Here is a 72,089-nt window from a genome sequence, read left to right on the forward strand (position 1 = left end):
CAGTAAACTCAAGTTTACTCCTCTAAATTGATGTTCAAGGTGTTGCAAGGCCAATTCCATAATTCTACAAGTCGTATCTAAGCCTTATTGGTGTTTTGGAAGGGTTTAAGGGCTTAAAAACCCCCTTTATATGTGTTTACGGCCCAAGCATGCTCCAGGGCCATAAACACATGAACAAGGCTTTAAATTATGGTTTAGGGCATTGTAAGTCCATTCGATTAAGTCATCTGGCCATATCTAAGGTCTAATTGTGGTTTGGAAGGGTTTTGTTGCTCAAAAACCCCATTTAAATGAGTTTACAGCCTAGGACAGTTCTAGGGCCGTAAACTCATGATAATGGTCCTAATCCATGGTTTAAAGTCGAATTTGAAGGCTAGAGGGGTTGTATAACAAGTTAGGGAAGATACCTTGGTGATTAGAAGCCTTAAATTTTAGGTTTTGGACCCTTAAACTTGGTTGAGGAGAGAGGTTAGAGAGCGAGAGTAGAGAGATGAAGCAAAAGCTTCAAATGAAATCTTGAACACGTTTATATAGGTCCCAAAACTTGGACACGGAGGAATTCTACCCGACACCGGCATTTAACGGGGCTTTTGGTCGCACCCGACCAAGATGTTGTAACCCGATATGGCTGATTCTATAAATGTTCCGATTACTAATATGGGGTGTTAGAATGAGTTCTAAATGCACTAGGACACCCATTAAGTCATTTTAGATAATTACAGTTTAATGAATTAATCAAATGGCTAAATCGGAAACGAATTTGAAAACGACGACTGGTTGATAGAAATGGATTACGAAAAGGGTTATATGCAATGATACGAAATTTCAGGTTGTTACATTATCCCCCCGTTAGAGGGAATTTTGTCCCGAAATTCAAAATTAAGATACAAGTCAAGATGCAAATCATGGATTGGAATGAGATACGGATGGATTTGTTACTTCGAGTTTTCATGCTCCCTGTTGGAATCGGGTCTCCGCTTGACGTTCCAGCGAACCCACACTATCGGGACGCGTCTTAGATTCGTTGGGTAGATACTTCTTAAAGACTAAGACGTGAAGTACCAGAGGAATGTTACTAAGTTCTGAGGGTAGCCGAAGTTTGAAGGTTATGGAATCGATCCTATGAGGATCGCAAAGGGTCTAATGTATCACGAGGGAAGTAGTTCGCACTCCTCAAAGCATATCATGCTTTTTCTAGGATAATGCCTTCAACAGGACACACGCTCCAATAGGAAAGCACATCTTCATGGAGCCGAGTAGCTAAGGGTCTAATGGTTCTAGAAGAAATTTATGGGTAGGTCTGCGATAATAGTCGATGGGACCCAAGAATCGACAGGTTTCTATGGGTATTTTCCGGTGCCGACTAATTCCCTATCACCTTAGTTATTGGAAAGGTTCATCGGTATGACTGCTTTTCTTAGCTACATAATCAGGGAAAATGGTTTGACCGAAGGGCACCACTACGAACTCGTGGTGATCATATCAGGTCCTGGTTGCTGTATTGGACACATCATCCTCCCAAAGGTTCGGCTACTAGGTAGTTCCAGGAATTAGGTCGATACTAGACTTGACTAGACGTTCGAAAGGAATTCTCAAGAATTTTCGGGAAAGGCATCAGGGAGAGAGTTGCAGACTTCCCGTTTCCCGAATATCACACGGACGAGGAATGCATGGGAAATTTTCTAAGCTTTGTTGCACGAAGATGCGAAGGTTGGATTTAGGTTTGATGCCGAAAATCATGATAGTCGGGTCAGAGGAAAGATTCGGACGAACGACCCTTTCGAAGACAAGAATAACACCATGAATGAGATTCAGTCACTACATGTCAATGATCGCATCAAAGCTTTTCACGAAAAGTTTACCATTAGATCAAATGGAAAGGAATAATCATCCGAATTGAGGATACGATCTAAGGGTACGACGTTAACGTTCTCTTTCTCACTGGTTGGTCATCTCTATGGTATACGTTTCGATTACTAACGAAGGATTTAGTTTAGAAAGATATTTGAATGAATGGTTAGCAAATTCTTTTAGCATTAGAATCGAAAAGGATCACGGGCACAAGATTCATCGAGGAGAAGTATACCTGTGGCAATGGTGGGGTCGGCGGCTGTCCTTTCTTGTCCCATAGTTAGGACTCTCCCGGTGTTGCCAGATGTTACTGCCTTAGGACAGTTTCGTTTATAATGCCCGACCTCTCCACATCTGTATCAAGTTTGACCGATACCAGCTCCGGAAGCTTGACTAGTTGATTGAGTTGGGGTTCTGCAGTTTCGTGCGAGGTGACCTTCCTGGCCACAACTCTTACAAAACTTTGCACGACAAGGACCAAGGATACGATGATGGTAACTACATCGGTCACACCACGGGAGAATACCGGCATATCCGGTGACAGGTGCTTGGGTTGAGGAACCTACAACAGATACAACAACAGGGTTGTGGCAGCATGGACTGCCACCATCTGCTGTTTCTTCGAGGGTTCCGGGGAAGACTGACTCTTCTTCTTCTTTTTCCAAAACTTTATTTTCTCTCCACTCTTTTCTGATGGCTTGCTTCCTCTTGGTCATCATTGTGATCGATCAGGGTTTGCGCTAGACATTTGGCGCTGTCATAGGTATCCATCCTCGTAGCTAAAACATTCCATTTTGTTGGCTGGGTTAATCCCCAGATGAACCTTTCTATCTTTTTGCTCTCCGGGGTAACCATCTCCGGACAAAGAAGTGCCAATTCGTCAAACCTTGAAGTGTAAGCGGCGATATCGGAACCTTTCATGTTCAGGTTCCTGAGTTCATGCTCTAGCTTCTGAATGTCACTCCAAGGGCAATACTCCGCGCGCAGTAGTTCCTTCATCACTTCCCATCCCATAGCATTGGCTACAGGTAGAGTCAGGGATTTGACTCAGCCATTCCACCAAGTCAGAGCTTTATCGGTGAGCGTGCAGGCGTCGAACTTCACCTTGTCGGATTCTGAACAGGCACAGATCTCGAAGATAGATTCGTTTTTCTCTAACCACCGGGTTAGAGCAATGACACCCCCTGTGCCATCGAAGAACGTTGGTTTTGCATTCATAAAGTCTTTATAGAAACACTCCTTCCGTTGTCCCTGATTACCTTCCGGGTTTTGCGTTTGGGTACCACCCCCTGAACCACTGGGGTTTAAGTGAGACAGGGTGACTGAGACTATGGTAGTAATGGCTGCCTGAAGTGTTTCGAGATCGATTTGAAGAGGAGTTGGTGGTGGCGGAGGGTTGTTGGTCTTTGAGCTAGGTCTTTTCCTAGGAGGCACCTTGATCTAAAATAACCAGGAAAGAGAGGATCATAAGTCCTCTGAATTGAATCAAGAGATACGGAACAGGGAATATCTCATTAAGACAGATATTCTATTAAGCGATACAACAGGAAGGAGTTATCAAAGCAGAGAATTTATCGCTAAAGGAATGATCATGGAACAACGCTTAAATGAGGACTTCTACAATGGATCGGCTAGAGAAATATTCCCATAGTATTTCATGATTCGCTGCAATAACGATTCGTTGTTAGAGATATTGGGTAAGTTTTAGGTATGATGCATACCACAGTCACTCCCAAGAACATGTTGGCCGTGTCTCGAATGAATATAGTTGGCCAGGCTATATTGATCCTAGACACGACTACATAACTGCCCAGGTTTAACCGTAGCATACAACACCCATTTACTTATATTTTGTTCTACTTCTAGTTACAGATTTCGACGGTTCGGTACACTTGTATACTTTAGAAAATACTTATATTTGTAGAGTATACTTTTAGTTCAGAGCACTTAGGCCCCTTAATGTTTATAGTCTTATACCATGTAAGCTTTGGTATACTAGTTCACTATAAACAAGGGCTCTAATACCAATCTGTCACACCCCGAAAACCAAAGGCGGAAACATTTCCGGGGTTGATTCCACGTTAAGTATCAAATCCAATGCACATAGTAAAACAGTAAACACAAAACATTACATTACATAATATTGTTTACATCTGTTTGAAAGAAGAATTATACAAGTGTTATACACATATATCATATGAACAAAGGAAAAGACGAGACTTTGGAACGCTCCGTCTTCAACAAAAGGTGGTGGTGTACCTGTCTAACACTGACCTAAGAATACAAGCAGTTTGAAAATCAACATAAAGCAGGTGAGTTCATAAGCGGTTTAGTTTTGAAAAGAACGAGTTTCCTTTGCTTTCTGAAAAAAGTTGTTATTCAAGAAAATCCAAATTTTGTTATGAAAACAGTTTAGTTATCTTTTTTAACCATTTCGAAAACAATTTGTTATGTCATTATAGGAAAATCCCATATTTTCCTAATAATATAGTTATTCGTTTGTTACTTTATTCGTTTATGAGTTGTTATGCTATCCCAGAAAAATCCCATATTTTCCTATGTGTTGAGTTATCTATTCGTTTCTAATCTTGTTACTAGTTGTTATGTTACTTCTGGAAAATCCGATATTTTCCTATGTGTTGAAGTTGGTTCTTAGATTTGATTTCGAAGTACTAATAATCACCATACTTGCAGTATTAGTTAAGTATTCTAAACTCTTAGTTATCCTACATTCGAATGTCTATCATCTACTAACTTAGTTGTATTTTCGAATATTTGGAGTCACACAGAAGCATACATTACAGTATTTTCGAAGTTCTGGTGATTTCCAAAAGAGTACATTCGATGTATTTTCGAATCCCTCTCGACATTCTGAGGCGGATGTATTCGAAACTCAGTAGAGGTCCAGAGGCGTACTTTCGTATTAAATTCGAAACTCTAGTGATACTAAAGGGTGACACTAAATGCATATTCGAAGTCTTGGTGTCATCCAAAGGCGTTACTTCGCATTCGTATTCCTATTTCTATTTGTATTCGTATTCGTATTCGTATTCATATTCGTACTAATCTTAGTTTATGTTAAACATGATTTCTTTTGCAAAAATGTAATATAATTCAAAACACTTTTTAAAGAAATCTCACTTTAGTCTGACAGTATACCCTGCAATTCGAATCATTAGTGTCACACCCCCAAACCAGAATGGCGGAAACATTCAGGGGTGGATGACTTCACGTAGTATCACAACAATTGAATATTGTAAAGAAAGTAACACAACCATCATATATATAATGAAAACGTATATTGTAGCATTATACATGTTATGAAAAGAATATTACAATATGATGATAAATGTTCAATAATAAAAACATCCTTAGTGTTCCTTCTCCGAATGCTGTTAGTTACCTGTATTACTGATTCCCTGAGAAATACAAGTGGTTTTGAAAAAGTGTCAACAATTAAGTTGGTGAGTTCATGAATTGTTTTGCATTGAAAAGTGTGTCCTTTTTGGTAGTAAATCGATGAACGAAGGTTTTCAGAAAATTCCAATATTTTCTATAAATGGTTTGAATAGTTTTCAGAATTAGTATGTTCCATACTAGAATAATAATGATAACTTTGTGCCAAAATGATGTAGAAAGACTGAATGCATAATGATTCTCGTAAATCAAAGTTGTTTTTATACTTTTATGTGAGTTTTATAACCATACTATTGACACTGATGGCCTGTAACAACATTCTTCAGGTGATGTAGTGTTATGACATTTGTCACCCCTGACTTGCCGGTCTAACTATAGCTAATAGTTTAGGTGCGGGGTTGTCAATCCCGTATAGATCTATACACAAGTATCATGCTCTCCCTCCAAGAGATTATGGTATATAATACAGGACTTAAAATGCATACTCGAACGTACGTGAAGTTTGAATGTCTCACATTACTTGGTATAAACAGATTTACGGTAATAAAGACTTTACTTCTTTTGAAAGTATTTCGTTTGCCAAGATGTATATGTATAATGTACGAATAACTTGATAACTATATTCATTATAGTTTCTCAAAAAGTACGTTTCCATTTTGTAAGAACAACTTAGTGTTATAGTAGCCCTTAAAACATAAAGATATTTGTATCAAAGCTCTTTAAGAAAGGTATTATAACTATGCTTATAAAACGATACCTTGATTTGTAATGTACTTGTTTCCCCCCCCCCCTAAAACGTGAAAAGAATTGAAAAGTAGGGGTATGAACTCACTCGTTAAGTTTGAAGAGAGAGGCTAGGGTTGAGCAGAACTTCGACCGCGGATGGTTGTGTCGTCGGGCTCTTCGGGGATCTTTGCAGCGTAAATCTTTCGTCGGGGCTCGAGTGCAGAAACCGAAGTGAGGGAATGGTCTCTGGAGCTTAGTGATATGGGAGAATGACTGAGGAATTGTGAATGGTGTGCAAAAACTCGAAGCTTATGCCATCTATTAATAGTGCTGGAAGAGTGAGTACGCGGGGCGTAATTTTGGAGTACACGGGGCGTACTCACGTACGCAACGCGTACCTCATTACGCTGGGCATAAGAATGCGTCATGGCTTACTACTCCTGGCTAGCTAAGCATAGCTTGGGTGGGCCGATGGGACTCGACTCTGGGTCTAGTACGCGGGGCATACTCCCAGAGTACGCGGGGCGTAATCCGGCCTGTCCTCTTCTAAATTCCGTAACTTTCGCGTACGAGCTCTGTTTTTCGTGTTCTTTATATCCACGCGTAGGTGAGATTATGCTCTACAACATTCATTTAGACTCCGTCGGCTAGTTTTGAATATATTTTTAATGATATAATTTTAAATGGCCGGGCCTCCTAAAGTCCATTAAAAATTCATAGTTTCTTCATTCGACGTCGGTTTTCGTTTGTCTTTTTATCAATTTGCTCCTATTGTGGAGATCTTCAACTCTCATTTAGGTTGCGTTAGCTAATTAACGCTCGATCTTCAACTCGGGTTTTTAGCCCTCTACTACTGTTACGAAACTTTGAAAATTCGTAACTTCTTCATACGAGGTCCAATTTGGGCGATCTTTTTATGCACACTCACCTTTCAACGAGATCTACGACTTTTGTTTAGATACTTAAGGCTAAAATGTATTTTATTGAGATTTTACTTTTTATGTCAAATAATGTTTTAACGTCGTGTCGTAAATATACGAGTGGTTATACTTTCTTCAATATAACCCGGTTTTGAGCGTTTTTTATGTTTTTGGAAACCTTGGCATGATATCTAATATTTGAGGCATCCCAACTCAGATACTTGAACACTTTATTTTTCGAGGTTAATTTTGTTGTATTTGGCTTTCGAGTGTTACAATGCTTTTGGAAAATATAGGGTTGTCACATCATCCCCCTGTTAAGGGAATTTCGTCCCGAAATTTAATCTAAGATAGAGTTTACAGTTTTAGGAAAAAGATGTGGGTACTTTTGTTTCATCTGATCCTCGCGTTCCCAAGTATATTCAGGTCCTTGCTTGGCGTTCCAGTGGACCTTTACAATGGGTATGCGGCGTTGTTTAGTCCTTTTGATTTCCCGATCCATGATCTCTACTGGTTCCTCCACAAATTGGAGGTTTTCATTTATTGCAATTTCGTCTAGAGGGATGACAAGGGTCTCGTCGGATAAGCACTTCTTTAGATTCGATACGAGAAAGGTAGGGTGTACGTTGTGGAGCTCTTGAGGTAGTCTAAGTTTGTAAGCCACTGGACCGATCCTGGCAAGGATCTCGAATGGTCCAATGCATCTAGGGTTCAGTTTCCCACGTTTTCCGAAGCGTATTAATCCTTTCCAAGGTGATACCTTTAGTAGGACACGGTCTCCAACCTGGAATTCCAAGGGTTTTCGTCTCTTATCTGCGTAACTCTTTTGTCTATCCCTTGATGCTTTTAGACGTTCTCGGATTTGAACAATCTTCTCCGTAGTCTCCCTTATGATTTCTGGCCCAGTGAGCGTGTTGTCAGTTGCTTGCCCTTTTGCTAGTTGTGTGTCCCCCACTTCGGCCCAGCACAAAGGTGACTGCATTTGCGGCCATAGAGGGCTTCGAACGGGGCAGCTTTGATACTGGTGTGGTAGCTATTGTTGTACGAGAACTCGACCAAGGGTAGATGTGTGTCCCATGCTTTGCCAAAATCGATTACGTAAGCTCTCAGCATGTCTTCTAGGGTTTGTATGGTTCTCTCGCTCTGGCCATTGGTTTGTGAGTGATAAGCGGTACTCATGTCTAGTCTTTTCCCCAAAGCTTTTTGTAGCGACTGCCAGAACCTTGAGGTGAATCTAATATCTCAGTCCGAGATAATGGATACGGGCACACCATGCAGTCGTACAATTTCTCTGAGATATGTCCTTGTTAACTTTTCCAATTTATCTGTCTCTTTGATCGGTAGGAAATGCGCTGATTTAGTTAACCTGTCGACAATTACCCAAAAGGTGTCCAGTCCGCTTGTTGTTTTGGGTAACTTGGTTATGAAATCCATAGTTATCCGCTCCCACTTCTATTCGGGTATTTCTGGTTGTTGTAATAAACCCGAAGGCTTCTGGTATTCCACCTTGACTTTGGCACATGTCAGGCATTTACTCACGTAGGTAGCAATATCGGCTTTCATGTTCGGCCACCAGTATAACTTCTTGAGGTCGAGATACATCTTGTCAGAGCCGGGATGTAAGGAGTATCGTGTTTTATGGGCTTCATCCATGACGATTTCTCTGAACCCACCAAACTTCGGTGTCCATATTCGATTCATGAAATAACGAACTCCGTCGCTCTTGGTTTCAAGGTTCTTATCCATTCCTCTTAGGGCTTCTCCTGTCACATTTTCGGATTTCAAGGCTTCTATTTGGGCTTCCTTGATTTGCATGGACAGGCGTGAATGGATCGTCATAGTTAGGGACTTCACCCGGCGGCCTGAGTATTCCTTCCGACTGAGTGCATCAGCCACTACATTAGCCTTTTCGGGGTGATATCGAATTTCGCATTCGTAATCACTGAGTAGTTCTACCCATCGTCTCTGTCTCATGTTGAGTTCCTTCTGGTTGAGGATATGTTGGAGGCTTTTATGATCGGTGAAGATTGTACATTTTGTGCCGTAGAGGTAGTGTCTCCATATCTTCAGAGCGAAGACAACTGCCCCTAGTTCAAGATCGTGCGTTGTGTAGTTCACTTCGTGCGTCTTTAGTTGCCTTGAGGCGTAGGCGATGACCTTCCCTCTTTGCATTAAGACACACCCAAGTCCTTCGTTTGATGCATCACAATAGACCACGAAGTCCTCCGTTCCCTCTGGTAGGGTTAGGATGGGCGCACTACATAAGGCTCGCTTTAGTTCCTGAAATGCGCTATCTTGTTTTTCTCCCCAATCGAAGGTCACATTTTTCTGGGTTATGGTGGTAAGTGGCTTGGCAATCTTTGAAAAGTTCGGTATGAAACTTCGGTAATACCCGGCGAGTCCCAAAAACTGTTGGATTTTTGTAGGGGTCCTTGGAGTAGTCCAATTATCTATTGCCTTTATCTTGGAAGGGTCCACATGTATTCCTTCTTTGCTTACAACATGTCCTAGGAAATCCACTTCCCGAATCCAAAATTCGCACTTGGAAAATTTTGCGTAAAGTTTCTCTGCCCTTAATGTTTCCAGTACTTGGCGGAGATGTTGACTGTGTTCTTCCTGGCTTCTTGAATAGATGAGTATATCATATATGAACACGATCACGAATTTATCCAGCAAGGGACGACATACCCGGTTCATCAAGTCCATGAACACTGCTGGAGCATTCGTCAATCCGAAGGGCATTACCACAAATTCATAGTGACCATAACGTGTTCGGAAAATCGTTTTGGGGATGTCTCCTTCCAGTACTCGCAGTTGGTGATAACCAGATCCTAGATCGATCTTTGAGAAGTAGCTTGCTCCTTGTAGTTGGTCGAATAGATCATCTATGCGCGGTAAGGGATATCGGTTCTTGATCGTCATTTTGTTCAGCTCCCGATAATCGATGCACATGAGAAAAGACCCGTCCTTCTTTTTCACGAATAGGACTGGTGCTCCCCATGGTGAGAAGCTTGGTCTGATGAATCCCTTGCTCAACAGCTCGTTCAATTGACTGGACAGTTCCTGCATCTCGGCTGGAGCAAAACGGTAAGGTGACTTTGCTACTGGGGTAGCTCCGGGGATCAAGTCGATTCTGAATTCGACTTGACGTTCCGGTGGGATTCCTAGAAGATATTCTGGGAAGATGTCTGGAAAATTGCAGACTTCCGGAATGTCTTTAATGTTTTTCGATTCTCGTTTCTTGTCTACTACATGGGCTAGAAAGGCATGATATTGCTTACGAAGATATTTTTGTGCTTTAATACAGGAAATGATTTGTAAATTTGAACTAGGTTTGTCGCCATAAATGACAAGAGTTTCGCCGTTTGGCAAATTTAGGCGAACGACCCTTTCGTGACAAAGTATATCGGCATAGTGAAGGCTCAACCAGTCCATACCGATGATTACATCGAAACTTCTTATGGAAATGGGCATAAGATCGACTCGAAACAAGTGTTCGTTTAAGTTTAGTGTGCATCCTACGTACAAGTCACGTGTGTTTTCTATTTTACCGTTTGCCATTTCTACAGTGAATATTTTATTGAGTGGTTGAGGTTTTCGATTAAGTAGGTGTTTGAATTTATGACTCACAAAACTTCTCTCCGCTCCGCAGTCAAAAAGTATGCATGCATAAGTGTTGTCGAGTACAAACGTACCCATAACCACCGTGGGGTCTGTTATTGCTTCATTCTGTCCTATTGCCAACACTCTCCCCACACCGCCAGCATTCCGTTCCTTGGGACAATTCCTCCTGAAGTGTCCAGTCTGTCCGCACCCATAACATGTCTGGCTTACTCCAGTACCAGAAACTTGAGTTATTGGTCGTGCTGGTGCTTTACAGAATTGGGCTATGTGCCCTTTCCTGTCACAGTTCTTGCAGTGCATCTCGCGGCAAATACCGTGGTGATGGTAGTTGCACTTGCTGCACTTGGGTAAATTCCCAACATCTTTTTTTGTTGGCGCAGAGGTAGCAGGGTTTGCAGCGGCGGTAGTAGCGGGATGGACCGCCACCATTTGTTTCTTTGAAGGTTCTTGCGAAGTTTGCCCCTTCCTCTTGTTCCAAAATTTCTTCTTGTTGTTGTTGTTGGCATTGATCTCGTTGTTGTTGTTCCCTTTGGTTGGTTCATCCATGATAGCCGTGACTCCTTGACAGACACCATGATCAACGAGAGATTGCGCCAGCTCTTTGGCGCTGTCGAAGGTCATGGGTTTTGAAGCTAACACACTTCCTCGAAGTTGGGGTGATAGTCCCCAGATGTACCTCTCGACCCTTTGGCTTTCCAGGGTCAGTATTCCTGGGCAAAGTGTTATCAAATCACTGAACCTGTTGGTGTAACCTGCTATGTCCGAGCCTACCATCGAAAGGCTCCACAGTTCCTATTCAAGCTTCTGAATCTCGCCTCTTGGGCAGTACTCCCGAAGGAGCATTCGCTTCAAGTTTTCCCAACCCATGGAGTTCTCCACCACTAGGGTTAGTGTCTTGACGTGGCCGTTCCACCATGTCAGGGTGCGTTCAGAGAATGTACAAGCAGCAAACTTCACTTTGCTTTCTTCAGGGCATCCGCAAATTTCGAATACAACTTCTGTTTTCTCTATACATTGAGATAGAGCCAATACTCCCCCAGTTCCGTGAAAGGAAATAGGTTTTCTGTTTGTGAAGTCCTTGTAAGTGTATACTCCTGAACGGCCTTGACCTTGGCCATTTGTAAAGCTGTTTGTTCCTCCTCCCGATCCATTGTTGCTCATTTGAGCCATTGCTGCGGTTACAGCAGCGGTTACAGCAGTCTGGAACACAACGGCGTCCATAATTGGAGGAGGTGGTGGAGGTGGTGTTGAAGTTCAGTTTCTGCGTGTTGATCTACGAGGAGGCATGTTCTGGTAGAGAAAAATAAGAATGAATACTATCAGTTTCTAATGCTTGGACAATAGTGTGTTAGTTGTATTTTGTAACTTGTTTTGACTTTAGTTTATGGTTTCAGGGTAAGCATAGAAATTTAAACTCATAAGTTTCCGAGAGGTAAAATAAAGAAGTACTTCATATTAATATATATATTGGTCACACCCGTGGTGTGTTACATATCTTGCTTGGGAAAATTTGACCTACCTAGAGGTCTCCGATTACGGTTACAAAAGGAAATAAACGAAAAGAAAAACTTTTATCCGAAATCCTATTTTATAACAAAATTGTTGGGGCTTGAACAAGCTCTACTTGCGGCGTTTGGAGCTGGATTCAGTATCCAACCGTTTGACTCCCATCAGTCGCCTCTCGAGATTTGCTTGTTGTTCCTTCATCTCTCTTATTTCAGCTAAAGCTGTTACCATTTGGTTCTGAAGTGTCCCCGTGTAGATTTGGGTATTCTCATGTAGTCTTTCCAAACAGCGGATGTTAGCGGCGTTACCTTGGGTAGCAGCATTGATCTCGCGAACTCTGGCTGCTTGTTGGTCCGCCTGGTAGTTCTGGTTAGCTATAGCGTTCACGACGACAGGAAGTGCTCGATCAGCTGAGCCTCCCCCACTGACGTTGTAAAAATCCCGACACATGCCGAATGGAGGGCGTACACCTTGCTGACGGCTCCAGTAGTAGAGTTGGCTTCCCCACAGAGGAATGGGTCCCGGTTGATATGGTTTGATTTCAGCAGGATGAGGGATGGGAGGGTCGATTACTTCTGGTTTGGAGTCTAGAAACTTCCACGATCTCCTCGTCGACTTCGAATTCTTCTCCGACTTCGATTTCGAATTCTTCTTCGACTCCCTCCTCGAACTCTTCTTCGACCTCTTCTTCGATTTCCTCTGGGTCTTCCTCCGGGTCTTCATCTATCCAACCGTCGTTGCCTTGGTTTGGGTAGTAGGGATCTCCTGGTAAATGGAATCCGGCCATTTGTCTGTACTAGGATAGAGGTATGAGCATTTTATAAGAAAGGAAATTTCTATTTAATGACTTCCTATGCCTATCTATATTTTTACGAAGTGCAATTATTTTATTGTTCAATTATTTTTAACAATACACTTATAGTATTTCAATTTAGCGAATTCGAAAATAATTTATATTTGGTAAGTTTTTGGCTTGTTGTCCACTACGACCATTCCTCGACGTACGTTGGTCAAACCTAGGATAAATATAGTTGATCAGGCTATATTTATTCTCGACCTGATTACATACCTCGAGGCTTAATCGTAGCGTCGTAACTTGCCTTAATACTTTTTAGTAAAACTTGTTACGGTACGATATTAATGCATGCTTGTAAAGATGTATATCTTTAAAAGAAAGTATTTTGTTCATGTAAATGTTTCGTCAGAGGGTTTTTGGTCCCCTTTGCATTTATAGTTAGTATATTGTATGTGGTTCGATATACTTAGTTCACTATAAACAATGCTCTGATACCAATCTGTCACACCCCCAAACCAGAATGGCGGAAACATTCGGGGGTGTATGACTTCACGTAGTATCACAACAATTGAATATTGTAAAGAAAGTAACACAACCATCATATATATAATGAAAATGTATATTGTTGCGTTATACATGTTATCAAAAGAATATTACAATATGATGATAAATGTTCAATAACAAAAACATCCTTAGTGTTCCTTCTCCAAAAGCTGGCAGTTACCTGTATTACTGATTCCCTGAGAAATACAAGTGGTTTTGAAAAAGTGTCAACAATTAAGTTGGTGAGATCATGAATTGTTTTGCATTGAAAAGTCTGTCCTTTTTGGTAGTAAATCGATGAACGAATTTTTTCAGAAAATCCAATATTTTCTATAAATGGTTTGAATAGTTTTCTGAATTAGTATCTTCCATACTAGAATAATAATGATAACTTTGTGCCAAAATGATGTAGAAAGACTAAATGCATAATGATTCTCGTAAATCAAACTTGTTTTTTGTTGGGCTGAAGTTCTGTTTTATGTTGCGTCTTTTGGGCTCGTTAGATTAGCCTTTTTATTCTCCGGTTTGGGCCTGTCCAACCGAGAGTCTTTTATGTATTGTATATAAGTTAACGCTTGCATGCATATTAGGTCAAGATTCTAGAGATTATCGAAATAGCGATTTATCAAGAGAACAATATTTTCCAGTAATCATTCTTGTAATCTTCCAATCCTTTACAGTTGATGTTCTTAATCGAGCTCTTCTAAGGATTTTATTTAATCATTCGACTCGTTTGATTCAAGCTGTTTGTTCTTATTATTGCGTTCTGCCTTATTATTAATATAGTGTTCTTGCTGTTTCATATTGATATACTTGTTCAAGATCTAATCGATCTTCATAGATTAAAAGTTGTTTTTTAATCCTATCAATTGGTATCAGAGCAGGAGGCTGTGTAATCGATACACATCTTTTCTGTGAAAAAGATTTCCATTAGGGTTTTCCGCAATCATCGATATTTATTGAGCCGTCATCTTAGTTGACGTATCTTAGTATTTATTGTTTTGCCCTAATCTGCTTTATTACAAGTCTGATCTTTGAACAGGTTATTACGATCATAATGGACGCAACGCAATCAAACCCTATTAATATTTCCAACAGCATTGGTTCGACGACAAAAATTCCAATCTTATACACCCATGACTATGAAGTGTGGGCACATCATTTTGAAGATTACGTGATTGGATCGGAGGACAATGGTTTTCTCATATGGGAAGCCATTATCAATGGACCGTTTTCTCATTCCGCGACATCCAGAGTTATTAAGACGCAAAAAGAATACAACGATCTGCTTAAGGACGTGACGAATATTGCGCAAGATGAGAAAGACAAATTCCAGTGCAATATTAAGGCACTAAGGTTGATCAGATTCGCCTTCAGTCCGACACTTTCAGACTGGTCAGCTCATGCACTACGGCGAAGGAAGTGTGGGATAGACTTCGCGAACTGTACTCCACAGACGAAGATCTTGAACATTCTATTCAAACCTTGCTTCTATCTGAGTTTGGAGAATTCAGGCAAGGGGCTGAAGAAACTGTGACCCAGACGTTTGATCGCTTCAATCATCTTCTCAGCAAGATGATCAAACACGACATTGAAAGGAAGCTCATCGAACAAAAGGTTACTTTCTTGAACGGACTGCGATCTGAATGGAGAGCAGTTGTTTCCACCGTCAAAGCACATGAACAATTTAAATCATACTCTTTGGCAAAACTGGTGGGTATTCTAATGTCCCAAGAGAAGATTGTGGTTCAAGAGAAAAATGTTGTCTCTAGTCTTGGTTCGTTGGCCCTCCTATCTAAAAGTAAAGCTGTGATGGAGGATGAAGAGCTCAATTTAGAAGAATATGACCTCTCAACTGAGGATTATGCCATGATGGTATCCAATCCTAAGAGGTTCATAAAGAAGAGATTTCCCAACAACAAAAACCGAAACTGGCAGGGGAGTTACAGCTCTGAAAAGGCGAACAATGAACCGAAGGCTGAGGAGTCCAAGAAGGAACCGAAGGCAGATGGCGATTCTGGAGTAAGCTGTTTTTACTGTGGTGGCAAGAACCACTATGCTAAGGACTGTTTTCTTAAAAAGATGGCTGAAAAGGATGACGGAAAGGATGAGGAAGCTGTGCTGCAGAAGAGATTGGATGAGTTGAGAAAGAAAAAGTCTACCGCTAACCCTTCTATTAATGCTCTTATTGTGCAGGGTTCGGTTAACGACGATGAGTTCGGTAGCACCGAAGTTTGGTCTACTGACTCAGAAGACGAAGAAGTGAGGAAGCCTACTCATGGAAAGGTTTATATGGCTAAGGAGGAGAGCAGTGGTGGAAAATGCTTCATGGTGTCAAGCGCATCTCAGATGAGGGGATACAATACCGATGGAGGAAGCAATGGACTGAAGGTGCAGGAAGATATGTGCTTCACGGCCAAACCACTCAGCCAACAGTTCAATGAGCTTGATGAACTGATAAAGAAGGTACAATCTGTTTTCATTTCATCTAAAGTACCATCATCCTCATATGAGAAAGAACTAAAAAACGTTAACACAAGAATTTCTCATTTAGATAGTAGCTTAACTCAAACTCGAGTCACCAATTCTAACCTGACTGATCAATTAAGCAGGGTGGCGTCGAAGAGTGAGGAGCGGCGTATGTGGATTGAGTTAAAAGAGTCGGAATTAATTAAAGTCAAAGACGAAAACATTTATTTGCAGAGAGACAATTTGAAATTGTTAAAACAACGAAATGTTTTTTGTTTAATAGCTAAACGTTTATATTCCAATATTACTCAGCTTCACTTAGACTGTGAGATAGGCAAGAAGATCCACCGCATGATTTTACCATTCCTAGAATTCAAGGAGGATGAAATTGATGCCGAAGCTTACAATTGTGAAAGTGTGATTTCGTCTGATGATGTCAACCCAACTTATCAGATTGGACTGGACAAAATTGAGTCCTTCATTAAATCCAAAGACCATAAGGACATGCTCAAAAATCTTTTGGACGAAAATGACAGACTTAAACTGAGAACCGAAACCATACAAAAGTTTGACTCTCTAAACGCCAAAGTAAGCTCAGAAAATAAAATCGATGTTGAAAATGCATCTGAGCTTAACGAGGACGAAAACATGAGTGAAATTTCTGTAGAGGATACGGTTGACTGCTCAGAATTTGTTAAAAGCGAAACTAAAAACCACAAAAATCTTATTTCTGAAAATTCAGTAGAATTCGCTAGATTGTCCCAACAAAAGTCCCCGAAATTAGTAGAAAAGGCTGTTGTGTATCAAAAGGTCAGGACCACTCCGAATCAGGTATACAAAGTGACTGGAGTAACCGAACATCAAACAGCTGATCTCACGGCTATTGTTAACGAAGACAATGCTGATGGCTGTGATGAGTTCTTCTGGGAAGCTCCCATTGACAATGGAATGAAACCGTCGGACTATCTGAAAGAACCTCTTGGATGAAGAAAGGGAGATACATACCTGAACCCTTGAACAAGCCTGATAATTTTAGTGAACCAAGCACAAGTGGTACAAAAGATACTCCTCAAGAGGTTGATCGTTCAGCGAAAGAAGACATTCCTTCAACGCCAACAGCTCGAAGTGAAACTTCATCAGATACTCCTTCCACTTTCTCAGGGCAAACTGAATCTTCTTCAAACATTCCCTCTGCACCCTCAGCTCAAAGAAAAACTCATAAAGTTCAAAAGGAACCAGCAATGGTGACATCAAAAGCGAAAGCGAACGTTCATCATCAACCTAAACAGATGAGGGATAAAAAGATAGAAAGGAACCTAAGATACAGGAAAAACCTTTCTGAAAGGAAACAATTCTGGCACTCCCAGAATGCATACTATTCACACAAAGACAAGAATCTGAAGTATGAAAACTATCCCGTAAGAAAGCCTGATAATTTCAACAACCGAAAGTCAAGGTTCGGTTCGCAAGAAGATACCAACCGAAAGTCAAGGTTCGGTTCGCATGAAAATATCAACCGAGAGCAAAGGTTCGGTTCTGAAAAGGATTTCAACCGAAACCAAAGGTTCGGTTCCAAGAACAACTCCAACCGAACTCAGAGATTCGGCTCTGAAGTCAGACGAGAACAAGACTCAAAGGTTAAACCCACCAACGATCAAAAGCAAAAGGGTCACCTAGAGTCATCAGCAAGGAAGTCCTCCCCATCCAAATTCTCTCGTTCTAACTCTTCTCGTCATTCTACTTCTACTCATTCATCTCCATCTTGCTCTAAAGCTAATCCCACTCTTCCTCAAAAACCTCATTCATCAGCTGAACAGAAGGGAAAGCGAAAGGTCGATGAATCCAAGCCTGAGCCCACAGGAAACCAACCTAATCTTAACAAAATAAAAGTATTCACCATTAAAAAGAAAGATGAAACAACTTTAATTAAAAGAACATATCTTGTTGACATCTCTCTAACTATTCCTGTTCCCATGAAAACCTCACATGGACCCAAGAAACTTTGGGTTCCTAAATCTGCTTAATTTTTGCAGGTTATAAGTGACGAGCAGTTTGACGAAGAATGGTACATCGACAGTGGCTGCTCGCGTCACATGACAGGGAGGAAAGAGGAACTCAGGGAATACAGATCTCTTGCAAATGGTGGCAACGTTAAGTTTGGAAATAACTCTTTCGGCACCATAAAGGGATATGGGATGATAACGAATGGTGATTTTACCATTAGGAAGGTGGCCTATGTAGAAGGACTTCAACACAACCTCATCAGTGTATCTCAGCTTGTTGGAGGTACAGGTCTCAAAGTTTCATTCGATGATGAAGGTTCTGAAATCATAGAGAAAAAGACAAAGAAAGTGATTCTGAAGTCAGAGCGAAAGGGTGAAATGTTTCCGCTGAACATGAAACCCATCAAAGGAAACCCAGCAATATGTCTGCTATCAAAAGCTCAATCCGACGAAAGCTGGTTGTGGCACAGAAGACTCTCTCATCTCAATTTCAAAGATATTAACCGACTTGTCACTGGAGGTCATGTTAGGGGTCTTCCATTGCTCAAGTTTGACAAAGAGCATTTATGTGCTGCATGTGAAATGGGAAAGCAGAGTCGTCAAAGTCACCCATCCATAATTAACACAAAAGTTGTTGAACCACTCGAATTGCTCCATATCGATTTGTGTGGTCCTTCATCTATTGAAAGCATCGGTGGTAGCAAGTACATTCTTGTTGTCGTTGATGACTTCTCTAGATTTACATGGGTGTTCATTCTAAAGCTCAAATCTGAAGCGACTCAAAAGCTAAAAGTGTTTATCAAGCAAATTGAAGTCCAGCTCAAGAAGGTCGTTCGCAACATCAGGAGCGACAATGGTCTCGAATTCAAGAACAGGGAGTTTGAAGCGTTTCTTGCAGAAAAGGGAATTAGCCATAATTTCTCAGCTCCCTATACACCACAGCAGAATGGAATAGTCGAAAGACGAAACCGATCTCTGTGTGAAGCTGCCCGAACTATGTTAAGTTTCGCTTCCATACCTCTTTATTTTTGGGCTGACGCTATTTCTGCTGCTTGTTATACACAAAACAGGTCCTATCTCAACAAGCGATTCACGCTCACACCATATGAGATATTAAACAACAGGAAGCCCAATGTGAAATTTTTCCACGTTTTTGGCTCAAGGTGTTTCATCTTTAACTCTAAAGAACACCGCAACAAGTTAGATGTCAAAGCTGACGAGGGAATCTTTCTGGGTTACTCACTCACTTCAAAGGCGTACAGGGTCCTAAACAAACGATCAAGAAGGATTGAAGAGACATACTATGTGACCTTTGACGATAACTATGTCAAGAAGCTACAGGCCATAGATGACACTGCCAGTGAAATCTTTCCTCAAACTGGCCAAGTCACTGTCTCAATCGCCAATCTGTACGAAAATTTTCTGGAACTATTTGACGAACCTGAAAAAGCTTCTCTCTCCGAAGTAGGTGCAGCCGACAACAAAATAGATCATCTGAAGCAGATTGTCGAAGATGCTGCAAGAAGAATGCATGAAGAAGAATCGCCTACTAATGAATCTCCAACCAACAATGCTTCAGTCGAGGGGGAGCCAAGTTCTCATGTCGAGGGGGAGCCTAGCTCACAAGTCCAGGGGGAGCCAAGCTCTACTACTTCAACCGAAGGTCCTTCATCAACCGAAGGTAACTCTCCAACCGAAGATGCACCTCCAAACGAAGGTGCTTCAATGCCTGATAATCCAGCACCACAAGAAACCCCTGAACCTCATGTTTGTCAAGACTCATCAATTGAGGGGGAGCATGATGATATGACGCTTGATTTTGATAGCCAATCCGAGCCCGAAGAGATGATCAACGCTGAACTAGATCCATCCTTTGATCCGAATTACCCTCCTCTTACAAAATGGACCAGAGATCATCCTATCTCTCAAGTAGTTGGTGATGTATCTGAAAAGGTTCTGACCCGATCTCAACTGAAGGCAAAACATACATCCTTATTCTCAAAAGTTGAGTTTTGTATGTTTAACTCATTTGTATCAAAAGTTGAACCGAAGACAGTGAACACTGCCCTTGATCACTCTGATTGGGTTCAAGCAATGCAAGACGAACTAAACGAGTTTGAGAGGAACAAAGTCTGGCGCCTCATTCCAACTCCTCCGGATGCTTCAGTTGTTGGACTCAAATGGGTTTTTAGAAACAAAATGGACAAGGAAGGTAATGTCATAAGGAACAAGGCTCGTCTGGTTGTCAAAGGATACTGTCAGGAGGAAGGGATAGATTACGAAGAGACGTTCGCTCCAGTAGCTAGGCTAGAATCGGTTAGAATATTTCTGGCCTATGTTGCTCACAAAAACTTTGAGGTCTTCCAAATGGACGTCAAGTGCGCATTTCTCAATGGAGAACTTGAAGAAACGGTGTATGTGGAGCAACCTCCTGGGTTCGTGAATGAAAAGTATCCAAATCATTGCTACATTCTGGATAAAGTTGTGTACGGCCTCAAACAAGCTCCGAGGGCCTGGTATGAAACGCTTACAAAATTTTTAAAGATGTCCAAATTCAAACAAGGTTCGGTTGACCCAACCTTCTTTCGCAAAAAGGAAGGTAACCACCTTATGATAGTTCAAATTTATGTCGATGACATCATCTTTGGCTCTACGAATCCCAGCTTAACAGCTGAATTCAGAAAGTTGATGGAGACTAAGTTTGAAATGAGCTCAATGGGTCCTATTAATTTTTTCCTTGGTTTAAATATAAGACAGGGACCCGAAGGCATCTTTATCAATCAGGAAGCTTACACAAAGACTCTCTTAGCAAAGTTCGGCATGATGGGAGACTAAAAAGTCAAAGTCCCTATGGCATTCGGCACCAAACTTACCCCTTCACTGGATAAACCGGCTGTCGACATCACGCTCTATCGTCAAATGATTGGCTCACTGATGTATCTAACTGCTAGCAGGCCTGATATCATGTTCTCTGTATGTTATTGTGCTCGATTTCAGGCTAACCCACGCGAACCTCACATGCTGGCAGTGAAGAACATCCTACGCTATCTTAAGCGAACCGCCTCCTTAGGTCTATGGTATCCATCTAACTCTGGCTTCTTCGTTCAAGCCTATTCTGATGCTGACCTTGGAGGATGTGGACTCGACCGCAAAAGCACAACTGGTGGCTGTCAATTTCTTGATGGGAAGTTGGTCAGCTGGCAATCCAAGAAACAAACATGTGTGTCGCTGTCTACTGCTGAAGCGGAATACATTGCCGCTGCATCCTGCACATCACAAGTGATTTGGATCCAGAGTCAACTTCGAGACTATGGACTCAATATGAAGAAGATCCCTCTATATTGTGACTCTGAAAGTGCAATTAGGATCTGTCATAACCCGGTGCAACACTCTAAAACCAAACACATAGCACTGAGGTATCACTTCATCAAAGATCACGTGGAAGATGGAAATGTCGAAGTTCACTTCGTAAGAACCACTGATCAACTGGCTGACGTCTTCACCAAAGCTCTTCCAGAAGCATCATTCAATAAAATTTTGCAAGGGCTAGGTATGATGGAATCAGAGTCAGTACCTCACACTACCTCTCGATCTCAAACGTAAGAAGCGAATCCAACCGAACGTTCGGGTTCGGTTCAACCATTTCACTCGCTCATTTCTTCAAAGGTAGTTTCTCCATATTGTATATTTCTAGTGCAAAATTTGTTTTTCTTTATGTAAAAAGTTTTTTTTTTGCATATCTAAACCCCTTGGTTTCTTAAAATTTTTTCCAAAACCGAAACCTCCAGAAGGTTCGGGTTCGGTTTTCCAAAATTTTAGTGAACCGAAACCAACCGAAGGTTCGGGTTCAGTTTTTCAAAATTTTCCTGAACCGAAACCAACCGAACGCTCGGGTTCGGTTTTTCAACTTTTTCCAACCGAAACCAACCGAACGTTCGGGTTCGGTTTTTCAATTTTTTTTCTTCTCTATTCCAAAGTTTTTTTTAATTCAATTTCAAAAACTCCAAAAATATTTTAATTTTTTGTTTTGTGTGCTCATTCGTTTATAGGGATATATTTGATAACTTACTTAAGTGTCCCTAGAAGCATGCTGCTGTATGTGTCCCAAGCCTCATAAGATTTTGAATAATAGCCTTCATGACCTGGTATACACAAACCTTGTCTTCCCAATAAGGCTAACTCATTTATTCTAATCATGAGCTACCTCACTCTTTTCTCACATGAGTTTAGAGTCTCCTGCTTGGTCCTTATGTCCGCAGCAGAGGTACTATGTCTTCTTTCACCATCCCCATTATACTTCTCCATAACATTCGTATCCTCACTGTAACCCTTGAGACTCTCAGCAACTACCACTGAGGTTTATGGTTACACAACATCTGTGTTTATGATCTTCGCTTCGTGCCACTACGAGCTGAGTGAAACCCAAAATTCAACACCAACGAATTGACGGTGACCAATTAACTTGATCAAGTTTTCACCAATGAATTAACGAATGTACCTTCATGAAATCTCATTTTTTTTCCTCTTTGCGTGGTTCCAATGAAATTGCTACACACCATGACATTCCTTCCCAAGGGATCCAGTTTTAAATTTTTATCTGAGATTTCATATTAATCCAAGCCACTACAAAATTAACTCAAACCTACTTGTTCAACAGACTACACTGGTCTCACAAGTACTTTGTTCACGTTCGTTCTTATATCAGGAATTGAATTGTTGAATCAAAGCGAAACCACCTTTAATTTGCCTTATTTAAAGAAGCCTTTCAACATTTATTGATAAATGTTTGATCGAAATTCAACGGGATTCCACACTAACACTTTGAGGTCTCTCTTGACCTTGAAGGAAGAGATTCGTGCCCGGGATCATCAGTTTCGTGTCATAATTGACATCACAGATCATTCCAAAAAGAGTTGCTTTATTTCTTAATCTTTTACACTCTTTGCACGAAAATCCTAGATTTTCAAAAATTCCGTTACTAATTATTTTACAGGCTGGATAATCAATGGATGGTTAATACTGAAGATGTGGTTGCCAATAATCCACGTGGGCATTTTATTCAAAAGGTGGCGTTTAAAAGAAAAGGGATAAGTTCAAAAGGTTGCTGACGCGGCGGGAGTTCAAAGGATAGATATTCAAACGACGGTAAAAAGGAGGGCGCGTGAATTTGAAGAAGCCACGCTTTTTCTGACACTTATTGGACGCGTGTGCAGTATTGAAGCGTCATCCATCTGGCATTAATGGCGCGTGTGGAAATGGAAACGGTTTCTCTCTCTGAACCGGCGCATATTGGGCGGCGTGATCCTAGGAATCTGACACTCTCTCTTCTACGTGATCATCGCACGTCCCAACTGTCACCAATCAGTCACTCAAAAACCCTTCCGTATTTCAATAAGAGATTTGAAACAATCTCTCTCTCTCCTGTAACCTACTATAAAAAGCCATCCACACCACCTTTTACCTCTTTACTGCCCCCATAATTCCCAAAGCAAAATTACTCCCAAAACTCTCTCCAGGTCATCTTCTTTTCCACACCTGCAACAATGGCTGAATCTTCATCCGTTCATGCTACTTCTCAGATTCTTCCCATCAGACCTCAACAATGTCTTGTCATTGATCTGAACCCACTAGCCTATGATCCCTACATGTCGCCGGTTATCGAATGCCTCAAGTTCTCCCAGCTTGCTCCGGCATTGTCCAGAATTGAAACGGTGCCAATGGTGGCTCTATCTCAGGTCTATGCGACGGCCTACTACGACAAGGGCGTCGACCGGATATTTTTCGAAGTGGCGGAACACAAGACGTCGATTTCTCGTCCCCGCTTCTGCACCATGCTTGGGTTTGCTGCAGACCCATCGCGTATTAACCCGGAGACGATTCCGGTTGGTATGTTATACAGCATGTTCTACAACATGGGCTACACGGAAGTTCTAACCTCCGTCGCAAGGTTCAAGAAGTCATGCCTACCGCCTCTGTGGAATGGGTTATTTACAGTTCTCTTCAAGGGACTGTCTGAGAGGAGCTCAGGATCGGACGGGGCCAGTCGTCTCTTCCTGTCAATCTTGTATGGGGTGTACAACGGGATCAACCTCGATTATGGGTCTGTCCTTTGGCAACAACTGATTCAGAGCCTTTCTTCCACTTCTCGACACTCTGAAGTGTCGCAGGCCTGGTTCTGGATCTTGATAACAAGATGGGCTATGGACAGGTTTGAGGTCCCAACTGCTGACGGTGAACCGATGTCTTCTGTTGGTACGTTCCATACCAAGAAGATCATCGTATCCGATGCATCGAAATTCTCCTTCATTGGCTCTATCCCGGAGTCGATGTATGGAAGTGTGCCATCAGACAGCAGTATGATCAAGGCGATCAAGGAGTTAGGGCCATCTGGTCCGAGGGAACTGACACCGGACATGCTGCGATCAATTCATGATGCCGACAAACCGGTGGCCAGGGGTAAGAAGGCAGACAAGGGGAAGAAACCATCCAAAGCCCCAAAACCTACTCCCAAGAAATGCAAACAACCAAAGGCTGCTTCCTCCCCACAACCGAAAAGGAGGAAGACCCAACCGAAACGAAAGCTCGTTCTTCCCTCAACCTCCAGTGAATCCGAAGGTGGGAGTTCGGACTCTGAGGAATCACAAGGAGACGAATCTCCACAAAGAGGCAACACACCCCCTCGGTCCCCAACCCCGGAGATGGAACTTCACCAATCCCCAGTTCCTTCCCCTCCACCCACAATTCCTATTTCCATTCCCACCATAAACCCTACTATACCACCAACCTCATTCCCTATACCACCACCCATATTCACCACATCAACCGAAACACCTCCTGTTACCGAAACCCCACCTGTAACCGAACCTCCACAAACCGAAACCCATACACAACCACCACCCGAAACTAACCCACCACCCACTCAACCTGAACCAACCAAACCCATAACACCCCCAACTTCACCACCACCTCAATCTCCAGAAGACGCCTCCGATGGCGATGATCAATATCTTGGTGGTAACCACCTGAACTTTGATTCGGTCTACTATAGTCCATTTCAAGTTCAAAGTGATGAGGAGGATGATGCTCCTGTGACAAAGAAGCATCTCCGCGAGCTGAACAAGAAGGTTGATCAACTTCTCGCCTCCTCTTCCAATCAGCAGTCATCCTTATCTGAAGCTGCCCTTCAGAGGATAGTTGATGCCTTCTCTAGGGCTCAACATGACTCAGTGGCCTCAGCTACTGCTGCGATAGACGCCTCCACCCGAGCTTGTGAGGCAGCGACCGAAAAAGTCGATAAACTATTCCATGACGCTACAATCCTGCTGCAGTCTATGCAGCAAAGCGCCGAAGCCACCAAAACAACTCTGGAACCAGTTGTTAATCAATTGGCCCAGTTTGTAAAGACGGAGTTATCCTCGTTCGCTACCCTCAGACAAAACCTTAGCGACGACAACTCGGTACTCCGTGCCTCCATCGATGCCCGCTTGGCAAAGCTACAAGAGGATCTTGCGGCTGAAAATTCACTGATGGACGTCCTGGCGAGTAAGACTACTGCCCTCAAGGTCAAGAGCACCCAACTTTCCAACTCCGAACAACAATTGGAGGCTCTTCGATCCGAAAGGGAAGTCATCAAGACGTGTGTTTCGGATGTCCACGCCGCTCTATCCAACATCCTGGAAGCACACGACCCCATCCTCAATCACTCGGTGAGGCGTACCCTCGCTGAGAAACTCTCTCCGGCCATGGACCTCTTGAGTAAAATTGAAGGCCTACCCAGTTTCGTGTCCATTCCGAAACAAGGGGGAGATGAGATGAAAGGATCGAAACCACCTCCTTCCTCAAAAGCAACTCACACAACCGAACCACCCCCAACTGGTCATGCCTCGGGTTCGGGTGTGAAGGACAAAGGCAAAAACATAGCAGAGGGAGGAGATGACGATGAAGATGAAGACAAGGAGACTATTGCGGACATGTTAAAGAGAAAGAACAGTCGCAATACTGATGACGATGTCAGTCGTGTGGCACGTGAAGCTGAAGAAGCCGAACGTAAACAAAAAGAAGCCAATGATCTCCTTGAGAGCCGAAAGCTGCTCTTCCCTGCCTGGACCAGGGATCGTTTGATAAAGGAGGCCATAGAAACTCCAAGCATACTATGGCTCGAGCCGGTGATATCGTTCGACTGCAACAACTCGGTCGATTCGCAATTTGATATGCCGTTGACTCGAAAGGCGTTCATCTTCCACGCCTTCTCCAACATTTTCGAAGTCCCGCATCCGAACGATGAGCTTGACAGGGAGCTCATTGACTTCTACCTGGAGGCCGCTCGCCCTCAATACCTTACATGGAGCGCCCAGAAGATTGTCAATGTTCGGGTGACGAAGCCGTTTGCCGTGGGGAGATTCACAAACGTCAAGTTCAAGCTTATCCGAGGATCTGCAAGAACTGCTCACATGATCTCTCTGGCGGATCTGCCCAATCTGAACCCTCATGATTGGATAGTCTTGTACAACATCTTGCTGACAAACGAAGCCGAATATGGTCCCATCTTAGACCATGTCAAAAGGATGCTGGCATGCTATATCATGGAGGTGGCCCTAATGGATCAGGAGGTTGCCACAGTGTTTAAGAAGAAACCGAAAGTCAAGCCTGTGGGATCGGCCAGTGATCTAAACACGATGAAAATGGGCAAGATAGATTCGAGGCGAAACTCTGTGATGTTCACCAGAGCTGAAGGACAGAAATGTCTGTTCGCGTTAGCTGACAAGCACCTCTACACCACTACCTGCTTGGAACACGTCCTATCAATCGTCAAGCGGTGTAAGGACAATTCGGCTGATGACATCAAGTACTTTGAAGATATGATCAATTGGTACATCCGGTTTAGACAGACCATCCTTTCCATAACCAAATGTCTGTTTAGTACCGTGAAGAAGAAGGTACCAGCTTCAGCCGCCGGCCCAAGTACGAAGTGAAGGTCTCGCTCCAAATTGACGCAAAGGGGGAGATTGTTGGGCTGAAGTTCTGTTTTATGTTGCGTCTTTTGGGCTCGTTAGATTAGCCTTTTTATTCTCCGGTTTGGGCCTGTCCAACCGAGAGTCTTTTATGTATTGTATATAAGTTAACGCTTGCATGCATATTAGGTCAAGATTCTAGAGATTATCGAAATAGCGATTTATCAAGAGAACAATATTTTCCAGTAATCATTCTTGTAATCTTCCAATCCTTTACAGTTGATGTTCTTAATCGAGCTCTTCTAAGGATTTTATTTAATCATTCGACTCGTTTGATTCAAGCTGTTTGTTCTTATTATTGCGTTCTGCCTTGTTATTAATATAGTGTTCTTGCTGTTTCATATTGATATACTTGTTCAAGATCTAATCGATCTTCATAGATTAAAAGTTGTTTTTTAATCCTATCATTTTTAAACTTTTATGTGAGTTTTATAACCATACTATTGACACTGATGGCCTGTAACAACATTTTTCAGGTGTTGTAGTGTTATGACATTTGTCACCCCAGACCTGCCGGTCTAACTATAGCTCATAGTTTCAGTGCGGGGTTGTCAATCTCGTATAGATCTATACACAAGTATCACGCTCTCCCTCCAAGAGATTATGGCATATAATACAGGACTTAAAATGCATACTCGAACGTACGTGAAGTTTGAATGTCTCACATTACTTGGTATAAACAGATTTACGGTAATAAAGACTTACTTCTTTTGAAAGTATTTCGTTTGTCAAGATGTATATGTATAATGTACGAATAACTTGATAACTATATTCATTATAGTTTCTCAAAAAGTACATTTCCATTTTGTAAGAACAACTTAGTGTTATAGTAGCCCTTTAAACATAAAGATATTTGTATCAAAGCTCTATAAGAAAGGTATTATAACTATGCTTATAAAACGATACTTTGATTTGTAATGTACTTGTATCCCCCCCCTAAAACGTGAAAAGAATTGAAAAGTAGGGGTATGAACTCACTCGTTAAGTTTGAAGAGAGAGGCTAGGGTTGAGCAGAACTTCGACCGCAGATGGTTGCATCGTCGGGCTCTTCGGGGATCTTTGCAGCGTAAATCTTTCGTCGGGGCTCAAGTGCGGAAACCGAGGTGAGGGAATGGTCTCTGGAGCTTAGTGATATGGGAGAATGACTGAGGAATTATGAATGGTGTGCAAAAACTCGAAGCTTATGCCATCTATTTATTGTGCTGGAAGAGTGAGTATGCGGGGCGTAATTTTGGAGTACGCGGGGCGTACTCACGTACGCAGCGCGTACCTCGTTACACTGGGCGTAAGAATGCGTCATGGCTTACGAATCCTGGCTAGCTAAGCGTAGCTTGGGCGGGCCGATAGGACTCGACTCTGGGTCTAGTATGCGGGGCGTACTCCCAGAGTACGCGGGGCGTAATCCGGCCTGTCCTCTTCTAAATCCATAACTTTCGCGTACGAGCTCCGTTATTCGTGTTCTTTATATCCACGCGTAGGTGAGATTATGCTCTACAAATTTCATTTAGACTCCGTCGGCTAGTTATGACTTTATTTTTAATGATATAATTTTAAATGGCCGGGCCTCCTAAAGTCCGTTAAAAATTCATAGTTTCTTCATTCGACGTCGGTTTTCGTTTGTCTTTTTATCAATTTGCTCCTATTGTGGAGATCTTCAACTCTCATTTAGGTTGCGTTAGCTAATTAACACTTGATCTTCAACTCGAGTTTTTAGCCCTCTACTACTATTACGAAACTTTGAAAATTCGTAACTTCTTCATACGAGGTCCAATTTGGGCGATCTTTTTATGCACGCTCACCTTTCAACGAGATCTACGACTTTTGTTTAGATACTTAAGGCTAAAATGTATTTTATTGAGATTTTACTTTTTACGTCAAATAATGTTTTAACGTCTTGTCGTAAATATACGAGTGGTTATACTTTCTTCAATATAACCCGGTTTTGAGCGTTTTTTATGTTTTTGGAAACCTTGGCATGATATCTAATATTTGAGGCATCCCAACTTAGATACTTGAACACTTTATTTTTCGAGGTTAATTTCGTTGTATTTGTCTTTCGAGTGTTACAATGCTTTTGGAAAATATAGGGTTGTCACAATTAGTTATCACGATTTTCGATATTAGAAACATACATTTTTTATTCCTTGTACTTTTGCTTGTATTCCCCCTGAAAACATTTGAAAAACATTGAAAAACATTTGAAAAGGGTAGGGGTATGAAGTCACCGGTTGAGAAACGTGTCAGTTTGGGTCCTAAACGTCAGTTCTGGGTTCGCGAACACACAAGATTCCTATGGATTATGAAATGGTACACATTTGTATCTAATTAGGACTTGATTAATTTATTTGTTAAGGATATACACTTCTAGTTGCGGAAACACCCCATTACAAGTGTTTGGAAGGACCCGGGTGACATTTGGGGACACATTAAGCTTGGATATTGAGTTTACTCTTCAAGAGTAAACTCATACATGATTTTTCGGCCCTATATACCTCATCCACATGAGTTCACGGCCGTGAACTCATGGATGGTGATTTTGGGTGCAAAATGGCTTCATAACAATCGGGAATAAATGTTAGACTTGGATTTTTGACTTTGGAATGGTTCAAAACTCATTTAGGGACAATTTATTGGAGTTTACGGCCATAAACTCCCCCACTCACAAGATCCTTAATGTTTTCGTCCTGAAACAATCATATGTGATTCCAATGACTTTTCCCAAGCCTTGTATGGATTTTAGGGGACTTTTGGCATGACTTTTGGAGTTTACGGCCCATGAACCCCCTCATGGCTGTGAACTTATTAGAAAGGGTGTTTTATATGTTTTAGGCTTCTAAATTGATGGTAGACACTTCTAGAATTTATCCCAAGGCTTAAGGTGTGTCTAAGTGGCATCTTAACACATTTAGAGGAGTTTACTCCCCAAGAATATGAGTTTACGGCCCAAGCATGTTCTTGGGTAGTAAACTCAAGTTTACTCCTCTAAATTGATGTTCAAGGTGTTGCAAGGCCAATTCCATAATTCTACAAGTCGTATCTAAGCCTTATTGGTGTTTTGGAAGGGTTTAAGGGCTTAAAATCCCCATTTATATGTGTTTACGGCCCAAGCATACTCCAGGGCCGTAAACACATGAACAATACTCTAAATCATGGTTTGGGGCATTCTAAGTCCATTCCATTAAGTCATCTGGTCATATCTAAGGTCTAATTGTGGTTTGGAAGGGATTTGTTGCTCAAAAAACCCCATTTATATGCGTTTACGGCCTAGGACTGTTCTAGGCCCGTAAACTCATGATAATGGTCCTAATACATGGTTTAAACTCGAATTTGAAGGCTAGAGGGGTTATATAACAAGTTAGAGAAGATACCTTGGTGATTAGAAGCCTTAAATTTGAGGTTTTAGACCCTTAAACTTGGTTGAGGAGAGAGGTTAGAGAGAGAGTAGAGAGATGGATCAAAAGCTTCATATGAAAGCTTGAACAAGTTTATATAGGTCACAAAACTTGGACACGGAGGAATTCTACCCGAACCAGCATTAAACGGGGCTTTTGGTCGCACCCGACCAAGATGTCGTAACCTGATATGGCTGATTTTATAAATGTTCCGATTACTAATACGGGGTGTTAGAACGAGTTCTAAATGCACCAGGACACCCATTAAGTCATTTTAGATAATTACTATTTAATGACTTAATTAAATGGCCAAATTGGAAAAGAATTTGAAAACGATGATTGGTTGATAGAAATGGATTCCAAAAAGGGTTATAAGCAATGATACAAAATTTCAGGTTGTTACACACGGGATTAACGATTATAGTTCAGAGGATTTCCGCTAAGATCCCCAATCTTAGTTGATGAATACAATTACTCATGTAGACATTGACGGCTTCATATAGCTCTAACAAAAAAAGCATCTTTATGTCTAAAACCTTAAGTTACTAGACTATGCTTTTAAACATTACTCCTAACTTCATAATATTTAGGCAGTATAACAGCTATATCTTGAAGTAAAAACCAGGTTTTATCTTGACCTAAAACCAATAATAACAACATATAACGTTTCTAGTTTTATTTTGACATAAAACTAATAATAGCAACATACTTTATAACTTAACATATAGAACTTCCGAATATAACTTCATAACTATATATATATATATATATATATATATAATCCTAAGTATAACTCAAGATCTAGATTAGTATACTACTATAACAATAACGTGCTAACAACTTTATGATAGTTGTATACTTTCAGATATGAAATAACTATATCCCTGTTATTTTAGCTATCTACGTTGATATTAATATACTATCATATAGATATAATAATAACATATATATAATATTTAGCATGCGTTTTCCCCCGAAATATTAGAATGTGGGGTTGTGAAACTCAACCTATTAACGTAATTTTATGTTATCTAAGCAAAACGGTCAGCGTGCGAGATCGTCGGGGCTCGAGATGCAAGATGGCCTCAGCAAAGGAGAGAAAGGGAAGAAGTTTTGGTGTCGGAATGGCTAAAGTTGGACCTACTATTTATAGTAGGGATTTTGGACCCCCACGTCGTGACTTAGGATCTTATCCTCGTAGACTTTCCATTTGCGTTCATAGCTTCGGAAGGTGTCACAATTCCAGTTTCACGTCGTGAGTTTGATGTCCACGTCGTGAATTTGGATTCTATCCCCTTGCAGCCTCCTCACACCTTCTAGATTCTGAGATATGGATAAATGACTCTGTCACACCCCGAAACCTAAGGCGGAAAAGTTCTGGGGCGGAGATGACGTCATGTAAAGTATCACAACCAATGTACATAGTAAGCATAGTAAACACAACCATTACATTACATAGAAATATTTACATTTGTTTAAAAACAAAGTGATACATGTTTTATATGTATACATCATATAACAAAAGTAAAGAGACTTCAAAACGCTCCATTTTCTCCAAAATATCGTGGGATACCTGTCCAATGAGAACCTGAGAATACAAGCAGTTTTGAAAATCAGCATAACGTTGGTTACTTCATAAGTAGTTTGTTTCTGGTGCAAGAAAATGTTCCTTTGGTTTTATAAAAAGTTGTTTCCCAAGAAAATCCCATATTTTCTTATGTAAAAAGTTATGTTAACCATTTGTTAAACGACTTGTTTACGAAAGTAAGTAATTCTAGGAAAAACCCTTATTTTCCTTAAAAGTTGTTGTTGGTTATCAATCTGAAGTAAAGTGTACAAGTATCTACCATACTTGCATCGTTATGTAAGGTTCCCTTGAAAGTTTGGTTATTCTTGAAAAGTACATTAGTTTTAACACATATATAAAATCAATCAGTAGCTAGTGAACTAATATCTAAGGGTACTACTAATACCCTCTACTAATACCAAGTTGCGAGTTCCATAACCATACAATAGACTAGATATAGAATGTAACGGGGCCAATATCGATTTATGACTTTGTCACCCGTAGACCTAATGGTCCCACTGTAGCTAGCAGCAAGGTGCGGGGTAGTCAGCCCCGTATAGATCTATACACACAAGTCACGTTCTCCCTCCAGGAGATTCTGGTTATAGGGGTAGTCCTACACTCGCGTATCTCTGTGGAGTGTTACCAAGGACATGTCTCCAATCATAAGAATAACGAATTTACAAGTAATAATGTGGAAAATCCTGTTTTGTTAGTCCTTCACTCTCGTATCCTGGGGAGTGTTACCAAGGACGTGTTTAAAAGTTATCGGTCCTTCACTCTCGTAACCAGGGGAGTGTTACCAAGGACGGGTTAAGAATACTAAGATTTATAGTTTTACCAGTAATGAGATCGAAAGTCATTTGTGAAATATAAAATATAACATTTTATAATGAGTTTCACAAATTAATCTGAAAAGTCAATTGTACAAGTTTAATGGTTGGTAATACGGTATCCTGTGTTAAAAGCATGTCGAATACGAAACATTTCATATGAAATAATAAGTTTGAGTACAAGATTTCTTGGTACTTTTGCTTGTATTCCCCCTCTGAAAACATGAAAAACATGGAAAATGGCGTAGTTCTCTTGACTGTCTCTAGAGGCTTTCAATCGGTCTCGGATTTGAATGATCTTTTCGGTAGTGTCGCAGATCATATCAGGACTAGTGACAGCACTGTCGGGGACTCGACTCTTAGCTAGCTGCATGTCCCCAACCTCGGCCCAGCACAGAGGGGATCTGTACTTTCGACCGTAGAGGGCTTCGAACGGGGCAGCCTTGATACTGGTGTGATAACTATTGTTATACGAGAACTCAATCAATGGTAAATGAGTGCCCCACAACTTTCCAAAATCGATGACACATGCTCTCAACATGTCTTCCAAAGTCTGAATCGTTCTCTCACTCTGCCCATCTGTATGAGGATGATAAGTCGTGCTCATGTCTAGTTTAGTTCCAAGAGCCTTCTGGAGGGACTCCCAAAATCTGGAGGTAAACCTGCTATCTCTATCGAAGATAATGGACACAGGCACACCATGCAGTCAGACTATCTCTTGGATGTAGATCCGCGCGAGTCTTTCCATCTTGAATGTTTTTGATCGGTAGGAAGTGAGCTGATTTTGTCAAACGATCGATAATTACCCAAATGGTATCGTACCCACTCGTATATCTCGGGCTGCTGGAGCAAACCCGAAGGCTTCTGATATTCGACCTTCACCTTGGCGCAAGTCAGACACTTGCCCACGAAGGTAGTGATTTCAGCTTTCAAGTTTGGCCACCAGTATAGCTTCTTGAGATCTAGGTACATCTTATCTGAACCCGGGTGCACAGAGTATCTAGTATTGTGTGCTTCATCCATGACAACCTCCCTGAATCCTCCAAACTTTGGGGTCCAGATTCGATACACGAAATAGTAGACTCCGTCACCTCTGATCTCAAGATTCTTATTCATTCCACTCAAGGCTTCGTTCGACACGTTTTCTGGTTTTAGGGCTTCCAACTGAGCCTTTCGGATTTGTGCAGATAAATGGGAATGGATGGTCAATGTCAGCATCTTCACTTTGCGGCTTGAACTTTCCTTTCGGCTAAGGGCATCTGCCACCACGTTGGCCTTGCCGGGATGGTAGCGGATTTCGCACTCATAATCATTAAGTAACTCTACCCACCGCCGTTGTCTCATGTTTAAGTCTTTCTGATTGAAGATGTGTTGTAGACTTTTATGGTCAGTGAAGATTGTGCACTTCGTTCCATAGAGATAATGTCTCTAAATCTTCAGTACAAAGACCACTACTCCTAACTCCAGGTCATGAGTTGTGTAGTTGACTACGTGTGCCTTCAGCTGTCTCGAGGCATAAGCGATAACTTTTCCTCTCTACATAAGCACACATCCTAAGCCCTGATTGGATGCATCGCAATAGACAACAAAATCTTCCGTTCCTTTGGGCAGGGACAGGATAGGTGCGCTGTACAGGGCTCGCTTTAACGTATGGAATACAATGTCTTGCTTTTCACTCCAACAAAAGGGTACACCTTTCTGTGTCAGAGTGGTTAGAGGTTTGGCGATTCTGGAGAAATTCTGGATGAATCTGCGGTAATAGCCGACGAGACCCAAGAATTGACGCATTTCTGTAGGTGTCTTTGGTGCCGAACAATTCTCTATCGCTTTGATCTCGGAAGGGTCCACGTGTATACCCTCCTTGCTTACCACGTGACCAAGGAAAGTTACTTTCTGAATTCGCACTTGGAAAGTGTCGCGTATAGTTTTTCGGATCTAAGGGTTTCCAACACTAATCTCAAGTGTTGTTTGTGATCTTCTTCCCTTCTAGAATAGACAAGTATATTGTCAATGAACACGATGACGAACTTGTCCAGAAAAGGGCGACATACCTGGTTGATCAGGTTCATGAACACTGCCGGTGCGTTGGTTAGACCGAAGGGCATCACTACGAACTCGTAGTGACCATATTGAGTCCTGAATGGTGTCATGGAAACATCATTCTCATGAACTCGTAGCTGATGGTACCCTGATCTAAGGTCTATCTTCGAGAAGTAACTGGCTCCCAGGAGTTGATCGAAGAGGTCATCTATTCAAGAAAGAGGATAACGATTTTTAATAGTCAACTTGTTCAATTCGCGGTAGTCTATACACATCCGAAATGATCCATCTTTCTTCTTTACAAATAATAACGGGGCTCCCCAGGGAGAGGAACTCGGTCTGATGAACCCTTTGCTAAGTAGTTTATTAAGCTTACTGGATAATTCCTGCGTTTCTGCTGGCGCTAAACGATATGGGGACCTGGCTACGGGAGTAGCTCCAGGAATTAGGTCAATGCGTAACTCAACTTGACGCCCGGGAGGAATTCCCGGGAGCTCTTCAGGAAAGACATCAGGAAAGTTGCAGACTTCGGGGATACTCTCTAGGTCTTTAACTTCCTGTTTCTCATTTATCACATGGGCTAGGAATGCATGGCACTCTTTTCGCAGAAGTTTTTGGGCTTTGATATAGGAAATGATGCGAAGATTGGACCTAAGTTTATCACCATACATCATGAGGGTTTGACCAAAAGGAAGACTGAGACGGATGGCTTTTTCATAAAAAAAGATATCAGCATGATTGGGGCTCAACCAATCCATGCCAATGATAACATCGAAGCTTTTTATGGATACTGGCATAAGATCAATCGGAAAAGAATGATCGTTGAGAGTAAGAGTGCAGCCTATGAATATATCGTTAGCGTTCTCTTTCTCACCGTTAGCCATCTCGACAGTAAACATTTCAGTTAGCGGTTGAGGATTAGGTTTAAGAAGATGTTTGAATGAATGAATAACAAAACTTCTTTCAACACCAGAATCGAAAAGGATACATGCATAGGAGTTGTCGAGAAGGAACGTACCCGAGACAATGGTGGGATCGGCGACTGCCTCCTCTCATCCCATAGTTAGAACTCTTCCAGTGTTGCCAGTTGCTGCTGCCTTGGGGCAGTTTCGCTTGAAATGCCCGACCTCACCGCAACCGTAGCAGGCCTGATTGACACCTGTTCCAGGAGCTTGATTGGTTGATTGGGTTGGTTTCTTGTTGTTTCGAGTTGTGTGCCCCTTTCGAGTTCCTCTTATTATAGAGATTTATAGTGTTCGGTTTATCATAACTTCTTCATGCGAAGTCAGATTCAGACGTTCTCTATACTTTTGGAATCGTATGGATGTATATTTTGAGTTGTATTATCAAGAAGATTTATATTTGTATTAGAATTTATCATGAACTACATAACACGCTTACCACATTACTAGGTTAACATAATCACATTACATGATTGGCATAATCACATGTGATTGTGTATTGACCTATTTTGATTGGTGTTACAGCTAGCCTCCCCTATGGTCTATTCAAATGGATACTGTCGAGTGTGCTGGCCAGCCCTTCGATCTAATCAATGTACGGGGTCTAATTCACCCCTACTACAACCACACAATACCATAACAATTAAGCACATATGTCACAACAGATAGTGGCATACCAAACAGTTATCAAAAAGACAATCATCTCTACAACAAACAACTACTAATCGGCCGACATTGGTGCCTTAGACCCACTGATACAAGAAGGTAACTTTCCTCAAATACATGAAAGTAGCTGAAGTGTCCCTGGTTGCAAATATCAATTAACTCAACCCTTAAAGATAAAAGATTTCCTTAAATACCATTTCATACTCAGAATTCCCTTAAGGGCCAGCTTTGGTCAAAGTCAAAGTAAAGGTAAAAGTCAAATTCAACAATCTGGTTGACTCAACTCGTCGAGTTACCCTTCAACTCGGCGAGTTCCCATGGATCATAGACTCACAATATTTCGAATCAACTTGTAGAGTTTCCATTTTAACTCGTCGTGTTCTTCCTTTAATCAGTAGAATTGGGAAAATTTGATCCAACTCACTGAGATTACATATGGATTCGACGAGTTCTATAGTTCTTAATCTATTAAGCCCCTTTTTTCTCAGATTTAAGGCTCCAAAACATAGTTCTGAGTTGTTTCCAGCATATACATCCGTAAAGTTGACATCTTAATGGCTTTGCATGCCTCAAATGGATCTAAAATCAATAAATAGCAACCTACTTCCATGGAAATTGTCTTTCCTTAAGCATGGAAGGATTTATGACCACTTTTATGAATCAAGGCACCAATTGACACTGAGAATGGCAATTTCCAACATCACACTATAAGGGTTTATCATATTTCACCAATGGGATCTAAAAGATTAATGAATCAAAACCAATAGAGATCTAAGCTATTAAGAACCAAGTTTACGACTTTATACCTTAGAAAGTCGCCAAAGGTGGGTGAGATTCCAGATCTAATGCTATCCTTCATGCTCAATGACCTTCATGCTCTTCCAAGTACTTTACCAAGCACAAAAACACACAAAAATCCACCCAAAACCACAAGTTTCCCAGCAAGGAGCTCACAATAAGATTTAGGGTTCAAGGAGGCTGATAAGGAGCTGGTTAAGGGAGTTTATGGTCTCCGAATAGGGTGTCAAACCCAAAAATTAGTGTTTACTCCTGAGCGACCAACTCGTCGAGTTGAGGCCCCTCAACATGTCGAGTTGCCTCATAAAATCCTGCAGCCAAAACAACTTTAACACGTCGAATTGGGGGCTTCCAACTCAACGAGTTGCCATAGAAAAATGCAATATTTGTGAAGAAATTCATACCAGAAACCAGGCATTACAAGATACACACACATACATAACTCAAACATGCTTCCACATGAACGTCAACTTTTTCTTCACCCATTACATCATAAACATATAGTTGTGAACGGAAACTGAGATATGATAGAATTATCAATGAAAATGATGACCTTTACAAAGCCGAAATACAATGGAATTATTTATGAAAACATATAATGTAAAAGGAATGTTGTACAAAAAACTTCCAAATCACAAATGTGGAGTTTTTAACAAAAATGGTGTTTTTGAAAAAAAAATATTTACCAAATAGGTATAGTTTTAAAAATGTTTACAATATGGGTATTAAATTTGTATATCCTTCTATTCTTCAAAATACTAATAATCTTGTGTTTTTTAAAGACAAATCATTGCACCTAAAAATGAATTCATTCCAGATGTAAACGATCATTTGTAATCATTATTTTTGGGATCTGAAAAATAATACTTAAGTTCATATAGTCTTTGTCAATAAGATTTTGTTCACGATAACTTTGATGAAAGTTTATACTCACATAATGTTCTAAATGGTCTTAAACTACCAGATTAGCCAACTCATAAGTTAGTATAAAAAGTCAGTGTTCGAGTTATTTCACTAAGGAATATTGATTAGAAATGGGGTTTGTAAAATGGAATGAGTCTACATGTCACAACCCAAAAATTCCATCTTGTAGAGTCAAACACATCAACCAAAGGTCAAACTTATAGGTTCTAAGCCTAGTATATGTAAGGGATGTGTGTTAGGAAGTAAACCACTAAGGAAACGAGTTCAGAGTATTCATTGTGGCCATAAACCTTAACAAGTGAGGTTCACGGTCGCAAACCAAGTTCACGGCTGTGAACCCTCCCTTGGCCGTGAACCCACCCTATATATATATATATATATATATATATATATATATATATATATATATATATATATATATACATGATTCCTTTTTCATTCATTCTTCATCTCTTGACCGAAAACTCTCCATCCTCTCTCTCAAGTATCACACCCGAAAACCATTTTTCACTCTTAAAACACCCCATTCCTCTGTATCTTCTTAGAATACAACTTAGGATCCTCAAACACTTGCGAATCATCTAGATCTTCAAGTTTTCTTGCCATCATTGGGACCTTCAACCACTAATAGGGTCGTGAACCATGCTTGGGCCATGAACCCTTCATAGAGCCGTGAACCCATGTAGCCTGGCTGTGAACTCCATTTCAGCCTCCTAACTTGCATCTAACACTTATTTGGTGAGTTATTCTTGCAACCTAGGTTATTTCCTGAAGACCTTTGTAGTTATATTCACTAATTGTATACATATGTGTGTGATAATATCCTAATTAGGACTCGTTTGTGCTACGAAACTTCACTCATGGAGGTAACACTTTTTCTCCAGTCTTCAATCGAATCACTTACTGAAGGTGGGTTCATACCCCTATGTTTTCAGTGTTTTAAATGTTTTTAGGGGGTGGGGGAATACAAGTAAAAACACAAGGAAATCTTGTCTTATCATCATATGATTTCAAACATTTTTCAAACATGTCAAACCATTTGAACTGTTGTAAACTATTTTAAAAAGAATATTTCAAACTACTTAAATTGTTTTATAGTTATAATTTTCCAAAATACATGTCTATATATATATATATATATATATATATATATATATATATATAATTAAGATCCAACATCCTTAGGACTGGTGTTTCCGCCCTATCTCCTGTTCCTTGTCTGGTTGTGGACTAGGGTTGGAATCACTTGTCCGACTGTCTAATTGACCTTAATTGGATATTAAACATATTTAAATAAAGCTTTAACCCCTTTGTATCATGTCGAGCAAAGGGTATTTTTTTCTTAAATTAGTTCATTGTGTTATATAAATGGTTAAATTACTAAGACTTTCATTTCATTTAGAACATACAAGTAAACTATACTAGGTATAGTTTAAAGAACACTAATACTATTTTACAAAGTAATGCTTATCATACTAAAAGGATTATTAAAATATAATTATTATACAATATTAGTACAAGATAACATATATAATTTCAAGTACAAAAGAACATTAGTATTCTCTACGTGTCTAGTTAATACAGTGTTGTGAGGCACCAGTTCGTTGTTCTAATCAGGGTACAATTAATTATAACTAGAGTCTCCTGGAGGGGGAACGTGAATTTGTGTATAGATCTATACAGGACTGGCAATCCCGCACCTCGTTGTTAGCTACAGCTGGACCGGTGGGTCTACGGGTGACAAATGTCCTACCAAAATTTCGACGTCTACAATACATCGTGTTTTATACAAATCAGATTTAGTATGGTTATATAGAAAACTCACAATAGTATCAAATAAGGCGTCTAGATTATGAGATTTCATAACTTCAACAGTTTTCACAAACACAAGGGCACTACATTACACTACTAATCTAGTACATGAACATACATTTGATAAGGGATCAATAATGCTAATTTTATGAGTCGTTAGTTTATACATCAGGGTTATATATATGAGGGACCCGATAGACAGTAGAGTGTGTGCCTTTCGCTTCATTTGTTGTTCCTTGTTTGGTTGTGTGCTTAGAGCAGATATATACAGTTTACTATCTATTCGATCTTGGTTATATGTATAACTCATATACACTAATAAATCATAGGAGGAATTAGGTATAGATCAGGTCGATACAAATACATATACAAGAACAAAAGGAACATACATATACATATACAAGAACACTACACTATTTTCTAGTACAAAACATACTTTTTGGAAAGAATGATTCACTAGGTACCAAAAAATACAAAAGATTGCATAGAAATACAATGGTACTACATTGTTTTCTAAGTTCAATGAAGATATCACTCAAAAAGGACCAACACCGTTAATTCTGTAATTATCTAGTGCATACACCAGGGTTATATACAATGTAGATCCGAAAAATAGTGGAATGTATGGCTTCCGCCTCATTTCCTCTTCCTTTTATGGTTGTGGGCTTAGGATAAAACCACACAAACGATAATTTGTTCGATCTGTAGTGTATATAACTTTTATATACTAGGTAACTTTAGAAGGAAATATTATAGGTCACATTTTCTTACATTTTATTACATCAGAAGATATTGGATTCTCTAGAGGAACAGACTAAGGATATCAAAGAACAAAGAACATATCTTCTAGAACAAAATACTTATTAACTCACCCACTTAAATATTGATACTCTTTCAAAACCACTTGTATTCTCATGAAACTAATAGATAGGTGCACGCTCAGGGATTCTATAAGGAGGAGCATAATAACTTCTTGACTTTATTTTACTATTTACTTTTGATGCTAATCATATGTGATTCAAATACAATGTAAACACTGTACTATTAATGCAATGAATTTGGTTGCTTGTTTTACTAATCTACAATTCTTGTGATACTGTACATGACATCCTCTGCCCCCGAATGCTTCCGCCATCTCGGTTTGTGGGTGTGACACTACATGTTATAATATTGGGTAAGCGTGTTATAAAAGCATGGATACTTACCGAAAGTAATATATGAAACATTACATTTATTCTGAGAATTTGTCTTCAAATAAAATGAGCCCTTTCACCTTTCAAAGAAGACAATTTCCATTGGATGCATTTTTTGCAATGACATTAAACAAGAGTCAAGGAAAATCGTTATCAAATGTGGGATTGTTTTTTAAAAAACCAGTGTTCACTCATGGGTAGTTGTAGGTTGCATTGTCCAGTGTTAAAATCAGAGATGTATTAAAAATATTAATTTTACACTATGATAGTAAATTTAGCGATATTACATCGAATGTTGTATCCAAAGAAGTCTTTGGAAATTTGTGGTTCATAATAATATGTCAATATTTTTTTATTAATATAGATTGAACACAATTATATAAAGAATGTTAATGGTTAATTATTAGTATAGATCGAATTACTTAATTATTCACCATTTCGTTTGTACTTTTTCAAAAATTACTTTAAAAAATGTTAAATGTTTACACCTTGACATTTTTTTAGTCATTTCGTATAGTACACGAGTCTCACATCTAGTAATTGTACAAATAAGTTAAAAGGCCTTATAAATGAATTAAGAACATTAAAAGAAATTGGTAAGGGCAATATTGTCTATTTAGATCTTGTGGGATCTAGCATGGAAGTTTAAACAAAATGAGGGACGATCCAACTGAATTTTTGAAAATAGCGACTAAACATGCATTTTGGTATATGTTGTTGTAATTTTCTCTAACAAAAAGGAGACTTGATTTTCACTTATTAATTTAAGGTGTTTATATTTTTGTAAATTCTAATTTTTATGGTTAAATGGTGATAAAACCGACTTAGCTGACAAACCATTATCCAAAACTATTATTAACCAATACCCAATGGGTACTAAAATGTATTAACTGATTGCAACAATTATAATTCGGTTTTGTCAAATAACGGAACTAAACCGCCTCACCTTACTATCAATCATACAATATTTTCCTTAGGTGTGTCATTAATATACTTAAATGTCTGTAATATTAAAATCCATAATATTCACATATATAAAATTAAATTTTTTTTACATCGTACACAGGACAAAATATAGGCAAAACAATATCCTCAAATAGGTATCAAGGCTAATTTGGTGATTATTGAGGGAATTCAATAAATTCAGGGGTATGGTATCAAGGGTAATATTGCCATAGCAACCAACATTAGTGAGTGTTGAGAGAATAGATCAATAGATAAACATATATACATAACTCAAACATACTTCCACATGATCGACACCTTTTTCTTCACCCATTGCATCATAAACTTATATTTGTTAACGAAAACCAAAATATGATAGAGTTGTAGATGAAACTGATGACCTTTACAAAGCCGAAATATGATAGAATTATCTACGAAAACATATAACGTAAAAGGTAAGTTGTATGAATAACTACCAAAACATAAATATGAAGTTTTTAAATAAAATGCTATTTTTGAAAAAGATATTTACTAAATATGAATAGTTTCAAAAATGTTTACCAAATGGGTATTGAATTTGTATATCCTTCTATTCTTCAAAATACTAATAATCTTGTGTTTTTTAAGAAAGAACAATCACTGCACCTAAAAATGAATTCGTTCAAGAAGTAAACGAGCGTTTGTAATCATTACTTTTGGGATCCGAAAAATAATACTTAAGTTCATATACTCTTTTCTCTATAAGATTTTGTTCACGATAACTTTGATGAAAGTTTATACTCACATGATGTTCTAAGTTGTTTAAACTGCCAGGTTAGCCAACTGATAAGTTAGTACTAAAGGTCGGCGTTCCATTTATGTTATGAAGGAATATTGATTAGAAATACGATTTATAAAACAAAACGAGTCTGTAGGTTATAACATTGGGTCAGCGTGTTATAGAAGCATGTATAATTACCGAAAGTAATATAAGAAGCATTACATTACTGCAAGAATTAACGTTCGAATAAAAGGATCCCTTTTATATTTCAAACAAGACAATTTCCATTGAATGTATCTTTTGCGATAACATTAAACAAGAGTCAAGGAAAATCACAATCAAATGTAGGATTGTTTTTTAGACAATCAGTGTTCACTCATAGGCAATTATATGTTGCATTGTCAAACGTTAAAATCAGAGATGGATTAAAAATATTAATTTTAGACAATAATAGTAAATTTAGCGATATAGCATCTAATGTCGTATCTAATGAAGTCTTTTGTAAATTTGTGTTTCATAATAATATATCAGCTTTATTTTTATTAGTATAGATTCAACACTATTTATTTAAAGAATGACAATAGTTTTTTATAGGTATAGATTGAATTACTTAGTTATTCACGATTTCGTTTGTACTTTTTTAAAAATTACTTTAATAATGGTTAAATCTTTAAACTTTGATAATTTTTAGTCATTTCATGTAGTACACGAGTCTCACATCTACTAATTATATAAATAAGTTAAAAGGCCTTATAAATTAATTAACAACATTAAAAGAAATTGCTAAGGGCAATATAGTCAACTTTGATCTTCAGGGATCCGACGTGTAAGTTGAAACAATCTCAGGTACGATCCGAGTTAACTTTTGAAAATAGCGACTAAACGTGTATTTTAGTTTATGTTGTTATAATTTACTCTAATAAAAAGAAGACTTTATATTCACTTATTAATTTGTAGTGTTTATATTTATGTAAATTCTAAGTTTTATGGTTAACCAATAGTAACCCATAACAAAACCAACTTAGCCGGAAAACCGTTAACCGAAACTATTATTAATCAATACGCAATGACTACTAAAATGTATTAACCGATTGTAACGGTTATGGTTCAGTTTTGACCAATCACTAAACCAAACCGTCTCACCCTACTATCAATCATACAATATTCTCCTTAGGTGTGATGTTTGTAAGATTAATATCCCTAATATTCACATATATAAAATTAATTTTTTTACATCCTACATAGGAATAAATTTAGGCAAAGCAATATCCTCATATAGGTATCAAGGGTAATTTGGTGATTATTGAGGGAATTCAACAAATTCATGGGTATAGTATCAAGGTTAATTTTGTCACAGCAACCACCGTTAGTGAGTGTTGACAAAATAGACCAATACAGACACACATATACATAACTCAAACATGCTTCCACATGAACAACATATTTTTCTTCGCCCATTGCATAATAAACATATAGTTGTGAATGGAAACCGAAATATGATAGAATTATCGACGAAGCTGATGAGCTTTACAAATTCTAAATATGATAGAATTATCTATGAAAACTTATGACGTAAAAGGTAACTAGTACGAAAAACTACCAAATCAAAAATATGCAGTTTATATAAAAAATGGTGTTTTTGAAAAACATATTTACTAAATAGGTATAGTTTTAAAAGGGCATTGATGAGACTCTTCCATGAGAATGAAACGCCTTCCTCATTAAAAGGGCATTGATGACTCTTCCAGAAATCCCTCAATGTTCAGTTGCCATCGTCCTTCATAAACACATATAAATAGAAAGAAGCTGAATGCACAAAAGATATGTAAACTCTTGACAAGTGTTCTACAATGCATAACGTATTCCTCTTAGTAATTCTGGCTTCATCATTTGCTTTGATAGCTGATATTAAGATATGAACATTGCATATGAATGAAAATATAGTAATGCCCTTATACCACTACATATCCATGTGCAGTTATGCATGCCCATGTGTGTATATATATATATATATATATATATATATATATATATATATATATATATATGCAAGGACATATAGATGTGCACATGATCGTCACATTATTCTTCACCCATTGCATCATAAACTTATACTTGTGAACGAAAACCAAAATATGATAGAGTTGTAGATGAAACTGATGAGCTTTACAAAGCGGAAATATGATAAAATTATCTATGAAAACATATAACGTAAAAGGTAAGTTGTATGAATAACTACCAAATCATAAATATGAAGTTTTTAACAAAAATGTTATTTTTGAAAAAGATATTTACTAAATATGAATAGTTTCAAAAATATTTACCAAATGGGTATTGAATTTGTATATCCTTCTATTCTTCAAAATGCTAATAATCTTGTGTTTTTTAAGAAAGAACAATCATTGCACCTAAAAATGAATTCGTTCAAGAAGTAAAGAGCGTTTGTAGTCATTATTTTTAGGATCCGAAAAATAATACTTAAGTTCACATACTCTTTTCTCTATAAGATTTTGTTCACGATAGCTTTGATGAAAGTTTATACTCACATGATGTTCTAAGTTGTTTAAACTGCCAGGTTAGCCAACTGATAAGTTAGTACTAAAGGTCGGCGTTCCATTTATGTTATGAAGGAATATTTATTAGAAATACGATTTATAAAACGAAACGAGTCTATAGGTTATAACATTGGGTCAGCGTGTTATAGAAGCATGTATAATTACCGAAAGTAATATAAGAAGCATTACATTACTGCAAGAATTAACGTTCGAATAAAAGGATCCCTTTTATATTTCAAAGAAGACAATTTCCATTGGATGTATCTTTTGCGATAACATTAAACAAGAGTCAAGGAAAATCACAATCAAATGTAGGATTGTTTTTTAGACAATCAGTGTTCACTCATAGGCAATTGTATGTTGCATTGTCAAACGTTAAAATCAGAGATGGATTAAAAATATTAATTTTAGACAATAATAGTAAATTTAGCGATATGGCATCTAATGTAGTATCTAATGAAGTCTTTTGTAAATTTGTGTTTCATAATAATATATCAGCTTTATTTTTATTAGTATAGATTCAACACTATTTATTTACAGAATGACAACAGTTTTTTATAGGTATAGATTGAATTACTTAGTTATTCACGATTTCTTTTGTACTTTTTTAAAAATTACTTTAATAAAGGTTAAATCTTTAAACTTTGATATTTTTTAGTCATTTCGTGTAGTACACGAGTCTCACATCTACTAATTATATAAATAAGTTAAAAGGCCTGATAAATTAATTAACAACATTAAAAGAAATTGCTAAGGGCAATATAGTCAACTTTGATCTTGGGGGATCCGACGTGTAAGTTGAAACAATCTCAGGTACGATCCGAGTTAACTTTTGAAAATAGCGACTAAATGTGTATTTTGGTTTATGTTGTTATAATTTACTCTAATAAAAAGAAGACTTGATATTCACTTATTAATTTGTAGTGTTTATATTTATATAAATTCTAATTTTTATGGTTAACCAATAGTAACCCATAACAAAACCGACTTAGCCGGAAAACCGTTAACCGAAACTATTATTAACCAATACGCAATGACTACTAAAATGTATTAACCGATTGCAATGGTTATGGTTCAGTTTTGACCAATCACTAAACCAAACCGTCTCACCCTACTATCAATCATACAATATTCTCCTTAGGTGTGATGTTTGTAAGATTAATATCCCTAATATTCACATATATAAAATTAATTTTTTTACATCCTAGATAGGAATAAATTTAGGCATAGCAATATCCTCATATAGGTATCAAGGGTAATTTGGTGATTATTGAGGGAATTCAACAAATTCAGGGGTATAGTATCAAGGTTAATTTTGTCACAGCAACCACCGTTAGTGAGTGTTGACAAAATAGACCAATACAGACACACACATACATAACTCAAACATGCTTCCACATGAACAACATATTTTTCTTCGCCCATTGCATAATAAACATATAGTTGTGAATGGAAACCGAAATATGATAGAATTATCGACGAAGCTGATGAGCTTTACAAATTCTAAATATGATAGAATTATCTATGAAAACTTATTACGTAAAAGGTAAGTAGTACGAATAACTACCAAATCATAAATATGTAGATTTTATAAAAAATGGTGTTTTTGAAAAACATATTTACTAAATAGGTATAGTTTTAAAAGGGCATTGATGAGACTCTTCCCTGGGAATGAAACGCCTTCATCATTAAAAGGGCATTGATGACTCTTCCAGAAATCCCTCAAAGTTCGGTTGCCATCGTCCTTCATAAACACATATAAATAGAAAGAAGCTGAATGCACAAAAAATATGTAAACTCTTGACAAGTGTTCTACAATGCATAACGTATTCATCTTAGTAATTCTGGCTTCATCATTTGCTTTGATAGCTGATTCATGTACACTTACTAAAAAATGGGATCTTTCGGTTCAGAGTACTCTCTTTGGTAATATTGTTGCGCATATCAAATCAGGAGATACGGATCTTGGGAATCATACCATTCCATTCGGTGGAAATTACACCTGGTCTTTTTGTGCCAGGATAGATGGTGTCACTCTTTACTATGGCTACTTTTGGTGGGGTTTAAGATTTCAAAGTTTAGCTTTGTATGACAACCGCATTCGTGACATATGTTCAAGATTTCAAAGATCGGATACCGGACATTGTTATTGGTTAGTAACACCTGATGGATTCTACGTATCTGGGAATCCATTTAAGGGTGGGGCTGATCCACGTGCAGTGTTTATAAAAAACTGGGATTAAATTATGCGTCATGTTTTTTGCTTTTGTAGTTTGATATTACATAAACAATAACTTGGTTGATGACCTTAGTAGGTGTTTATTTTTCCGGTCAGCAAATGTTTGTAAGGATGTTTTATTCCTCATATTTTACCAATATCAAATTCACAAGTTCTATTAATCGATCTATATGCAACGTACTTTAGCCTTGTACAATTAACATAATCATAACCTTGCAACCAAAAACATGTTGTAACGTCATGTCACCTTGTTAGCTTAATCATGAAAAATCTACTGGTAACCCTGAATTTGTTTTTTAAGACCTGTGGATGCCTAGAAGGGATGAATAAAATAGACACTCAAATTAGGCCCGTTAGTGAAAGTCGAATTACCCGTCTAACCCGTTTCAAATTCGGGTAGATCACGTATTGGTTATGAAAATTCGGGTATTCGGTTAACCCAATATTTAATTAGTTCTGGTGTTGGGTAGTTGTAATAATTTTTGGGTATAACCGAACACCAATTTTGTTTTTTAAATAATACATTAGCAATATATTACATTAAATCAAATAGTAGCAAACATACAACTTTAACTATTCTAAGTGGTGCTTGAATTATCATTCAGTACCAAACATACCACTATACATCAATTGTTGAACTATCTAAACAGAAAATACATACTCCAAGATGATCGAAGATAGGGTAATTGGCTTGCCAATGCTAATAATGCCAACATATTATTTTGACATGGATGTGTAGTTACTAATGATTTAATAGTAATATTGTTTTTGTACAAAAAATTAAGGGTTTTTTATTTTTATTTATATAAATGTCGATATTATCTTCAAATATTTATTGTTTACAGGCTTTTGACAATTCAAATCTCCCTAATTATTTGTGCATTTTTTTTCCATTTTGTTGTCATTATGACAGTGGGTCGTTTGTTCAATATTTATTATATTAATTGCAGACTGTAGATAGTTTCTTGTGTATACAGATGATTAAATACCAAATCACTTAATTTGAGAAAAGGGGAGTTTGTTTGACGAAATCAGGGGAATAAAAAATACGAAAAAGCATTTACCTCATAAATGAGATTCATAGTTTTTCTATGGACCTCAATTGCACAAGCTGGTCATTGGTATGATATTAAAACATGTTTTTCTAAAAAAATTGCATTCTATTTATAAGACCCAAAACTATAAAAAAAATGTGCGTATTTTTCGGGTATACCATCTTATACCCGATCCAAATTAAAACCACACCCAACCGAACCAGAATACCCGAAATGCATTAAAGGTCGAGTATCGATTATTATTATTTTTATTAAAAACAAGAACGATCCAAACCAAACTATCTGAAGCCTGGAATTTACAATCAATCAACACACCAAACTCAAATGCAATTTATACTCGATAACCACCCCAAACTCAAATGCAACTCCAGTGATCCAATAGGCTCTCTGTTGCAAATACTATTCGAATAATTACCATCACTATGAAGAATAATTAAATTGCAACCATTGTTTGACAACTTCTCATTGTAAACACTTGAAGCACGGTCGAAGTATAACTCACACATTAAGATATTTAGATATGAACATTGCATATGAATGTAAATATAGTAATGCCCTCATACAACTACATATCCATGTGCAGCTATATATATATATATATATATATATATATATATATATATATATATATATATATATATATATATATATATATATATATATATATATATTCATATGCATGGACATATAGATGTGCACATGATCGTCACATTATTCTTCACCCGTTGCATCATAAACTTATAGTTGTGAACGAAAACCAAAATATGATATAGTTGTAGATGAAACTGATGAGCTTTACAAAGCCGAAATATGATAAAATTATCTACGAAAACATATAACGTAAAAGGTAAGTTGTATGAATAACTACCAAATCATAAATATGAAGTTTTTAACAAAAATGCTATTTTTGAAAAAAAGATTTACTAAATATGAATAGTTTCAAAAATATTTACCAAATGGGTATTGAATTTGTATGTCCTTCTATTCTTCAAAATACTAATAATCTTGTGTTTTTTAAGAAAGAACAATCACTGCACCTAAAAATGAATTCGTTCAAGAAGTAAAGAGGGTTTGTAGTCATTATTTTTAGGATCCGAAAAATAATACTTAAGTTCATATACTATTTTCTCTATAAGATTTTGCTCACGATAACTTTAATGAAAGTTTATACTCACATGATGTTCTAAATAGTTTAAACTGCCAGGTTAGCCAACTGATAAGTTAGTACTAAAGGTCGGCGTTCCATTTATGTTATGAAGGAATATTGATTAGAAATACGATTTATAAAATGACACGAGTCTATAGGTTATAACATTGAGTAAGCGTGTTATAGAAGCATGTATAATTACCGAAAGTAATATAGGAAGCATTTCATTATTCCAAGAATTAACATTCGAATAAAAGGTTCCCTTTTATATTTCAAAGAAGACAAGTTCCATTGGATGTATCTTTTGCGATAACATTAAACAAGAGTCAAGGAAAATCGCAATCAAGTGTAGGATTGTTTTTTAGACAATCAGTTTTCACTCATAGGCAGTTGTATGTTGCATTGTCTAACGTTAAAATCAGAGATGGATTAAAAATATTAATTTTAGACAATAACAGTAAATTTAGCGATATAGCATCTAATGACGTATCTAATGAAGTCTTTTGTAAATTTGTGGTTCATAATAATATATCAGTTGTATTTTTATTAGTATAGATTCAAAACTATTTATATCAAGAATGACAATAGTTTTTTATAGGTATAGATTGAATTACTTAGTTATTCACGATTTCGTTTGTACTTTTTCAAAAATTACTTTAATAAAGGTTAAGTGTTTAACCTTTGATATTTTTGTCATTTCATATAGTACACGAGTCTCACAACTACTAAATATATAAATAAGTTAAAAGCCCTTATAAATGAATTAACAACATTAAAAGAAATTGCTAAGGGCAATATAGTCAACTTTGATCTTGAGGGTTCCGACGTGTAAGTTGAAACAATCTCAGGTACGATCCGAGTTAATTTTTGAAAATAGCGACTAAACGTGTATTTTGGTTTATGTTGTTATAATTTACTCTAATAAAAAGAAGACTTGATATTCACTTATTAATTTGTAGTGTTTATATGTCACACCCCGAAAACTAAAGGCGGAAACATTTCCGGGGTTGACTCCATGTTGAGTATCAAATCCAATGTACATAGTAATCACACTAAACAACCATTACATTACATATATTTGATAGTTTACATTTATTTCAAAAGTAAATTGTACAAGTGTTATACATATATCATATAAACAAAAGTTGAGACGAGTCTTCTGAGCACTCCGTCTTCACCAAAAGATATCGTCGGGTACCTGTCTAACTTGGACCTGAGAATACAAGCAGTGTGAAAATCAGCATAAAGCTGGTGAGTTCATAAGCGGTTTTATTTTATGAAAATGCACCGGTTTCCTTTAGTTTTCTGAAAAGGTTTGTTATCCAAGAAAATCCCATATTTTCTTATGTAAAGTTAGTTTGATTATCTTTCGTTACAGTTCAGTTACGCGATATACGTTACCCCAGGAAAATCCCATATTATCCTAATTACAAGACCGATTTAATAACACAGAGTATAGTTTAATACACAAAACTATATATTGAAAATCATGGGATTACTATCCCGAGTTAGATATGAAATACTTTAATATACACGAATTGTAGATATAAAGTAGTTTGAAAACCTTGGGACTAACATCCCGAAGTAGTTACAAGATAGTTTGATATATTTGAAATTATAGATTGGAAACCATGGGACTACCATCCCAAACTAGATATAAGATTGTTTGATAAAACCATGGGATCACTATCCCGAACTAGATATAAGATAATTGGATAAAGTCATGGGATTATCATCCCGTACTAGATATAGTTTCAAAACCATGGGATTACCATCCCGTACAAGATATAGATTAAAATCATGGGACTATCATCCCGTACTAGGTATAAGATATATACATACTGAAAACCATGGGAATAACATCCCGCACTAGATACAAGTTCGATAAACTGAAAACCATGGGACTACCATCCCAGACTAGATATAAATTCTAAAACCAAAGCTGTGAATAAACCTATATTAATACATATTATGAGTCAGGTAACCATGCTGATACGACAACGAGACCTACTTGACGTTTGTCAGACGTCGGACGATATCCAGAATTTGTCACCCCAGGCATGCCCGCCTAGCTGTAGCTAGCAGTTAAGGTGTGGGATTGTCAGTCCCGAATAGATCTATTCACAAATTCCTCGCTCTCCCTCCAGGAGACTCTGGTTACACTCCCGGGGAGGATTTACTGATCATCCATAAAGGGTAGTGACTAACTCACAAACTAGTACTAAACTATTCACAGGATTCTCATACGATATAAAACATACAAAGATTATGAAACATAAGACAGTGAAATTAGATACATACAATGAAACTATCTGGCAATACATTCAAATGATACGGAGATAAACTGAATTAGACATAGTTTATCTAATAACTTTATATAGATATCAGTACATGATAAAATGAACACTAAAGAATTCCCAAATTATTCCCATAAGAATTTGATTAATTTGTTTATTTTCTTAACTAAAATCCATTTAGTTGTAATTGATAAATCATTCCTTATGCTCAGCATAATACATAAGGAGTAAAAGTGTTTATAAATTTAACAGATATTATTTGAAACACATCAATGTTATGTTTTGAAAACAGTTATAGTTTGCTTGTATTCCCCCCTGAAAACATTGAAAATCACAGAAAAACGTAGGGGTATGAACTCACCGAACGAGAAACGTGACGATTTCGGATGTTAAATGTTGGTCCGGGGCTTGCAAACGCACGAGGTTCCTAAGTATAATGTAAAGATACACATTTGTATCTAATTAGGACTTAGATTGATTATTTGTTAGGGACAAACACTTGCAGTAGCAGAAACACCCCATTACGAGTGTTTGGAGGGACCCGGGTGGCGTTTGGGGACACATTTAGCTAGGATAATGACTTGGGACCTCAAGAGTAAACTCCTTAGGGAGTTTACGGCCCTAATGACCCTCTTCCCATGAGTTTACGGCCGTAAACTCATGGTGGGGTAGTTTATGGTGCAATTTGGCTTCAAACACTTAGGGAATAATTTCTAGATTTGATTTAAGGGCTTGAAATAATTTTTAAATACCAAATGGACATATTTAAGGGAGTTTACAGCCTAGCATAGGACTCAAGGCCGTAAACTCCTATAAACGCATGAAAAATTGTGTAAATGACTCCAAACAAATCACATGTGATTGCTAAAATTATTTCATGGCCTTACATGAATTTTTAGGCATAAAATGACATGTTTTTAGGAGTTTACGGCCATGGAACACATGCTATGGCCGTAAACTCTCAAATGAAGATTTTGGTTGTTTTTAAAGTCCCTAAACTATTTTTGGTTGGTTCTATGATTTATTCCAAGGCTTTTGGTGGTGTTGGATGGCTTTCTAACACCTTGAAAATGAATTTACACCCAAGTTTAAGGAGTTTACGGCCCAAGCACATGCCTTGGCCGTAAACTCATACAAATCCCCCAAAATTTATGTTTAAAGTGTTCCAAGGCTAAAGCAATTATTCTAGAAGTCATATCCATGTCTTGTTGAGGTTTAGGAAGGGTTTAAGGGCTTAAAAACCCTATAATTATGAGTTTACGGCCTAAACACCATCCTTGGCTGTAAACTCATATACAAGTCTCCAAATTATGGTTTAAGGCATTCTAGGTCCATTCCATAAAGCCATCTAGCCATAACTAAGGTCCAATTGTGTTTTGGAAGGGTTTTTGTGCTTCAAAACCCATTTTATATGAGTTCACGGCCTATGACTATTCCAGGGCCGTAAACTCATGAATGTGGTCCTATTCCATGTTTTGAACTCGAATTTGAAGGCTAGGGAGGTTACATATCAAGTTAGGGAAGGTACCTCAAAGATTTGGAGCCTAAAATTGATGATTTGGACCCTTAAACTTGGATTTTAGGAGAGAGGTTAGAGAGAGACTAGAGAGAGGAAGAAAAAGCTTCAAATGAATGTTTAAGCACATTTATATAGGTCCTAAACTTTGGACACGGTGGAATCCTACCCGATACCGGCAATAAACGGGGCTTTAGGTCGCACTCGATTAAGTTTCCGTCACCTGGCGGGGACGTTTCTAAGCTTTTTGAAATAAATGTTTTTGGGCTAGATTCATGAGTTCCTAAAGGATTTGGACACTCATTGGATTTATAATAAACATATAAATTTAAATAATTCAACACAAAATGAAAACAGAACGATTGACAAACGACAAATCTTTACGGGTAGAACGGGTTATCGGTGATGAACAACTTCGGGTTGTTACATGATAATTATGTAAATTCTATTTTTTATGGTTAACCAATAGTAACCCATAACAAAACCGACTTAGTCGGAAAACCGTTAACCAAAACTATTATTAACCGATACCCAATGACTACTAAAATGTATTAACCGATTGCAACGTTTATGGGTCTGTATTGACCAATAACTAAACCAAACCGCCTCACCCTACCATCAATCATACAATATTCTCCTTAGGTGTGATGTTTGTAAGATTAATATCCCTAATATTCACATATATCAAATAAATTTTTTTAAATTATACACAGGAAAAATATATAGGCAAAGCAATATCCTCATATAGGTATCAAGGGTAATTTGGTGATTATTGAGGGAATTCAACATATTCAGGGGTATAGTATCAAGGTTAATTTTGTCATAGCAACCACCATTAGTGAGTGTTGACAGAATAGACCAATACATACACACATATACATAACTCAAACATGCTTCCACATGAACAACATATTTTTCTTCACCATTGCATAATAAACATATAGTTGTGAATGGAAACCGAAAAATGATAGAGTTGTAGATGAAACTGATGAGCTTTACCTCAGAAATGAGATTCACAGTTTTTCTATGGACGTCAATTGCACAAGGTGGTCATTGGTATGATATTAAATAATTTTTTTCTAAAAAAAATGCATTCTATTTATAAGACCCAAAACTATAAAAAAAATGCGGGTATTTTTCGGGTATAGCAGATTATACCCGATCAAAATGAAAACCAGATCCAACCGAACCAGAATACCCGAAATGCATTAAAGGTTAAGTATCGATTATTATTATTTTTATTAAAAACAAGAACGATCCAAACCAAACTATCTGAAGGCCGGAATTTATAATCAATCAACACACCAAACTCAAATGCAATTTATACTCGATCAACACCCCAAACTCAAATGCAACTCCTGTGATCTAATAAGCTTTCTGTTGCAAATAGTATTCAAATAATTACCATCACTATGAAGAATAATTAAATTGCAACCATTGGTTGACAACTACTCATTGTAAAAACTTGAAGCACAGTCGAAGTATAACTCACACATTAAGATATGAACATTGCACATCAATGAAAATATAGTAATGCACTTATACAACTACATATCCATGTGTAGTTATGCATGCCCATGTGAGTGTGTGTGTATATATATATATATATATATATATATATATATATATATTCATATGCATGGACATATAGACGTGCACTTGTGCAAGTGCATATCAATGTGCACTTATGCATGTCCATATGCGTATGTGTATATCCATATGTATATGCATAAACATATAGACATGCACTTATGCAAGTACATTATTGTGTGTTCTTATGTATGTTATATGCATACGCATATATCCACATGCATATACATGAACATAAGCATACTTCCATATGCATATACAAGGACATATAGACATATGCATATACAAATTCGTATCCATGTGCACTTATGCATATATGCATATATTCATTTGCATATCCATATGCATGAACATATAGACATGCACTTATATAAGTGCATATCCATGCACACTTATACATGTCTATATACATATGCATATCTATATATCCATCCGTATACAGATGAAAATATGCATATATCCATATGCATATGTATTAACATATAGACATGGACTCATACAAGTATATATCAATGTGCACTTATGCATGTCTATATCCATGTGCATATATCCATATAAATATGCATGAACATATGCATATATCCATATGTGTATGTATGAACATATAGACATGGACTTATACAAGTGTATATCCATGTGCACTTATGCATGTCTGTCACACACCCGAACCGTCAGGAAAACAACTGTGGAAACATCCGGGGGCGGGAGACATCATGTGCAGTATCACAACCATTGTATATAGTAAGCATAATAAACACAACCATTATATTAACATAATAATATTTACATTTGTTTGAAAGCAAAGAAAACATATGTTTAGGTACATCAGTATATGCAAAAGTAAAGACAAGACTTCTATATGTGCTCCGTCTTCTCCAAAAGTGGCCAAGGTACCAGTCTATCGTTGACCTAAGAATACAAGCGGATTGAAAGAATATCAGCATAAAGCTAATGAGTTCATAAGTATGATTTTGTATTGAAAAGTAGTCACCAATTTTGTGAAAATACTTCATTTTCATTAAAAGTACATGTCGTTAGTATCGAAAGCCTTTGTTACCATGTTCTGAAATATGTATGCATGTTTTCCAAGAAAATCCAATATTTTCTAACATGTTTGTCAGTTTCTGTTTGTAAAATGAGTTCTATTAGGAAAAACCTGGTTACCCACCGGTATGTAATGTATGTTCGTTATGAAACCCTGGATACCACTAGTATGTATAGTAGTTTTATTATTAATATAAAACCATAGAAGAAAGAAATCCCATAAACAAAAGTTAGTTAATACTATTGTGAGTTCGTATAACCATACTAATTTGACCCGTGACCTCCTTGACATTCTTAAGGCATCGTACGATTACAAAATTTGTCACGCACGGCGTGCCCGCCTAACTGTAGCTAGCAGTTCAGGTGTGGGATTATCGGTCCCGAATAGATCTATCCATAAATTTCACGCTCTCCCTCTAGGGGACTCTGGTTATACTACCAGAGAGGATTTATTGGAACCCCGAGGGCATAAAGAAGATAAATATCACAATCATGTATTAATTTGTTTAAGATATGCTTAGTTGTTCTCGAGTTAGATATTGTTTGTAACGTTGTAGAGAATAAATAATTATACACAAGGTAATTATTTAGCAAGGTACTCTAGGTTTATATTCGTAGTAATGAATAAACTAAATATGTCATAGTTTATATGTTTGACTTTACATGAAATTCGAATCTGTAAAACGTGTAATGAAAACCCCAAACTATACCCATTATAGTTTGAATGGTTTGTTAGAATCCTGTGCTGTATTGAAAACTATGTAGTTATGTTTAGAAAGCTTCCCTTATGCTCCGTATATTACAAAAGGTATAAATGTATCTCAATGGTTAATAGAAAACCATTGTCATTACATCAGTTTTTAAAATATAAAATCCTTTATGATTTTCTTGTATTCCCCCCCCCCCCTGAAAAACATGAAAACTCGGAAAAGTGTAGGGGTTTGAACTCACCAACAGTTAGTGAAATGGATGGAAGTGCCGGATAGGATGCTAGGTGTCAAATGTGGACTTGAACACACGCGAGGATCCTATGTAACATGAAGTGATATATAATTGTATCTAATTAGTTATTTAATCACCAATTAAGTAAGCAAAGACACTCGAATGCGTGAAAACACTTTATTTCAAATGTTAGGAGTCATACGTGTTGCATCTAAGGAGTGTATGGCCTCATTATGGAGTTTGCTCTTGAAGTGGTGGCCCTTAGGGGTGTTTACGGTTTCAAGACCATATCCCCTATGAGTTTACGGCTGTAAACTCATGGGAATGGTGTCATTGGGTGCTCAAAGGTCTTAAACTACTCAAGGATTATGCTAGACACAAATCAAGGGCTTAGGAAGTGATTGGGGCTCCAAATGACCCTCCTTTGGAGTTTACGGTTTTTGAACCACTCCTTGGGGAGTTTACGGTTGTAAACACATGAGTTTGCGGCCGTAAACTCATGTTTGTCACTTCCTTTCATGATTTGGTGCTTCTAGGGTAAGCATGCAAGGTTCTAGCCACTTATACAAGTCATAGAAGGTGTTAAGGGCATTTTAACACCCTTAGAGGGTGTTTACGGTTTGGGGATATTCCTCAACCCTAAACTCATGTTTACCCCCTTCATTTCGTGTTTTGGGGTTCTTAGATCATTCATGCAAGTTCCTAGATCATTAGCCAAGCATTGGAAGGGTTTTTGGGCATCAAAACCCCCTTTTGGGGTGTTTACAGTTTTGGGAGGTTCCCAAACCGTAAACCGACGTTCTTGGGGTTTTTGGGTGATTAAACCATGGATTTTCAAGTATGCTAAGCAAACAATAAGCTAGGAGGGGTTTACTTACTTACGTGAAGCTTAAAGGAGCGTTTTTCGATCGAAACCTGAGTTGTAGAGAGAGTAGAGAGAGAAACTTCCTAGAGTGTGAAAAGGTTGGAATGAAGGCCACTCAACCATTATATAGGGTGAGTTTATGGGCAGGAGGTGGGGTCCACCCAACACCGACATCTAACGAAATTTATGGTTGTACCCGATTTTATGGTCGTAGCCTGACTTGGTCGCGAACTAGGAACATTACGAAGGAAATCGAGGGTATTTTTACGTGATTTTATTGCTTTCCTACGCATACGAAATACGACTAAAATCTTAATTAATTTGCTTAATCCCAAAGTTAACGAAAATTTTTAACAAAAATAAATTTTATTAACGGAAGTGGGTTATAGTTAACGGAATAAATTTCGGGTTGTCATATCATCCCCCCGTTAGAGGAAATTTCAACCCGAAATTTGGAGTTAAGATATACAAATAACGAATTTGGAAAGAGATGCGGATATTTCTGTTTCATTGAATCTTCGTGCTCCCAAGTGAATTCAGGTCCCCGCTTGGCATTCCAGCGAACCTTCACTATCGGGATGCGACTTTGTTTTGTTCATTTGATCTCCCGATCCATGATTTCGATTGGTTCTTCCACGAAGTTCAGATTTTTGTTGACTTCAATTTCGTCAAGAGGGACTACAAGTGTTGCATCGGATAAGCACTTCTTAAGATTTGAAACATGGAAGACAGGATGAATATTGTTGAGCTCTTACGGTAATTGGAGTTTGTAGGCTACGGGACCGATCCTAGCAAGGATTTCAAAGGGTCCTATGTACCTCAGATTCAGCTTTCCATGCTTTCCAAAGCGTATCATGCCTTTCTAGGGAGAGACCTTCTGCAGGACATGATCTCCAACCTAGAATTCCAAGGGTTTTCACCGTTTATCAACATAGCTCTTTTGGCTGTCTCTGGAGGCTTTCAATCGTTCTCGGATTTGGATGATCTTTTCAGTAGTCTCACGAATGATTTCAGGACCAGTGAGGGTGCTTTCGGGGACTTGACCTTTGGCTAGCTGCGTGTCGCCCACCTCGGCCCAGAATAGAGGGGATCTGCACTTGCGACCATATAGGGCTTCGAATGGAGCAGCCTTGATATTGGTGTGCTAACTGTTGTTATAAGAGAACTCAACCAAGAGTAAGTGAGTGTCCCACAACTTGCCAAAATCGATGACACATGCTCTCAACATGTCTTCCAAGGTCTGGATGGTTCTCTCACTCTGTCCATCTGTCTGAGGATGATAGGTTGTGCTCATGTCTAGTTTAGTTCCAAGAGCCTTCTGCAAGGACTGCCAAAATCTCGAGGTAAAGGTGCTATCTCGATCAGAGATAATGGACGTAGGCACACCATGTAGTCAGACTATTTATTGAATGTAGATTCACGTGAGCCTTTCCATCTTCAACGTTTCTTTAATCGGTAGGAAGTGGGCGGATTTTGTCAATCGATCGACAATTACGCAAATGGTATCGTACCCATTCGGAGATTTGGGTAATTTGGTAACAAAATCTATAGAAATCATCTCCCACTTCCACTCAGGTATCGCGGGCTCCTGGAGCGGACCTGAGGGTTTCTGATATTCGACCTTCACCTTGGCGCAAGTCAGACAGTTACCCACGAAGGTAGCGGTTTCAGCCTTCATGTTTGGCCACCAATATAGTTTCTTGAGATCCGGGTACATGTTATTTGAACCTGGGTGCATGGAGTATCTAGTCTTGTGAGCTTCATTCATGACAACCTCTCTATAACCTCCGAACTTTGGGGTCCAGATCCGATCCATGAAATAATAGACTCCGTCTCTCTTGATCTCAAGATTCTTATCCATTCCCCTCAAGGCCTCATTCAGCACGTTCTCTGATTTTAGGGCTTCCAACTGAGCCTCTCAGATTTGTGCGGACAAGTGGGAATGGATGGTCATTGTCAGTGTTTTCACCTTGCGGCCTGAGCTCTCTTTTCGGCTAAGGGCATCTGCCACCACATTGGCCTTGCCGGGATGGTAGCGGATTTCGCACTCATAGTCGTTGAGCAGCTCTACCCATCGCCGTTGTCTCATATTTAAGTCTTTCAGATCAAAGATGTGTTGTAGGCTTTTATGGTTAGTGAAAATTGTGTACTTGGTTCCATAAAGGTAATGTCTGCAAATCTTTAGTGCGAAGACCAATGCTCCCAACTCCAGATCGTGAGTTGTATAGTTGAGTTCATGTGCTTTTAGTTGCCTCGGTGCATAAGCAATAACTTTTCCTCGCTGCATAAGTACACAGCCTAATCCCTGGTTAGATGCATCGCAGTAGACAACGAATTCCTCCATCCCTTCGGGCAAAGACAGGATAGGTGTGCTGCACAAGGCTTGCTTCAATGTTTGGAATGCAGTGTCTTGCTTTTCACTCCAACAGAAGGGTACACCTTTCTGTGTCAGAGTGGTTAGGGGTTTGGCAATCTTGGAGAAATTTTGAATGAACCTACGATAGTAGACAGCAAGAACCAAGAATAGACGGATTTCTGTGGGTGTCTTCGGTGCGGACCAATTCTCCATTGCTTTGATTTTGGACGGTTCCACGTGTATTCCTTTCTCACTTACCACGTGACCTAGGAAGGTTACTTTTCGAATCCAAAATTCACACTTGGAGAATTTCGCATACAACTTCTCCGATCTAAGTGTTTCCAGGACTAATCTCAAGTGTTGCTTGTGTTCTTCCTCACTTCAGGAATAGACAAGTATATCGTCAATGAACACGATAACGAACTTGTCCAAGAAAGGATGGCACACCCGATTAATCAGATCCATGAATACCGCAGGTGTGTTGGTTAGACCGAAGGGCATCACCACGAATTCGTAATGACCATAGCGAGTTCCGAAAGCTGTCTTAGGAACATCTTCCTCGTGAACTCGTAGCTGATGGTACCCTAATTTTTGAGAAGTAACTGGCTCCCTAAAGTTGATCGAAAAGGTCATTGATCCGAGGAAGAGGATAACGTTTTTTGATGGTCAGCTTGTTTAATTCACGATAGTCTATACACATCCGAAAGAATCCATCTTTCATTTTCACGAATAACATCGGGGCTCCACAGGGTGAGGGACTTGGTCTGATAAACCCTTTGTTGAGTAGTTCATTAAGCTGGCTGGATAGCTCTGGCATTTCTGCTGGCGCTAAGCGATATGGAGACTTAGCTGCGAGGGTAGCTCTGGGTATTAGGTCGATGTGAAACTCAACTTGACGTTCAGGAGGAATTCTTGGGAGCTCATCGGGAGAGACATCAGGAAAGTTGCAAACTTCGGGGATGCTCTCGAGGTCTTTAACTTCCTGTTTCTCATTAACCACGTGAGCTAGGAATGCATGGCACACCTTTCGCAGAAGTTTTTGAGCTTTGATGCACGAGATGATATGAAGGCTGGAGCTAAATTTATCACCATAAATCATGAGGGTTTCGCCAGAGGGGAGATTGAGACGAATAGCTTTTTCGAAGCAAAGGATATCAACATGATTGGGGCTCAACCAATCCTTGCCAATGATGACATAGAAGTTTTTTATTGAAACCGACATGAGGTCGATCGGAAAGGAATGATCATTTAAGATAAGGGTGTAGCCGCAGAATATGTCATTAGTGCTTTTTCACCGTTAGCCATTTCGACCGTAAATATTTTGGTTAATGATTGGGGTTCATGATTAAGAAGATGTTTGAATGAATGGCTAACAAAACTTCTTTCCACACCAGAATCAAAAAGAATGCATTCATAAGAGTTGTCAAGGAGGAACGTACCCATGACAACGGTGGGATCAACGACGGCCTCCTCTTGTCCCATTGCTAGGACTCTCCCGGTGTTGCCAGTTATTGCTGCTTTGGGGCGGTTTCTTTTGTAATGTCCGACCTCACTACAACCATAACAGGCTTGGCTGACATCTCTTCCGGAAGCTTGATTGGTTGGTTGGTCTGGTGTTCTGCAGTTTCTAGCAGTGTGGCCCTTTTTGCCACAATTGTTGTAGAGTATCTCACGACATGGGCTAGAAGTGAGATGATGGTGGTTGCACTTGTCACACCTAGGGACATTACCGGCATACATACTGGTAGGTGCTTGTGTTGCAGGAGCAGCAACACGAGTACTAACAGCGTGGACTGCCACTGTTTGTTGTTTCTTGGAGGATCCTTGTGAACTTTGTCCGTTTCGATTGTTCCAGAATTTCTTTTTACCATCACCACGCTCCTTTACTGGTTCAAGAGTGGCCGTCGTAGCATCAAGATCAACTCCGTGATCTATGAGAGTCTGTGGCAGGCACTTGGCACTGTCAAACATGTTTGGCTTGGCAGACAAGACATTCCCTTGGGTTGGGGGCATCAATCCCCAAATGAACATCTCAATCTTTTTGCTTTCCGGGGTGACCATCCCCGGGGAAAGGAGGGCTAGGTCTTTAAACCTAGATGTGTAGGCAGCGATATCAGAACCCTTCATCTTTAGGTTCCAGAGTTTGTGCTCCAGTTTCGGCAATTCACCCCGCGGGCAGTATTCAGCAAGCATGAGCTCCTTCAAGGTCTCCCAAGCCATAGCATTTTCAAGTGGTAGGGTTAGGGATTTGAATCGGCCATTCCACCAAGTCAACACCTTGTCGATGAAGGTACGGGCGGCGAATCTCACCTTGTTAGCTTCTGAACAGGAGCAAATTTTGAAGATAGACTCGATCTTCTCGAACCATTGAGTCAGGGCAATAACACCTCTGGTGCCATCGAAAGATGTAGGTTTTGCATTCATAATGTCTTTATAAGAACCCTCCTTCCGGTGTCCTTGGTTACCATCCTAATTCTGGGAATGAGTACCACCACTCGACCCACCAGAGCCGCCAGGATTCATTTGTGACATTGCAGCAGTGACAGAGGCAATAACAACTGCCTGAAACATGACAGGATCGAACTGAGGAGGTGGTGGTGGCGGGGGATTCTTGTTCTTTGAGTTGGGTCTTTTCCTTGGAGGCATCTTGATCTAAAATGATCAGGAAGGAGAGGATGGTAAGTCCTCTAGATTGAATCAAGAGATATGAAGCAAGAGATATCTTATTATGACAGATAGAGTGTTTTACTAAGCGATAATATATAGGAAAGCTATCAATGCACAAGAATCATCGCTAAAGGAAATGAGAAGCAACACTAGGATGTGGACCTTTACCACGAATTTTGACTCTAGAAAATACTCCTATAGTATTTTATGCTTTGTTGTGACGATGACTTGTAGTATGAATATTTGGTAAGTTTTAGGGTCTGTTGTACACCACAGTCACTCCTAACCACATGTTGGCCATGTCTCGAATGAATATAGTTGATCAGGCTATATTGACCCGGAGACATGACTACATAACTGCCCAGGTTTAACCGTAGTGCCCAACATCCATTTACTTTTGTTTTGTTCTACCTGCAGTTATTGTTTCTTATACATAGGTATTCTTGTATACTTCTTGTAAAATACTTGTATTTTAAAGTATACTTTTAGTTCTGAGCACTTTGGCTCCTTAGTGTATATAGTTGTATACCATGTAAGGTTTGGCATACTTAGTTCACTATAAACAAAAGCTCTGATACCAATCTGTCACACCCCCGAACTGTCAGGAAAACAACGGCGGAAATGTCCGGTGGCGGGAGACGTCATGTGTAGTATCACAACCATTGTACATAGTAAGCATAGTAAACACAACCATTATATTAACATAATAATATTTACATTTGTTTGAAAGCAAAGAAAACATATGTTTAGGTATATCAATATATGCAAAAGTAAAGACAAGACATCTAAATGTGCTCTGTCTTCTCCAAAAGTGGGCGAGGTACCAGTCTATCGTTGACCTGAGAATACAAGCGGATTGAAAGAATATCAGCATAAAGCTGGTGAGTTCATAAGTATGATTTTGTATTGAAAACTAGTCACTGATTTTGTGAAAATACTTCATTTTCATTAAAAGTACATGTCGTTAGTATCGAAAACCTTTGTTACCAAGTTCTGAAATATGTATGCATGTTTTCCAAGAAAATCCAATATTTTCTAGCATGTTTGTTAGTTTCTGTTTGAGAAATGTTTTCGATTAGGAAACCCCTGGTTACCCACCAGTATGTAATGTATGTTTGTTAAGAAACCTTGGATACCACCAATATGTATAGTAGTTTAATTATTAATATAAAACCAGAGAAGAAAGAAATCCCATAAATAGAACTTAGTTAATATTATTGTGAGTTCGTATAACCATACTAATTTGACCTGTGACCTCCTTGACGTTCTTCAGGCGTCGTACAATTACAAAATTTGTCGCACAAGGTGTGCCCGCCTAACTGTAGCTAGCAGTTCAGGTGTGGGATTGTCGATCCCGAATATATCTATCCACAAATTTCATGCTCTCCCTCCAGGAGACTCTGGTTATACTACCGGAGAGGATTTATTGGTATCCCGAGGGCATAAAGAAGATAAGTCTCACAATCCTGTATTAATTAGTTTACGATCTGTTTGGTTGTTCTCGAGTTCTATATCGTTTGTAACGGTGTAGAGTATAAGTAATTATACACAAGGTACTCTAGGTTTATATTCATAGTAATGAATAAACTAAATCTGTCATAGTTTATATGTTCGACTTTACATGAAATTCGTATCTGTAAAACGTGTAATGGAATCCCCAAACTATACCCATTATATTTTGAATGGTTGGTTATGTTCCTGTGCTGTATTGAAAACTATGTAATTATGTTTAGAAAGCTTCCCTTATGCTCCGCATATTACAAAAGGGATAAATGTATCTACATGATTGAAAGAAAACCATTGTAATTACATCAGTTTTTAAAATATATAATCCTTTATGATTTGCTTGTATCCCCCCCCCCCCCTGATAAACATGAAAACTCGGAAAAGTGTAGGGGTATGAACTTACCTGCAGTGGGTGGAATTGATGGAAGTGCCGGATAGGATGCTAGGTGTCAAATGTGGACTTGAACACACGCGAGGATCCTATGTAACATGAAGTGATACATAATTGTATCTAATTACTTGTTTAATCACTAATTAAGTAAGCACAGACAGTCGAATGTGTGAAAACACTTTATTTCAAATGTTAGGAGTGATACGTCTTGCATCTAAGGAGTGTATGGCCTCATCATGGAGTTTGCTCTTCAAGTGGTGGCCCATAGTGGTGTTTACGGTTTCAAGACCATATCCCCCATGATTTTACGGCTGTAAACTCTTGGGAATGGTGCCATTAGGTGCTCAAAGGTCTTAAACTACTCAAGGAATTATGCTAGACTCAAATCAAGGGCTTAGGAAGTGATTAGGGCTCCAAATGACCCTCCTTTGGAGTTTACGGTTTTTGAACCACTCCTTGGGGAGTTTACGGTCGTAAAAACATGAGTTTATGGCTGTAAACTCATGTTTGTCACTTCCTTTCATGATTTGGTGCTTCTAGGGTAAGCATGCAAGGTTCTAGCCACTTTTACAAGTCATAGAATGTGTAAAGGGCATTTTAACACCCTATGAGGGTGTTTACAGTTTTGGGATATTCCTCAACCGTAAACTCATGTTTAACCCCTTCATTTCATGTTTTGGGGTTCTTAGATCATTCATGCAAGTTCCTAAATCATTAGCCAAGCATTGGAAGAGTTTTGGGGCATCAAAACCCCCTTTTGTGGTGTTTACAGTTTTGGGATGTTCCCAAACCGGAAACCCATGTTCTTGGGGTTTTTGGGTGATTAATCCATGGATTTTCAAGTATGCTAAGCAATCAATATGCTAGGAGGGGTTTACTTACTTACGTGAATCTTGAAGGAGCGTTTTTCGATCGAAACCCGAGTTGTAGGGAGAGAGTAGAGAGAGAAAGTTCCTAGATTGTGAAAAGGTTGGAATGAAGGCCACTCAACCCTTATATAGGGTGAGTTTACGGCCAGGAGGTGCTCCACCCAACAACGATATCAAACAGAATTTATGGTTGTAGCCGATTTTATGGCCGTAACCCGACTTGGTCGTGATCTAGGAACTTTACGAAGGAAATCGATGGTATTTTTATGTGATTTTATTGCTTTCCGACGCATACGAAAATACAACAAAAATCCTAATTAAGTTGCATAATCCAAAAGTTAACGAAAATTTTTAATAAAAATAAATTTTATTAATGGAAGTGGGTTATAATTAATGGAATAATTTTCGGGTTGTCACAATGTCTATATCCATATACATATGCAAGAACATATAGATGTGCACTTATGCAAGTGCATATCCATGTGCACATACACATGTCAATATACATATGCATATGTCCATATGTATATGTATCAACATATAGTCGTGCATTTAGATAAGTGAATATTCATGTGCACGTATGCATGTCCATAAGCATATGAAAACATCCATATATATATATATATATATATATATATATATATATATATATATATATATATATATATATTAATATATAGATGTGAACTTATACAATTGCATATCCAGATACACTAATGCATGTCCATATGTGTATGCATAAATTATATGCATGGACATATAAATGTGCAATTATACAAATGCATATATATGTTCACTTATGCATGTCCATTTATTTATATATATATATATATATATATATATATATATATATATATATATATATATATATATATATATATCCTCACCCATATGCATATATCCATATGTATATGCTTATCCATGTGCACGTATAGATATATCTGTATGAAGTTGATTTGTGCGATATGTCGTAGATATGTCCATATACATATTCATGTGTATATTTATATGTACTTATACACACCAATATATATATATATATATATATATATATATATATATATATATATATATATATATTTTGTTTAAAGGCTGTCGCGGGCGTCCTAAACAAATAAAATATCACCGCTCAAATGCACTAAAGAGTAACACAAGGTAGCAAGGTCGAATCTACAGGGACAAAACCTAAAAGTCAGTTCCCCTTTGCGTAAGCCATATACCAGTCAAAAACAACAAATATGGAAATGTGGATTTTTGATTATTGAGTTAAAACTAAAATAGCAGTGAAATAGACTAAAAAAAATTATGTAAAAGTGAATTCATTAAGATCAAAACTAAAATATCTAGATAGAATCTTACAATGAAAACCAAGTCTTATTATTGATTATACGAATAGTAATAGTCTCATAACGAAAATCTAGGGTTTAGCCAGACATGACTAAAAACAAGTATAGAACAACAAAAAGAAGAATTAAACGACCAATCTTACTAAAATAAATGAGAAACATGTTCCACAGCCTTGCCTTCAAATCTTCAGAATGTTTTGAAAACGGAAAAAAAATCGTCTCAACAATTATCTCTTGTCGACTAGGAACGACTAGGGTTTATGTAACGCCCGCATTTCCTGCTAGAATAGTCATAGTCTATACTCTATAATTATTTTGGTCAACTATTGTAATCTTTATATAAATGTGTAAGAAATGATTATTCATGTATTTATATGTTTATGTGATATTATGTGCAAATTATATAAGTATTTAATAATAAAATAAATAAGTTTAAATTACGCGTCGAAAATAAAAGATTATTTAAGCCAAATAATCTTAACTTAGTTGTAGTGTACATAATAAAGATTCCCGAGATATAAGGAACGTTCAAATCCGACTTCATATGAAGAGGTTATGATTTTTTGAAGTTTCGCGATTAAATCGATATGGCTGTACGTATAGTAAAAAGTTAAATTTTTGATAAATTACTTTTTAAACAAAGTCATTTAAACGAAACTCATAGTAGCCGTTAAACCGAGAGCATCCATATGGAGTACGTCTACATCTACCTTCATTAGAGAAAATTATAATTTTTTTAGCCGAAACAATTTAAACGAGAATTGAAGATCTCATTAATAAGAGCCCAATGATATAAGGACATTCGAAAAGGGACTCCATATAAGAAAGTTATATGTATTATACGAGCTTTAACAGTCTAAGCCTTTGTGAAAAAACAAAGTCAAAATTACCCGACAGGGTCAAAATGAAAGTTATAGATCTCATCCAGAGCTTTCCAGGAATATAAGAACGTCAAAAATGAAGTTTGTATGAAGAAGTTACTCTATTTTGAAAATCTTAAAAAAGGCATGTGTATGCGGCGCGCAATAGGATCCTAGAAGCAGCCACACAGCCTCGCCTGTTATAGGACAGATCTCAGCTCATGGATACAGCTATTCCAGCCTCGTGTATGGCGCTCAAATCACTTTTTGTCTTATAATACTCTGCTTCGTATATGCTCCTTATATCTTATCCCTAGAGCTCTTCTCTTTCAGAAATCCCTCCTATTGCCCCATTTTTCATAAGTTTCTAGCCTACAGCGAAGCCCTACGACACCTTGAGTACCCAACTGAGTAGTAGGCTTTGAGTAAGAGATCTCGAGTTAGTATTCTCCCGCTTAGATCTCGTTTCTGATTAATAGTACTCTATCAGTGAGCTACACATACTTTGTTTCCGTACAAATTACGATTATATATACATCGTTACTAGGTACTTTTAACTAAAATTTATCCATGATTCCAAGTTGTTATACTGATTGGTATGCTTATGAGAGAGGTGCCTAGAATGTTTATCTTACCTTGGTTGTTGGATTTTAGAAATGTTGTATGATGAAATGGTCCCACTTCCCGATTGTCCTGCCTGGCTGATCCTTAATTGATAGATCTTGAAGTAACTTTGGGATTGTTGAGGGATCTAAACGTTAGGATAATACTTCCATGAAATATGAAATTAGACTAAGACTCAGCATTATGTATATCTAGGTCTTGTGGAAAAGGTGTAAGGCGAAGTTCTGCCTAATTCACCAATAACCAGATACTTTGTCAGGTGTGTGCGTAGTTATTATTGAGAACATTATATTAATTTAAAAAGTATTAGTATTATTATGTAATATTAAATGTTTATCTGCATTATATGTGTTATGTTCTATTTGTATAAATATGATAATACTATTGGATTTGAAGCTGTATTGGGAATCGATTGCCTTTAGTTTATAAGTCTTACCTTAGGTTTAAGAATAAGACTTGTAAATGTTGCTTCGTTCAGATTAAGCTTGATATCGATTAGGTATCATATTTGGGATAAAATGTGAGATAAGAACAAAGTGAAGTCTTCCTCTTTCTTGGATGACCAGAAATGATCGGTCTAGATCAGACAACTGACAAGTATGTTTGGCTCATCGACCAGAGTAGATGAAAGCACTTAACTATTCTAGGCGGTCTGGTGAATTACATTGCTAGAATGGACTTATAACCCATGGGCATAGATAAAATGAGGTACAATATTTATCAAATCTCTAAACATTGGTTGTCTTATATGACTTGCACTAGCTAAGGATACCCTAGGTGTGTAGCCAAACAGAGACTCAGACAATTCATCAGGTAAGGTGATTCTTCTAGATGATTGTCGGACTAGGATCTATGAGGATCGGTTGGGTTGGGTAGTTGGTCTTAGGTCAGATTCTATATACACTTATATTATCTAATAACGTTATTCTACATGAATGATATTATTTATTATTATTAAATTGTTATGGGCATGAAAACCCTATGCATCTCATCAGGGATTCCCAAACCTGACCCACTCATTTTATGCATCACATGTAGCAAATATAAGGCTGTTGAAATATAGTTAGGATGTTCAGTGGAATAAAGAGATGTGCATGTAATTAGTAGTTTTAGCACATTTTTTATATTTCCATTGTAATGTATTTTTGAATATTAACGATGACATTCCCTAGGTTTTTACTAAAATGAAATGACCATTGTTATCTAAAAAATGTTTTGTTTAACTTGGAATATCCACATATAAATTTATAATGAGTAAATAAAATGTTTTAATTGGTTTAGAAAAATTGGGATGTCACTGTTGGTATCAGAGCATTACTTTAAGTGAACTAGGAATTTAGGTAAATTCTATACTTAAACTTAGAAGCTAAGTATGATCGGTGAGATGTGTGATAGATTACTGATATGTGCATATTTAGTTACATATTTCATTCATTATTTCAATACTTTTTGCTAAATTTATGCTCATTATAGAACAAACTGTCCTTAATTTATTTAAAATATGTTTTGTATCACCAACAACATTCTCGATATCAAAAGGAAGCTATTGCGGAGCTACAAACGGGGAAAACAATGGATAAAAATAAATGAAGATTTAAAGCTAGAAGACCACATCGCGGTCATGTCAACACGACGTGGTGATTGGAAAAATCCTGATCAAATAGTAACTTGTCAATTACATGTTTTTAATGAAGACTACGTCGTGGTTGGGGCCAACACGACGTGGTCAGCAAGATTCAAGAATTATATATATTACGATTATTCTCTCAAACCTAACAAATGCTTGTCGTTCTATTCGACTTTTGGAAACCATAAAGGTGTTGGAACACAGAGGAAGCTCAAATTTCAATTAAGGTTTAGCTTTTGAATAGATTTGTGGCAATAATACTTCTTAAAACTTATTTACTTTGTACTTCATTATGATTTTCATTGTGAACTTTGTTTTTAAGAGTTTGTTTCTAGAGATCATGGGCTAAAACCCTAAATTCTGTTTAGACTAGAGGATCATTATGACTATGTATTGATTTATTGGATTTTAGATTGCTGGTAGTTGCTTATTTATTATGATAGCTTGTTAAAGATCCTTTAGTATTAATGATAACTATTTCTTCTATTTATTGCTGAGTTTTTATAAATTGAATGTTCATTCTTATCTGGTAAACTTGAATCTAATAAATTTGTGACCATCAATGTTGTAAGACTAGCATATTAATTATAAACCTAGGGTTACAAAGAAGAATAGGTAAATTAATGTGGAAGCTAATATATGATGATCATTCATATATTGAATTTTTGTATTTTAGCTGATTCATTGTTTAAATTAGTTAACATTTAGTAGTATTTTAGCTGATATTTCTGTTCACAATGTTCAATACTCTATTTACCTGAACTATCCTGCTATTCGATTAGGTACAATGTCTATTGTGTTTTCGTTAGTCTAGATTAGTAGGTTATTACTTAGTACATAAAATACACATCTAGTTTTTGGTGCCATTGCTGGGGAACGGTTCAAATTTTAGTTAATCATAATCTATTATTTGTTTTCGATCCTTAAGTGAGATTTATTACACAAAGAATGAATTTTTTTTTTAAATTTCTATTGTATCACCACAACATGGTAGACGTCCTGATAGTTTTTCGCTTATTAGTTTTTTGTTACTATTTTTGTTCCTTTTTACGCATTGTTTTTCTGTTTATTACAATTAATTTTCAAGATGATGGATATCACACGAATGATGATGGGTGCATTCAAGAGGCGAGTATTGTAACATCCCAAAATTTAAAACGAAAAATTTCATCTTTAATTAAGTTATTATAAAGCTAATAGAATAAAAACATCCATCGTGTCATCCTATATAAAAACCAGTATGTCAATAATCACAATATGTCATAATGAAACAATATCAGAGTACAATCCCAAAGATCTCATGTGTGGAAAATCATAGTGTGATGCGCTATGATCGAGCTGGCTCGTTTCCTTTGAAAACAAAGTACCTGAAACCAAAATTCAAAACCGTAAGCACAAAGCTTAGTGAGTTCCCCCATCATACCACACACCATACAAATAACATACTATCAGGCATACAAAGGTGCCCAACCTACCCCTGTCAGGCATATCTAGGAACCCGACCTACCCTACTAAGCATATCGGGATGCTTAACCTACCCCTATTAGGCATACCGGGGTGCGCAACCTACCCCTGTCAGACATACCCGGGTGTCCGACGCACCCATGTTAGGCATATCTGGGTGCCCGACCTACCCTCAGGTTTATCTCAACCGGTTCCGATGACTATTTCACCCTTACCATTGTCACATAATATCATACCATGAAGATACTGCTAGGCATACATGGGTACTGTCTACCCCTTCGATTTCGTTCAACTGGTATTCAGGGACTATTTCACCCCTACTACTACTAACACATAATATCATAACATCCTAGCACATAAGGCATATCAGA

The 72,089-nt window shown here is 38.1% G+C and overlaps 1 protein-coding gene across 1 annotated transcript; it reads left to right on the top strand.

Annotated features, from left to right (window-relative positions):
* The first annotated feature begins 47,130 nt into the window (after window positions 1-47,130).
* On the top strand, window positions 47,131-47,556 carry LOC145049913 (S-protein homolog 5-like). Its single transcript, XM_078998248.1, has one exon. It carries the CDS (start codon window positions 47,131-47,133, stop codon window positions 47,554-47,556), a length of 426 nt encoding a protein of 141 aa, XP_078854374.1.
* The last annotated feature ends 24,533 nt before the right edge of the window (window positions 47,557-72,089 follow it).

Source organism: Lactuca serriola, chromosome 5 (assembly GCF_051521515.1).
Source record: "Lactuca serriola cultivar US96UC23 chromosome 5, Lser_US96UC23_V15, whole genome shotgun sequence".
Lineage (NCBI taxonomy): Eukaryota > Viridiplantae > Streptophyta > Magnoliopsida > Asterales > Asteraceae > Lactuca > Lactuca serriola.

Excerpts from the sequence above, each read along its gene's own strand:
- LOC145049913 (XM_078998248.1), top strand. The coding sequence starts at position 47,131 with ATGCATAACGTATTCATCTTAGTAATTCTGGCTTCATCATTTGCTTTG.